General features: G+C 30.7%; 4 protein-coding genes and 1 non-coding gene across 9 annotated transcripts; 4 read left to right on the forward strand and 1 right to left on the reverse strand.

The window, feature by feature from the left end:
- Positions 1-20,547: 20,547 nt before the first annotated feature.
- LOC116106042 (sucrose-phosphatase 2) lies at positions 20,548-27,156 on the forward strand. 3 transcript variants are annotated; one of them, XM_031392405.1, is made up of 10 exons: positions 20,548-20,666; positions 22,116-22,197; positions 22,287-22,586; positions 22,776-22,877; positions 22,996-23,190; positions 23,293-23,522; positions 23,914-23,974; positions 24,871-25,057; positions 26,518-26,564; positions 26,829-27,156. In XM_031392405.1, exons 2-10 carry the CDS (start codon positions 22,138-22,140, stop codon positions 26,919-26,921), a joined length of 1,275 nt encoding a protein of 424 aa, XP_031248265.1. In that variant the 5' UTR covers positions 20,548-20,666; positions 22,116-22,137; the 3' UTR covers positions 26,922-27,156. The 3 variants fall into 3 exon arrangements, with proteins under 3 accessions (XP_031248265.1, XP_031248263.1, XP_031248264.1); XM_031392403.1 differs by having other exon boundaries at positions 23,293-23,488; positions 23,880-23,974; XM_031392404.1 differs by lacking the exon at positions 23,914-23,974 and having other exon boundaries at positions 23,293-23,583.
- Positions 27,157-27,660: 504 nt separating this feature from the next.
- Positions 27,661-27,732, reverse strand: TRNAC-GCA. The gene has a single exon. It is a non-coding gene; the product is annotated as a tRNA-Cys (tRNA).
- A 2,335-nt stretch (positions 27,733-30,067) lies between these two features.
- Positions 30,068-30,894, forward strand: LOC116106020. Its single transcript, XM_031392380.1, has 2 exons — positions 30,068-30,389; positions 30,692-30,894. Exons 1-2 carry the CDS (start codon positions 30,260-30,262, stop codon positions 30,892-30,894), a joined length of 333 nt encoding a protein of 110 aa, XP_031248240.1. The 5' UTR covers positions 30,068-30,259.
- Positions 30,895-38,761: 7,867 nt separating this feature from the next.
- Positions 38,762-39,708, forward strand: LOC116106043. The gene has a single exon (XM_031392407.1). It carries the CDS (start codon positions 39,103-39,105, stop codon positions 39,580-39,582), a length of 480 nt encoding a protein of 159 aa, XP_031248267.1. The 5' UTR covers positions 38,762-39,102; the 3' UTR covers positions 39,583-39,708.
- Positions 39,709-51,604: 11,896 nt separating this feature from the next.
- Positions 51,605-57,100, forward strand: LOC116106038 (E3 ubiquitin-protein ligase RHF2A-like). Of its 3 annotated transcripts, XM_031392396.1 has the most exons (11): positions 51,605-51,763; positions 51,916-52,009; positions 52,446-52,498; positions 53,384-53,524; positions 53,801-53,847; positions 54,722-54,784; positions 54,868-54,976; positions 55,092-55,486; positions 55,600-55,707; positions 55,837-56,200; positions 56,764-57,100. In XM_031392396.1, the coding sequence occupies exons 4-10, from the start codon at positions 53,393-53,395 to the stop codon at positions 56,144-56,146; spliced, it is 1,164 nt and encodes a 387-aa protein (XP_031248256.1). In that variant the 5' UTR covers positions 51,605-51,763; positions 51,916-52,009; positions 52,446-52,498; positions 53,384-53,392; the 3' UTR covers positions 56,147-56,200; positions 56,764-57,100. The 3 variants fall into 3 exon arrangements, with proteins under 3 accessions (XP_031248256.1, XP_031248255.1, XP_031248257.1); XM_031392395.1 differs by lacking the exon at positions 52,446-52,498; XM_031392397.1 differs by lacking the exons at positions 51,916-52,009; positions 52,446-52,498 and having other exon boundaries at positions 51,610-51,763.
- The last annotated feature ends 4,552 nt before the right edge of the window (positions 57,101-61,652 follow it).

Below are 61,652 nucleotides of genomic sequence, written 5' to 3' on the forward strand. Positions count from 1 at the left end.
AACACGTTATAATTGTTTTTTTCAGTTATCTACACTATCGAGTTCCAAAAGAGAGGCTTCCCGCATGCTCATATATTAGTTTTTCTACATTCCGAATATAAGAATCCTTCTACAAAAACAAGATAGATGAAATAGCTTCTGCTGAAATACCAAATAAGGAAACTGATCCTATTGCCTTTATGGCTATCGAGAATCACATGATCCACGGTCTGTGCGGTGATGTTAACAAGAATTCACCATGTATGGAGAGAGGAAAATGTAAGAAACATTTTCCAAAGAAATTTTTCAATCAAACATCTATGGATGAAAATGGATACCCAATTTATAGAAGACGGAATAATGGAGCATATGTTGAGAAAAAAGGAATCAAATTGGATAACCATTTTGTTGTTTCTTATAATAGGAATATTTTGGTTAAGTTTGATGCTCACATAAATATTGAAATATGTAATCAACATAGATCAATCAAGTATCTATTCAAGTAATTTAACAAAGGGCCGGACAGAATGAGAGTTTCTATGGAAATTGAAAACAATGGTCAATAGAACAATCAATGCGAGATTTTACATAACAAAGATGAAATAAAGACATATATGGACTGCAAGTATGTACATAATACATCAAATATAATGTTTTTATATTGTTTGTTCATGTTTGTTATAAATATAATATTAATTGATTCAATCAAAAACATTACAGATATATCTCTTCTATGGAAGCTTGCTGGAGGATATTTCAGTTTGACATGTATTACAGAGAACCGGCTGTCGAAAGATTGCCATTCCACTTAGAGAACGAACAAACAGTTATTTTCGATCCAAGTAAGTGTTTGGTTAAACTTTTGGAAAGCAAGGTTGTTACGCAAACGAAATTGACTGAATGGATGAAATGTAATCAACGATACCAATCCGCAAGATCATTGACTTATCCTGATTTTCCAAGCAAATGGGTTTGGAAGGATACAGAAAGAAAATGGTCCCCATGACAAAAATCAAGGTGTATTGGCAGGGTGTATTTTGCATTTCCAAGTAGTGGTGAGAAATATTATTTGCGAATGCTTCTGAACTTAGTAAAAGGAGCAACATCATTTGAAGATATTCGAACTGTCAACAAAGAAATATTCAGTACATGCAAAGATGCATGTTATGCATTAGGATTGTTGGATGATGATAAAGAGTGGAATGATTGCTTGGATGAAGCATCAACATGGGCCACCAGAAGACAATTAAGACAGCTCTTTGTAACTATTCTTGTATATAATGAAGTGGTGAGTCCAAAAGACTTATGGAGAGCAAATGCAAAATGCCTATTTGAAGACATTCCCTACATTCTTAAAAATGCGGATGACAGAATTGAGATGCACTGAGGAAAAAATTTATAATCATGCATTGTTTGAGATTGAAGAGCTTATGAAAAAGGCAGGAAAATCCTTGGCTAATTTCCTTGGAATGTCAATTCCAAACTGTTCCATTTTTTAGAATTCACAGAATATACTAATTGCTAAGGAATTAGATTATGATATCAACAACATGAAAACACTGCACAGTGATTTATACAAGGGTCTCAACAATGGCCAGAGATGTATATACGATTCAATCCTTGATTCTGTCAACAATTAAAGTGGAACACCATTTTTTATTTACGGACATGGTGGAACATGCAAAACCTTCCTATGATCAACAATCATGGCCAAATTAAGATTCGAGGGTAAAATTGTACTAGTTGTAGCTACATCAGGAATTGCTGCATTGCTGCTATATAGTGGAAGAACAGCAAATTCACATTTCGAATTCCTTTAGATATCACTGAGGAAAGTACATGTGAAATCAAAAAGGGGACACAATTGGCAAAACTACTCAAGCAAACAACTTTGATCATTTGGGATAAAGCACCCATGGCAAATAGGTATTGCTTTAAAGCTCTTGACAGAACTCTGAAAGATATTTTGTCTAAAAAAGATCAATCAAATACAGATAGAATATTTAGAGGCCTCACTATTGCCCTGGGTGATGATTTTAAACCCAACAGAATTGGATAATTTGAACACTTTTGACAAATGGTTACTTGATATTGGAGAAGGAAGGGACGTTGCAAAAGATGAGAGTTACATCCAAATACTTGAAGACTTGAAAATCGTCAACATAATAGTCATGAAGAAACAATTATGAATGTTGTTTTTCCAGATTTATCTGCTCAAATAAATATTATTGACTATATGAGACAGAGAGACAGAGAGAGAGAGACAGAGAGCAATATTGACACCTAAAAATGAGACAGTACATAGATTGAACGACTGTATCACCTAGAGTTTGCTAATAGATGGAAAGAGTATTTCAGCTCAGAGAGCACTTGCAAAGCAGCAGGTATCTCAAACGATGATGACATTCTCTATCTGACCAAATTTCTTAATTCTCTGATGTGCTCTGGCATGCCCAAACATGAATTGCATCTGAAAATTGGCATTCCAATTTTGTTGTTGCGTAATTTGAATCAATCTGATGGTCTTTGCAATAGAGCCAAACTGATTATAACCCATTTAGGAAAGTGGTCCATACAAGCAATGATTATTATCGGGTTAAATATTGGGGATATTGTTACAATTCCCAGAATAATAATGTCGAATGCAGATATGAAGTGGCCTTTTAGGTTGAAGAGAAAACAGTTACCTGTGACAGTTAGCTTATGTATGACAATAAACAAAAGCCAGGGTCAATCACTCAAAACAGCAGGATTGTATATTAAACATTAAGTCTTTACACGTGGTCAATTATATGTCGCACTATCAAGAGTAACCTCAAGACAAGGTATCAAGATTTTGCTAGCCCTGCCACAAGATGAACCGATAGAGACATTGACAAATACTGTTTTCAAAGAAGTGTTTAACTGAAGGGATTGATATGTTATATATAATAAAAAGCATTGTTTGTAACATAAAGGATTGATACATTGTATATAATATAAGACATTGTTTATGAGAGATTAATGTTAAAAATTAAAGATATTTATATGAATATGAAAAGGTCACATTAAATGTTTAAACATATACAGAAACATAAATTCATTGATACAAAGATATTTATACGTTTTATATTATTATTGTCAGATACAATGAATGCTACATTATATGTATTATGTGTTATAAATGCATATTTTTTACATACGCAACTCAACTACAAACTCTTGCACGACAGACATCGTCAAGATATTTAACATCAATAGTACAATTAAACACTTTAAATATTTACAAAAGTAACATTACATGGGCTAGAGACTTTTTTTCATATACACAAAAATTAGCATCAACTGAATACATCCACGTCCACAATAATAACACAACTATAAACACTTGTGTGGCAAATATTGTCAAAATATTGGCAAATACTGTCAAAATATTTAACAAACAGTTTAAAAGTTTACAAAAGTGGCATTAAGTGGACCAGAGAAAGGTACAACAGCATTGCAGTCAATATAATCTCTATTAGGCGGCATCTTCTCATTTTTCAACACAATTGTCTTTAAAAAACTAGAATCCTCATTTGGGAATCTGTACTTAAATTCTTTGACACAAGCTTTTCTAGTGGCCAAAAACATTTCTGACACCGAATCATAAGCCTCTTCTTTATCTTTCTCAGCTTGTGCAATTAAAGATTTGATGTTATCATTTTCTTCAGACAATTCATTACTTTTCTTTTTAAAGACTTCCTTTTGATGCCACTCATTTGCAAAAGACTATTCAACATTTCCAAATGACTCTTGACAGTGTTTCAATTCGATTTTGGCCTTTTCAAACACCTCCTTTGATATTTTCAACTGTTTTTCCAATCTGCGAACCTCGGAAATCACATCTTCATTTTTCAAATCTGAGATCACATCATCTGAAACAAGGTAACGTTCTCTAATTTCTAAGAAACCTTCATAAGCCTATTTCAAAAACAATGAAACCACGTTTACATCATCGTGCCAAATAAAGTATATATTCACATGATAAATTGAAAAAACGTTACCTCTTTCCCTAGGCTGAATGTTTTGCTGTCTAGCTCTTCTTTAGAAAGATTTTTCCATTTTCATTCAGAATTCATATTTGAACCCTCTTGCTGATAGGTTTTCTTTTGTTTCACCAATTTACGTAATAGAATTTCTTCTGACTGATTATCTTCTTCTTCAATCAATTTAACATGGCAGGAACCAGCATCAAGTTTCACAAAATTGGAGGCCGAAGCAAGTAAAACAAGAGTCTATAAAGGCGTTAACAATTCTGACTTGGAATTGCTGCTTGATCCTCCTTTATACAGAACTTCAAAATCAAGTCTTCGAATAAATTTCATCAAGTTTTTGGGAGCCATTACTACAATGAAAAAATAATATCATCAAATAAATAAAAATAGAGAAAACAGACAATCATTCAACTTAATAGAAGTTGTAAGACTTTGTTATTACTTGGGAGACATTTATTCTTGGTGATATGTGGTAGAGACACAAATTAAAACAACAATATCTTAGATGCACTATAGAGAATACCAAAACCTTGGCAACTGTTCCGAAAAATAAATAGATAATTAGACGATAACAATGATGGTAACTTCTGAAGCATTTGTACCACTGGCATTTCATAACATCAATTCATAAAACAATGACAATATTACAATATACACTAAATACAACAAGATAATAAAAAAAATCGTAATGAGAAAAACATCAATTTTAGCAATAGTATTACCAAGAAAATAGTGTGCAATGCGCAACTACTAGAACAACAAATAAACAACCTGACCTGAACAAACAAAATCGTAGTAGTAAGAAAGACACCAATTTCAGAGTAAATTTACCAAGAAAATAATCAACAACACGACTACTAGAGAAACCAATAAACAACCTAAGCACAACAAATTAGCAGCACAATCGTCTAACAACAACTTCTTATAACAATAATAACAAATCTCAGAACTCCGTAAGAATAACATGCACTTTAATCAAAGTTAAAATCGATGAAAAATTAATTAGATTAATGTAAAATAAAAAATGACATTGTCACTATAACTAAAGAAAATTTACTGTACTTATCTCAACTTCAGTCAATGAGAAAAGACGGACGTGGAAAACGCAACAAACAGACTGGGACAAATGCCTTTAAAGTCGAAATTGACAAAGAAAACCCTAAATCCCCAAATTGACTTCAACTAAAATACTGAATATTAAATCCGCATATTTTCTTTAAATATCAACAACATTTTAAACGACAGCGTTTTTCATCATTTACGAATTTTACAAAGCCAAAACGACAGCGCACTGTAAAACTTTAATATTACTACTTTAGTTAAACAATGTCACTATAACTTAACATAGAAGTATAAAAGAAGGGAAAATCAAAGATTCCTTCAAAATCTCACTATCAAATACTAAACCTGACAATAGAAATGAATTTGACACTAACAATTACAAAATCAATAGAATTTCAAATTCAATAGTATAAGCAATAATGATTCCATACATAACATAACATGAATTGGAAACAGATAAAATACTCAATTGTGTATTACTTTGAAACCACTTCATTTTGAAATAACATTAATGGACAACAAAAGATCAACTTGAAGCAACAGAAAGTGAAATTTTACCATATGTACATAATTATGCAGACAGATAATACTTTTCCCATGGGAGAAGATCATCATGCAAGTATTACAATGTTGACAACCTAAAACAAAAGCGTTAGGAGGATGACAACCTAAAACACAATGGACCGATTCTATATATGCTTATTCAGCAACATATTATGTAGATATTACATACAAGCAAAACAAAATGTTAAAATTATAGTCTCTACAGTGTTCTAATCAAAGAGTAAGAGACCTCGCCTCATCCATCACTTCGAGTACGCTGGCACATGATGCATGAATGCTCAATACAAGTTAAGAACTCACGTAACTGAGTAGCCTTCTCCAAGATAATTTTATCTAACTTCTTAATAATTTTTTCGGGCATTAGTGGAGGAAGCAATGGACCTTCTATAAGAAGGCAATGTGATATGTTAAGGACTTCCAGGTTTGGTAGGTCATCCAATATAAGTATTAGGGCATCCTTAACTATCACTAAGCATCTCAAGCTCAAAATCTTCAAATTTGAAAGAAATTTGGCTATCATAGAAGCAAAGAGAACGTCAAAAAAATTCATGACCTTGAGTTCACTGAAGTTCTTGCAATTTAGGGCTATTTCCTCTATAAGATAAGGCGGATTTACTATACTAGGCATTGTCAGGGATTCAAGAGATCTCCATGTACGAATGGCCTCGCAAATTACATCCTTCTTTATTCTATTCCAAGGTGGCATAACTAGATGGCTCAACTAGAGGCACCTACAGACAACAATATATGGTGGGTTACTTCCCAATTCACTATACCAAAAACAAAATTTAAGATGATGATCACTGGTACCAAAGGCAATGCCAAAGACTCAGTCAATAAACAGCAAGAATAAAAAAAAAAAAAAAAATTACCTTTCAGCAAGGTTTTAAACAGAAACATAAAAAAATTACATTTCAGCAATATAAGTAAATTGTTGTCCCCTACATACAAATTGAAGTGAAAAATCAAGGTTCTTATGTGTCCCCGGCTGAGACTCAATGAAATCTTCAACAAACAAGTCAATGTCTTATTAGAACACTCATCCACGTAAACATATGGCTCTCATGGGATTTTGATGAAATTTGATCTCAACATTGAAAAATCAAGAGTTTTCCAAAGCAAAGGATCACAACAAGCTGAACGCCATGAATTACAAACGTGAGCAATCCTTGAAGTCAACTGGAAGACATCACAACACAGGAAGATTTTTACCAATGTGTTAGTGTCCAGATCCTCCCATCTTCTTACAGTAGAGGCACCCTCTTTCATTTGACTAGTTGCCCAATTATCTCATAGAAACTTTTAGAACATTAGAGACTTGCATAAGATATGCACATAATCCATGTACAATGCACAAAATATCATTCAATACATTAATTTATATGAATTTAAAATATTAGTACTAATCAAATGTATCAAATACTTAATATACCTACGCAGAGATATAGATGAATGCAAATGGTTTACACTTAAGATAAATTAATACTTGACATTAAATGATTATGACCAAAAAAGTTTAAATTTGTTGAATAGAATAATCGATTTTTCTCGGTAGAATCAACAATGAAGCAATGATATCTTATATATATAACAAAATCAAATAATTAATATTCAACAAAATAAAAATACCATCATTAATTTACAAGAATACTAAAAACGAGATTCAAATAACAATGCTAACTCTCATTAATAATTAACACGATAATATCTACCAAATCCAAACACACAGAAAATTGTTCGCTATCCAATATCTACACAAAAATTATATAAACCACTAAGATCGTAACAACATTATAATTTCCATATACTTACACCAAAAAAAAAGGCTACCAAAACATCATGATTCCTTACAAAAGAATGAAAACACAACCCACAAATCTGTTACAATTACCATCACAAATTGTGCAACGAATCATTACAAAAGCAATTCAGAATAACAACACCACTCTTCAAGCAATACAGTTAACGTAAGTTTTACTAATATCATCATGTTTCATTAATCTGTTGATTTCATGGTTTTGTTAGTCATACAGAAAATCGTATGTCGACTCCCAACAATTGAAAAAAATTATGCTGAATCATGATGCGTTGTTACTACAACATGCAAAAATAGTAAGTGCACTAGTCGCATAAAGTAATAAAGTGATGAGTGAGTATCGTTCCCACGAGGATTAGCTGCTAAGCACTAATTTTCTTTAGTGTTTTTCAAGTTGAAGCAATCGAATTTGTTTGGATTAACAAGAGAGAATTAAACTAAAACTAAAACAAAATATGCGAAGTGTTAAAAACTAAATTATGAAAGCAAGAATTAAAAACAAGGGTAATATCAATTTAAACAAATGGGTAGGATTTTAACTTCATTCGGACTCTATGATTAAGCCTACGGATTATGCTATTTCTACATTCACATGCACTGATTGTAAATCGAATTCTCTAAGTTATAAAACATACCTTCTTAGGCTATGTTTTCCTACTTTTTCCTATTAAACTTCCGCACTCAACAAATTGAAGATTAATAAGTCCAAGTTCATTAGGCACAAGGAATCCTAGATTGATTTCACTGATTCTTAAATCTATCTCTGGCATTCAATAATACAATGGTGATTATTCAAGAAGCTTAACATGATTCATTTCTCAATCTCACCATGTTCAACAAATACTAGCAATACAAATCAGAATAACCACACAATCTGTGCAATAGTAAATGAAAATAACAACAATCAATTGATTAATCCATGGAGATCCGAATTACATCAAAACCCTAACCCACAATTGGTTAGTTCATAGCTAAATCAACTCAACAAGCAAGAAAAACGAATAATCCAACAATCAACATATTCAAATGAGAGAAAAGAAAGGAGATCTCCCCTAGTTGAAGACTCCACCAGATTCAATCCCAATTCTTCTCACTTCTCAACCAAAAATCGTCAAATCTCTACTAAGGAAAATGAAAACAAGCTACTCTAAATGAACTGCAATCAAAAAACAACGAACCCTTACGAAAATGGTAAAGTTTTTTCTTTTATACCTCGCCCAAAGACCTAAAACTTTCCTAAAATAAAACTATGCATTTTGGAGAAACTAAAATTCACAGACTTCGCCGTGGCGACGAGGTAAAATGGAATCTCATGCTTAACATTTTTTGCTGCGGCGAACCTTCATGAAGAATTCTGAAATTATAGAATTGCCCTTCTCTTGCTTCTTTGCTTGAATCTTCAATCTTCGATGCTCTCCCATGGGAACAAGCTTCATAGTGCTTCACTCTGCTTCAGAACTTTCCCAACTTCTGAGATCCGCTTAATTCTGGGTCCAAAAACTCCAATTCGCTCACTATTTGCTCAAAATGTCCATTTTGGCTTGAAACACAAAATCTAAAGAATTAAGAAGCAATTCAGGCAAAAATGAACTAAGAAGTATCTACAATCCAGCCAAAAAGCCTAATAAAAATATTATAATTCTCGGATTATCAAATCACTTGTGTCTTTAGTTCTTAANAACAATGCTAACTCTCATTAATAATTAACACGATAATATCTACCAAATCCAAACACACAGAAAATTGTTCGCTATCCAATATCTACACAAAAATTGTATGAACCACTAAGACTGTAACAACGTTATAATTTCCATATACTTACACCAAAAAAAAGGCTACCAAAACATCATGATTCCTTACAAAAGAATGAAAACACAACCCACAAATCTGTTATAATTACCATCACAAATTGTGCAACGAATCATTGTAAAAGCAATTCAGAATAACAACACCACTCTTCAAGCAATATAGTTAACGTAAGTTTTACTAATATCATCATGTTTCGTTAATCTCTTGATTTCATGGTTTTGTTAGTCATACAGAAAATCGCCGCGGCGAAGAAAGAGTGTCGCCACGGCGACGAGGTAAAATGGAATCTCGTGCTTAACATTTTTCGTTGCGGTGAACCTTCATGAAGAATTTTGAAATTACAGAATTGTCCTCCGCTTGCTTCTTTGCTTGAATCTTCGATCTTCGATGCTTTCCCATGGGAACAAGCTTCATAGTGCTTCACTCTGCTTCAGAACTTTCCCAACTTCTGAGATCCACTTAATTCTGGGTCCTGAAACTCCAATTCACTCACTATTTGCTCAAAATGTCCATTTTGGCCTGAAACACAAAATGTAAAGAATTAAGTAGCAATTCGGTGAAAAATGAACTAAGAAGTATCTACAATACGGCCAAAAAGCCTAATAAAAACAGTATAATTCTCGGATTATCAAATCACTTGTGTCTTTAGTTCTTAACAGTTTTCTAATACATAAAAACCAAAATACATGTTAGAATTGATATCTAACTTAACCATATTTTTCACACTTTTTTATTGTTAACTTCTTGATCATACAGGTAATGATATTATGATTACCAACTGTTGAAACTATTATTTCCACTTTCTTTTTTTTTTTTTTTTTGGTTGTTATTGTGGATCTTGTGTTTGGAAAACACTTTTTTTTATTATTATTATCGTGCATCTTGTGTTTGAAAACCATTATTTACCTTACAATTTACAGGTGCAAATCTCTAAACCAACAGACAAATGTAAAGCAAGTCTTACATAGAAGAAACATCTTCAAACAATGACACAAATTACCAGCAATAACAACGGCGAGACTTTCAATGCTGAAGATCCTTGCAGAAGCAGAAAATAAGCATGCTTCACTACTACTTGGAACACATTTGTTCTTCATGGAACATGATAGAAACAGAGGATTACAACTACTTATTGCATCTTGCAAAAAAAATAACTAGTAAGCAATGCATCAGACTGCCATTGCTCTAATCACTATGCATGACAGTAGAGGTGTAAAAATTCTAATGAAATTAGTGAAACTAACCAATCAATTCCACAAACTGAAAAATTGTAGGGAAGTGTTCAAGTCCATGACTCCAACTACTACGATTCTCATTATAAGGAGAATATTTTGGATTTGCGATAAAGAGAATCAAAATCGTATACACTGGGATAGATCAATGTCGCCAGAAAATATCATATGTCCAAGATGTAATGCAGATTACCAAATAGTATGTATGAAATATAATCTTTAGTGAGTTCCTTATATGATTTATTACACGTGTAAAAATTTAAATGCTTTTTAATTTATTCTGAAAATAGAAATTAAAACTCATTGGATTGTCTACACATGTTTGACAAACATCAATCTAAATATATTATAATGTAAATGAACAAAATGTATAAATAAACATTCCTATCGCACATCAAAAAAAAAACTTTCATTCTATTAGCAACCAAATTAAATCCCACACCGAACGATAACATCCATTTGGAGCACAGTTGTCAAACCATTGTTCACGATCCAACCGATATATTATAATATCATCATGACATTTCTGACTTGAATACTTAACAAAATATTTATTACATTTGCTACCGTTTCGTATTCTCTTATCCAAAAAGTTATTAACAATTTTTCAATCAATATGTTTACTTATTACTAGACATTTATTCGTTTTCCCAAGGCACCTTTTATATTCTCAAAAAACAAATAAATACTTTTAAATTTTAAATAAATAATTTACATAATATTAAAGTGATACGAACACAAATTCAGAGAAGTCATTGACCAGATGTTAAGATAAAATTAATAATTATACCTCTATAATTATTAATATCAATTGTACACAGATGTTATTAAATAACTCATGCAAGTTGAGAAGACTATTTAAATAGTATATGGTCTAATCGTACAATCGATATTATTTTTGCAGACATGTCTTTGATATTTAATGTCATATTTTCATGCATATACATTTTTACCTCCTTTCTCCAATTTATTCTTCTTATTCTTCCTATTAAACTCATGTCAGTTAGATCTTATTCTTCTTAAACAACCATGTTTATTTATTATAACATCTTTATTCATATTCCATCTGTTTCTTTTGTATACTTAATTAAACAAAACAAATCAAAATATGTTCTCATGTGAATCAACAAAATTTTAATTAACAAACTAACATACTCAATAAAACATAAACGATTAAACAAGACCACTGCCAAACCGTATAAATATTTTATATTAATTGATATATTATCACATCATCTGACTTGAATATTTAACAAAATATTTATTATCGTTTCCTTTAAAATTGTGCCAATAAGATATCATTATTATTAGATCACCATATTTATTTATTGTTGATCGATGTATTGTACTATTATGTGACATTACTATTAAAAATCAGGATATTAGAATTTAGTTTTAATTATGGGTTAATATACTTACTTTTTTAGTAATGTGATTGATATTTTGATGATATCAAGTATTGTGATATTTAATGTCGTTATTAATGTACAGCTTTTGTTAAAGTGTTGATCAAATAAATGATATTGTTTATGTAGATATTTATATGATATTAATGGATTTCATAAAAGAAGATATTTATTTTGATGAAACATAATCTGTTCCCCATAGGTTTAAAAAAATTCATACTAATCAAATGTCTCAAATGCTTAATATACCTATATAGAAATTAACATGAATGTGGACCGTTTATATTTAAATATAAGTAATACTTAACATTAAATGATTAATACAACCATCATTAATTTACAAAACTATTAAAAACCAGATTCAGATAACAACGTTGACTCTTATTAATAATTAACATAACATTATCTAAGCAGTTGAAAAAAAAAAAAAAAAAAAAAACTATTCACTACCCACATACGAACTATATAAACCATAGATACAATATCAACAACATAATTTCCATATACTTGCACCCAAAAAACAACACCAAGACATCATGATTCCTTACAAAAGAACAAACCCACAGGTCTGCTATAATTACCATTAGAAATTCTACAACGAATCATTGTAAAAGCAACATACAAAGATGACACCGCTTTACAAACAACACGGTTAACGTAAGTTTTACTAAAACCATCGTATTTCATTAATCTATTGATTTCATTATTTTCTTAGTCATACAGAAAATGATATTATACAAAATGGTTAAACATACAACTAATAACAATAAGATAGTGGTTTATTTCGCAGTAGTCTTATAACAATCATGGTTAACCATACAAATGACTATGCCGAACCATGTGCATCTTTAGTTGTTAATAGCTTTCTAATACACAAAAGACAAAATGTGTTTTAGGATCCATATTTGACTGAATCATATTTGGCACACTTATTTATTCTTAATTGCTTAATCATAAGGTAATGGTATTGTGATTCCCAACTATGGATTTTTTTATTTTTTTTTAACCTAATACGAATCTTGTGTTTCGAAACCATTACTTACCATATAATTTACAGGTGCAAATATCTGAACAAACAAGCAAACATAAAACAAATATTACAAAGAATGGACATTTCAAAACAACGACACAAACTACCAACAATAGTGGGACTTTCAATTCTGAAGACACTTGCAGAAGCAGGAAATAAACAAGCTCTACTACTGTTGGGAACACATTTGTTCTTCATCGAACATGATACATATATGGGATTAAAACTACTGATTGCAATTTGCCAAAAATAAAACATGCAAGCAATAAATCACACTGTCGTTGCTCTGCTTACTATACATGACAACAGAGGTATACAAATTCTAATGAAATTAGTAAAACTACGTAATCATTTCTACAAACTGAAATATTGCAGGGAAGAATTCAAGTCCCTGACTTCAATTGCAATAATTCTCGTTAAAAGACGAATATTTAGGATTTGCAACAAGGAGAATCAAAATCGTATACACTGGGACAGATCAATGTCACCAGAAAATATCACATGCCATAGATTAACGTAGATTGCCAAATAGTCTGTATGAAATTTAATTTTTAGTAAGTTTCTTATGTAATTTCTTGCACATGTACAAATATAAATGCTTTTTAGTTTAAACTGAAAATAGAAGTTAAAACTCACTCAATTATCTACGATTGATCCAAATATTTAATAACTTATAAAGAAAAATTGATCACAAAATTACAATGATCAGTGAAACGTAAACAATATTTAATAAAAATATTAAACACCAATGATTTTGACAATTTCAAATAATTAAACATGTTCGACAAACAGCAATCTAAATATTGTTCCTATAACATATAAAAATAAATTTCCATTCCATTATTTATTAGATTAAATTCTACACCGAACCACAACATATTTTGGAAACCCGCCTGCCGAACCATTGTTAACTATTTATTACGCTTTCCTTTAATACGCTACAAACAATTTTGCTACCGTTTCGTATCTCATCGCGCAATAAGTTGTCAACATTTTTTCAATCAACATGTCTATCTATTATTAAATATCTGTTAATTTTCCCGGAGCAACTTTTATATTGTGTGATATAATACCCCAGAAATTGTTCAAACATTCTCGCATAAAAGATGAGTTCAAATATATTCTCTCTGTTTGTTTCCTGCTTCTATTTACATAAAACAAGTCAAGATATATTCTAATGTGAAGTAACAAAATTTTAATTACAAGACTCAAATATTGGATAAAACATAAACAATATTTAATATTTTAATAGATATTTAATAACAATATTAGACAAAACTATTTATAAAAATGTTAAAAAATTGAACATATTCAACAAACATCAATCTAAATATATTATAATCTTCATTTAAAAAGACCAGAAATAACCATTTCTATTACAGATTTAAAAAAACTTTTGTATCATTATTGATCAAACAAGATCGAGCCGAACTATATGCATGTTTCATAACCATATTGCCGAACTACAATACAAAAATTAATAAATATATTATGACATCATCATATCATCTTGACTTTGATACTTGACAAAATATTTATTGTCCTTCCTTTAAAAATGTATCAATAAGATTTTATTATTAGTAAATCACAGTAGTTATTTATCATAATAACTCAACATCTTGCCGAACCATCATTAACTACCTAACTAATATGTTGCACACTTAACAAAATATTTATAATGGTTTTCTTTAATATTGTACAGATAGTCTACTAACGTTTCGTATTACCTTATCCAAATAATTATTAACACTTTTTCAATCGACAAGTTTATTTATTACCAGTTGTCTGTTCATATTCCACCTCTTCGTATCTTATTCTCCTATAAATATTGCTCTAACATCAATCACCCATTTAACTTTCTTTAGATACTATACACTTTAATTGTTCATTTCTTCTTCACAACTTAATTCGAAAATGGCTGACAAAACATCACAACCAAAAGAATCTACAACGAATACCAGCAATGACCTCAACAACAATAATCCTCCACCAAGACAACCAAGTATGAATGTTCCACATCTTTTGTATCCTAAATTACAAAATGTCAAACAAAACGATGATACATATTTGCGGGAATATAAAAACCATTAAAAAAAATTTGATATGTCGAGAGGTCATCTCATAATTATATTTACACATTCATGTTACCATTTCCATATATTTATAAAATTTGATTGTATATTGTTTCTGCAATTGGTTTAGACATTTTTCAAGGAATGTCGGAATTGAGGGAGATTTTCAAAAAAGTTGACACCAATATGGATGATCTACATACTGCTAGAGACAACTTCAGAGAAGTCATTGACTAGATGTTAGAAATCATGGAATCTGCCATGGATATTATTTATAACATAAACAAAAGAGAGTATGCATATGCACTAGAGGAACTGAACAACTATAAGAAAAATAGAAAATAAACTCTACATTGTCCAAACCCACTTCACAGTATGAAAAAGCGATGTACTTATTTCTTTTATAATAAAAGAATTATTCTCTATATTCAATTTTATCTTGATTTTGGTGTTACTCATTAATTGATTGAAAATTGTTCCCCTATCATAATTAGAGGTGGAACAAATGGGCCAGGTTAGGAGGTCAACCCTAACCCACTCGCATTAAAGAGGGTTTAACCCGGACCGCCTATAAGGCGGGGGTTAACCCAACCGTATGCAACCTCGGCAGCCGGGTTGCTATATGGCAATTCGGCAGGTTGCTTTTTTTTTTTTTAAAGAACCCGCCGAGTTGACCCGCGGGTTGGCCCAAAAAAATAAAAATAGAAAATTATTTTTTTTTTCAAATACCCCTTTTACCCTTGAAATATAGCCGTTTATAGCAGTTGAGGGTCTTTTTCATCATTTTCTTTCCATTTTTTTCTATAAATAGGCCCTAAACCTCATATTTCTCACAACCCAAATCTCTCATTTTCTCTAATCTCTATTGAAATCTCTCAATTATTCTCTTGTTTGTCAATTTGCTCTCATTTTACTTTTTATTAGTTTTTGCAATTTCAATTCATTTTCCAAATTCCAATTCTCCTTCTTATTTTTTTTATTTCTTCTATATCAATTTTTTTTTTACTACAATGGATAGATATTTCCATCCTCAATTCCATGATGAAGGAAACTACTATCCTAGTCCCCCTAAATTTACTAACATAAATGCAATAGTTCAAATATCTCGTTTCATCCTCAGAATCTGATACACCTCATAATATTCCCCCGATTCCCCCCATGCTGCTACAACTCCAGTGTTCTAGAGTCTCCTCGTAATCGTCGTCCTCTTCCAACTTCATCTCAAGCTGAAGGGTTCATCAACTACTGTCGAAACCGACGACAGACACACATCAGATTTTTGGTGCATTTCGATAAGTTTTAAAGACAAAAAATGGAGTTCAAGTGAAGAAAGCAAGATGCAAGTATTGTGGAAATATTATAAAGCTGATTCAGGTAATGTACTAGTACTTTAAAGGCATGCTAATAAACTATTTCTCAACATGGAAATAGAGAAACCAATCAAACTCAAATAACTAATATGGGTACTACTTGGCATTATAATTTTGATGTTATGGAACAATTAGCTTTATATTGTTGCACTGATCAACCTATTAATATGGCTGAGATAATATTTTAAAAATTTATTAAAAATCATTTTTTCCAGATTTAAAAATTTTAAAACTGCAACAAAATGATTTAATAAAATTGTTTGGGAAAATGAATTAGAATTAAAAAATAAAATACATAGTTGTCAGTTAGTGTCTCTAACTGCCGATATTGGAGTGGTAGAGCTAACAAGATTATATTTGTGTGACTAGTCATTATTTTGATAACGAATGTAAATTAATAAATTTATTAGATTTAGATTAATGGATGTGGATCATAGTGGTCAACAAATTTATAATAAAATTTTGAAGTTTTAGAAATTATATGTTATTAATGAGTGATAAGTTTATTTAGATAATGCAAGTGCTATAGTAAGTTATAATTTTTTAAAATTAATTATCCTTCTTATAACTTTGAAGTTTTTTCACCAACGTTGTCACATATTAATTTAATTGTAAAAGTGTATGAAACAATTAGAGATATATTGATAGAATTAGGATTCTTAACTTGGATTACTAGTAGTAATAAAAGATGCTGAATTTCAAAATGCTTGTATAAAATCAAATATGTCCCTAGAACTTTGCATTAGACATGCAGTTAGATGAAATAGTACTTATTTAATGTTGATTATATTTACCTTATGCAAATTTAATTAGTTATTTTGTAGCAAATATAGAGGTCCTCATTGTTTGGTAGAAAATGATTGGCATATAGCTAAAATATTTCATTCTTTTCTTAAAATTTTTTACCAATCCACTTTACAACTTTCTAGTGTGTATTATCCTACTAGTCCATTGGTAATACATACAATTATAAAAATTTCAGAGTTATTTAGAAAAAAACAAAAACAATGAAATTTTAGGGGGACCAATAAAGGCAATGGAAAAAAAAATTTTAATATTGGAAACTCATTCCTTTTCTTTATTGTTTAAGTGCTATATTTGATCCTAAAATTAAAATAGTAGGTTTAGAAAATAGTTTTGACACATTAACTGAAAATTCATAAAACGAAGCATATGCCAATCAACTAGGAGAGGTAAGAGAGTGTCTTGCAGAAGTATATTTCCAATATGAAAACAGATATGGGAACCCGCAAAGAGGCGAAATACCCAAGAAAGTTGCATTAGAAGAAATAAATGAAGACTTCTACTCCTGGAGTGCACTTAATAGGCCGAAGAGGACCCGAACCCGAAGCACAGCCTCCTTTTCAGAAGCGCCAACAACGAATATATTGTCCTCCATGCAGTCACAGAGTAATGAGCTTCAACAATATTTGGGAACCCCCGAAATGTTACCAGCAGATCTACAACAAAGAGCCAACTTTGATGTCTTAGAATATTGGAAAACCAGAAAATGTATTTTTTCGGTATTATCAAGACTTGCCTTGGATGTTTTCGCTGCTCCTGTCTCAACCGTCTCATCCGAACAAACATTTTGTGCAAGTGGAAGAATTTTAAATGAAAGGAGGACTAAACTTTCACCAAAAATAATTGAAGTCCTCACATGTTTTCGAGATTGGGAATGGTCGCGCCATTGAGATCAATATGAGGTTGTCGACGATACTTTAATATAATCATTTCAATTTTGTAATATAAATGATACGGATGAGGGAGGTCCTAGTCAACCCCCAAATTAGTTGTTTTGTAAATTGCAACTTGTAAATTAATTGTCAATTATTGCACTCTTTTTTCTTTACCAAGTTTTTGTCCCATTGGGTTTTTCTTGATGAGGCTTTTAACGAGGCAATAATTGTTGTAATTTCTTATTTTATTTTTTGATAAATGAATAAATCTAATTTTTCTTATATTACAATTTTATTGTATTAAAATTGGATTGATATTTGAAATGTTAACAAAAATTAATTAATTTAATTTAATTATTGATATTTGAAAAGTTAACTAAAAACAATTACACAAAAGAAAAGAAAAGAAAAAATTAAATAAAAAAGAAGGGGGGGGGGGGGGGGGGGGGGTAACCCAGCCCGACTCGCAGCATAACCCGTCGGGTTAGGGTTGGCGGGCCAGGCTGGGCCAGCCAACCCTAACAAGTGGCAGGCTTTGTTGGCGGGCCGAGTTAGGCCCAACCCGCCGCGAGCCCGACCCGCAGCATAACCCGCCGGGTTAGGGTTGGCGGGCCAGGCTGGGCTAGCCAACCCTAACAAGTGGCAAGCTTTGTTGGCGGGCCGAGTTAGGCCCAACCCGCCACGGGCCGGGCCGAGTCAGGTTACTTTTCCAACATTAATCATAATACGTTAGTTCTAATTTAATTCTTCCATCGTCACACATTGGATGGGTATTAATAATAATTATATAAGTACATTACATAGGCATTCCAAAACTCTAACCATTTTAAATAAAAATGTATAAAGATGGAAGTTTGTCTATTTTCAAACCTTGGCTGGAGAGAATCTTATACTGTGAGAAAAAAATTTACCAGTCAATGTCAAATCTGTAAATGAACTCAATATAAATTTTAAGTTTAAATAATTAATCTTCATAGTATTAATTGATATTAATAATTATTAATGTACAATTATTAATTTTATCTTAACGCAACTCTGTACATATATAGAAGTTATATTTACTCTAAAACTTGTATAATTTAACAATTATCTTCTCTTAATCTAATTACTTTATTATGTTAGAATAAATTTGTTTACAACCTATTTCAAAAATATTAAATAAGCATACCCTCGCAACGCACAGGCCTTATGTCTAGTTTATTGTATAGAGTGTTGAATCTGTTGATGGTGGGATTTGTCTTTCATGGTGATTTGAAATCTCAAACTTGGGATGAGTTTATTATCATTTTTTTTTTTTTCTTTTTGTTAACTGTGGTATCAGGATCAATTTACACACATCTCAATTATTGTTTTCTAATAACATAATTTAAAAATATTGTATATTTTTCGAGATAAAAAAAATTGTGATCTAGGTGACTCGCATCTTTTAGTGAATGCTTTATCATCGAATGTGTTAGGATTCTGTTAGAATTATGATAGAATTAGGTTAAGTCATTTTATAATTATGCTATTATCTAAATAAAATAATTAGAATATCTTTAAAATTAAGCAATTAAAGTCTCTCTAGAATTAGAATAATGTGTAAAGTCATACAAAACCTAAAAAAATTAAGGTTTACTAGGCAATAGTCAATAAAAGTTATCTTCTCTTAAACTCTCAATTCTCATTCTTTTTGGAGGTTATGTTTTCTCATATAAAATAGAAATACTATTATATTTATATCAAATGTATGTACATCTAATGGATAATTGGTACATGTTATCGCAGGCACAAACGTTGTTAGCATATCTCAACGGTTTAATGACCCATACTTCTATTATAAATCTTTTTTCTCAATATAAAAGATAAATTTAATTAACATAATTATTTGTTAGGAATAATATTTTCGAATTAATAGAATAACATAAAAATAATTATACTTATATGTTGTGTATTACTAAAATAAAATAAATTTATAACAATTTATATTTCTTTGTGAACTTCAACATCAATACAGTGAAGTATTGTGACTATTTGATGACACATTTATATCTAAATTTTATATTTTGAGTGATGTATAGTGAAAGTTAATTAAATAATTGAATAATTAAAAAAATGACATGATGTAAATCTTAAGCCTATGGGACATTACTAAATATTAAAATATGGATTATATATTAAATTTATTTATATCATATCATATACCAAACTCTTTATTAAAGGAATATATCATACCAAACTAATATTGGAAATAGCATCAAATTACATATTAAATAATTGAAAGCATATTATATATGCTACCCAATTTATCCAAAGAATATGCTTTACTTTTACATCCTCCCATTATCATCTTATTTATTTATCATCTAGTTTCGCTTTATTCTTTACCAATCACATAAACAAGATCACGAACTCACAACACATCCACGATATCCGAACCCACTTGGCCCCGCATCAAAATGTTGTTTACCTCTGATTTGGACAAGTGTCCAAAATCCGTTTTTATGGCGCTTTTTGAGTTTTTGTCACTCCATCCCTTTCGCTTGACAAATTACAAAAGAAGCGCCAACGAATTTGGATCCAATTCTCTCTTCTTCACAAATTCCTTCTATCAAATTTCTCTCTTCCTCCAGAGGCCACCGAACGCGCGAGGTATTTCTCTTTAATTCTCGATTCCTGATTTTGAATTTGTGATTTCTAGTTCAATTGTTGCGTTTCATGTGAAATTCGCATGACTTTTGTTGCTGTTCATTTGTCTGTTTGTTTTTTCTGTATCGGATTTGAAGAGTGGAATCGAATATGTGAAGTATTGAGATTCATGATTTCTAGTTGAATTGTTATGTTTCATGTGAAATTCACGTGAGTTTCGTCACTGTTAATTTTCACTGTCTGGGATTCGGAGAATTGAAATTTCTCTTTAATCCTCAATTCCTGATTCTGAATTTTTTATTTCTAGTTCAATTGTTGTGTCTCATTTGAAATTCGCATGAGTTTTGTTGCTCCTTTTCTTTTTTCTTTTTTCTTTTTTCTTTTTTCTTTTTTCTTTTTTCTTTTTTCTTTTTTCTTTTTTCTTTTTTTTTGTGTTGTTTCGGATTTGAAGACTGAATCGAAGGTGTGAAGTTTTGAAATCTTTGATTTCTAGTTGAATTGCTACGTTTCGAAGATGTCAAGTTTTGAAATTCATGGTTTCTGGTTGAATTTTTATGTTTCATGTAAAATTCACGTTACATCACTGTTAATTTGTTTGTTTGTTCGTTTCTACTGTATCGAACTCGGAGAACGGAATCGAAAATGTGAAGCTTTGATAATCTTAGCATCCGGTGTTCGGTTTTGCTGTTGCTGAAATAATAAATTTGTATTTATTTTGATGTTTGATCTTAAAATGAGTTGATTCTTTGTTTTTTTTTTTTTTAATTGTTATTATTGTAAATGTGTTTATACTTTGGTTGGATGAGATGTGGAAAATTGAATTAGATTTCTCGTATATATTCTGTTATTCATGATGTTTGACTCTAATTATATTGTAAATGTATTTATAGGTTGTTTGGATGAGCTTTTGGTAATACTGAAAGCACTTTTAGTTTTATATAACCAAAAAAGTATTCAGAATTGTCGTTGTATAGTGTTTGGTTGCTATAATTGCTTTATTAAATCTGGTTTTTTTAGTTAAAAAAAAAAAAAAAATTCAGTGTGTCTTTTGGAGATGCTCTTGAAGGTTGTTCAGATGGCAGTTTTAAGCAAGTTTACAGCAACTGTTTTTTCAATACTTTATTTGTATTGAAATACTTCCAAACACACTCTTAGTCTATCTGTTTTTTATCTGTTCTGTTTGGGTGTTGAGTGATCACTGTCTCTTCTTGGGATTGAATTTTTTATCTCATTGTGACAATTTTTATATTGAGCCTTTAAATGAAAAGTATCACTTCTGATAATCAAATATCAATCCACAATCTCCTTGGAAACTTATCCAAATTTTATGGACAACCAAAATTAACAATTTGTCATAAGGCTGGTCTCTTCTTATTGTTATTTTTGCTATTAATTGCTTATTTATTGCTTTGTGGATGCTTCTTGTTATACCTATGATTGATTTGATTACAGGAGTAAAGGGGATAATACAATCATGGATCGACTCAAGAACGCTGCTCGTCTCATGGTAGTTTCAGATCTTGATCACACAATGGTAGGTTTTCTCAATTGGAGTTTCTGGACTATTGTCATTTCAAGTTCATGCTGCTGGGATTTTTATTTGGTTATTTGCTCCCTTTTCAGGTTGACCATCATGATCCTGAGAACTTCTCTCTGCTTAGGTTTAATACGTTATGGGAAGCTATTTATCGTAATGATTCGCTTCTAGTTTTCTCAACTGGAAGGTCACCTACACTTTACAAGCAGTTAAGGAAAGAGAAACCCATGATAACTCCAGATATAACCATAATGTCTGTGGGAACTGAGATAACATATGGTCCTTCAATGGTTCCGGATGATGGCTGGGTTGAAGTTCTTAATCAGAAATGGAACAGGAAGATAGTTACAGAGGAAGCAAGCAAGTTCCCCGAACTTACACTTCAGGTATAGTTGATGGATGACAGTGCTTGCTTTACATTATTATGTGCTTAGTTTCAAGTATAAATTTTATCTGTTGAAAGGTTTGTGAGAGAAGTCATGTGATTATTCAATAAGATAAAAAAAGGAGGAAAAAAAAAGGTTGTTTTGGGCATTTGGAGTCTGTTAATAATTGAAATTTATGGCTTACTGCAGTCAGAAACTGAGCAACGACCACATAAGGTTAGCTTCTACGTTGATAAGAATAAGGCTGAGACAGTAACAAAACAACTTTCAGAGATTTTCAAAAACCGTGGGGTAAGAATAGTTTGTACTTTGAGTGATCTCACTACAACATTTTGACAAAGAGAATGTGTAATTTCTTTTAAGTATTAATTATTTCTATGTCTGTAATTTTCGTTTTGTTTGTGGCCAGTTGGATATTAAAATAATTTACAGTGGAGGTATGGATTTGGATATATTACCCCAAGGTGCTGGCAAAGGACAAGCTCTTGCATACTTGCTTAAGAAGTTTAAGACTGAGGGAAAACTTCCAACTAGCACACTTGTCTGTGGTGATTCCGGAAATGATGCTGAGCTATTCAGCATTCCAGACGTATATGGAGTCATGGTTGGTAGTGTAGATAGTACTTGATTATAATTTGGCCTTATGAGTTTTATCCTATGGGAGTTTGTTTCCACTTCAAAACTTCACTTTTGTCCCTTAATGCAGGTTAACAATGCACAAGAAGAATTGTTGAAGTGGCATGCTGAAAATGCTAAAAATAACCCTAAGATAATCCATGCAACAGAGAGGTGTGCCGCTGGGATCATAGAAGCCATTGGTCATTTCAATCTTGGTCCAAATAAATCTGAAAGGGATGGTGTAGACTTAACGGAATACAAGATGAAAAACCCCTCTCCTGCACATGACCTAGTGAATGTTTACTTGTTTTATGAGAGATGGAGGCGTGCAGAGGTTGACAATTCAGAGATCTATCTTGCATCCTTGAAAGGTTCTTGTGTAAGTTAACATTCTCATTTCTCTTCAGTTTCATGGCTTCAGCATGTTGTTTTATCAGGAGTGGAAATTAATTCTTAGTTTTGTAAAGGAGAAATACTTTCTTGTCTTGCATGTTTTACATATTAAATTCAGCTGATTGTTATACAACACCCAGGATCTTTTATGTCTAAACTCCATAATTAATATTCTGAAGAAAGGTTACCCTCTGCTGCCTGAAGTATGGGAGAAAGTAACTCAAAATTCTTAGATTTTCTTTCAATGAAAGATGATTATTTTTTNAAACCCCTCTCCTGCACATGACCTAGTGAATGTTTACTTGTTTTATGAGAGATGGAGGCGTGCAGAGGTTGACAATTCAGAGATCTATCTTGCATCCTTGAAAGGTTCTTGTGTAAGTTAACATTCTCATTTCTCTTCAGTTTCATGGCTTCAGCATGTTGTTTTATCAGGAGTCTTAGTTTTGTAAAGGAGAAATACTTTCTTGTCTTGCATGTTTTACATATTAAATTCAGCTGATTGTTATACAACACCCAGGATCTTTTATGTCTAAACTCCATAATTAATATTCTGAAGAAAGGTTACCCTCTGCTGCCTGAAGTATGGGAGAAAGTAACTCAAAATTCTTAGATTTTCTTTCAATGAAAGATGATTATTTTTTCTATTATTAAATTAATATTTTTTTGGCATTGAGTATCAATAATGTGCTTTACAATGAATTAGATTCATTAGTGGTGACTTTGTCAAATTTGGCCATCGTCTTCGTACAATACTAGATCTCCCTTTGGTAGATGGACAAAATTGTACAAAAATTCATAACTTCTTCTTCTCTCTCTCTCTCCTCCATCCTTTTAAGTTTTTGTCAACCTACCACAATCAAGCCCACCACTTATTCTCCAAACCAAGGTCCAGGAAAATTTTATCCAAATATTTGAAGTCCCATCAATGTGCCTGATGGATTTTATCATAATAGATTTTAGATTGCATGTCTAATATATAATCGATCTGAGAAGTGAGTTTATTCTAAAATATGTAAGTCACTGTTAAGCTTGCCTCACCTAATTGGCCATATATTGCATCTAAAGGCCTGTCTTTCTGTTTACTAGTCTTCTGAAAACTACTGTGCTTTCTGGATAAAAGAAGTTCGACTCTTTTTCACTTAAATCCTGTTACTAAGTGGATGTGCTATTTTTTCTTTTCTTTTCTCATAAACATGAACAGTTATGCGTTTTTGAAGTTACTGATCTGTTCGATTCAAGGTACTTATCAATTTTCTTCCTTTTTTTTCAGTGTCCATGTTCTGTTTGGGTGCATCCATCTGGTGTTGAGTTATCTCTTAATAGCGCAATAAGTGTACTTAGAAAGTGCTATGGAGACCAACAGGGAAAACAGTTTCGAGTTTGGGTGGATCAAGTAATAACCACACAAGTTGGTCCAGGCACATGGTTTGTGAAGTTTCATAAATGGGAGTCATATGGTAAGTTTTTTTATCTCTTTCAAAATACAAGTGCCTTTGTCTTGGCTTGTTTAGATCTCTTTTCCCTTTTGCTCTCTCATTTACCGAGATCCATATCCACTCTGCATCCATACTAGTGTACTTTATCTATGAAAATTATCCGTAGAATTTACTCTTTTACACTATAATTGAATCTACAGTTTGAGTTTCATTTTGAGAATGCTATAGCCTTAACCATGTCCAGGAATGAAACTGAAAATATGCATGCAGGACCATCACAACATGGTATGAGTTATGAGAATAGTGTGCTAGCGATCCATAATTTTTTTTTTTTCGTTTTTCCATTTTTGGAATCTTATAAATAGAAGCCAAATCCCATCAAACTCTAGTCTCAGCGGAAGTTGAACTCAGGACCTCTTGTACAACCCCAAGAAAACCCAACTATCTAAACTACCAAGTAAATAATTCCTGCATCCCTAAAATTTTCAAAAAAAGGAATAAAGTGTTAAAGATTTTGAAAGTTGAAAGCTCTTTCTGAGCTTGATTGTGGATATAATTTGATTATGACTTTAAGTCAAACTTTTTTTCTCTTTTGGTGCTACACTCACACACACAGAAGTACTGACATCAGTAAGCTTCAAATTTGGTATCTCCTTTAGAACTAAGGCTGTGGATGCAATGAGTTTTAATTGACCAGCGCAGATATCACTCTCAAACCATGTTCATATGAAACTTATGCTAATCCAGTGCTTAGAATTCTATAGAAGCTTTGTTCAGGAAGGAAGCTTTTATTTATGAGTAGAACAATCATATCTGATACAAAGCAGTGTAATACTTGAGACTTTTTGGCAATCTTTCTGGTTTGGTTTGAATTGTTGTTTTGCTAGTCTTGGGCATACCATTCTGAGGTTACATTGCAGTATAAATTGTATTGTAGAGTTTAAATACGATTGTTCAGTGTTTACGTATTAGCTTAAACTTTTGGGTTTATTAAATTTACATGAAAATCAACTTTTGTCGAAGACAAAATTGATCACCTCTTCACTTTATACCTTATTTTCTATTGATGTTTATTATATTGATCATTTTAAGAACATTGAAAGCTAGATTTAGCACTTGGTTCCGTAATATTTTAACATATCCTTAAATCACCAACACAACCAAAGAGAGAAATCAATCGATCTATAATTCCCCCCCTTAAGGTAAAAATTGGTTTACTAATCATAAAAATTTGATGTCATCAGAGTTCTTCACTTTTAATCATATCCTGAATATTTATTTTCTTGTTTATTTTATTTTTTTTATATTTATCATTATACCTACAGGTTTCCTTTATCACTGAATAATTACTGTCTATTGAACTGTTTTAATTGACACTGGTAACAACAGTCGAAAAAAAAATTTAATGTTTCAAGATCCCATGAAACTCTTGATTTAATTCTATCATCTTCCTCTGTAATAAACTTTGCTTGATTCTGTAGGTGAGGCGAGGCGAGGTACCTTGGTCACCGTGGTAATAAGCGCAAAGGTAAAATAACTTTTCAAAGTGTCATTCATTTGAATTCAATAGATTTTGTCAATACAACAAAATCCAACATTACCACAACAAGGGTAGAATCTAAACGAAACCAATTTTGGTCAGTTCATTTTGTTTTTAACAGATGCCCATGACCATGAATATGCTCGAAGTATTCGAATTGTGACAATGAGTGTTGGATTGGTTGTTTTGATTGGTTTAGTTTTCGATGTTCAACGTCAACCGAATTTTAGATGATTGATTTCTGGGTTTCAGGAGGGTGATGCATTTGATGGGTACACTTATATGCACGTGCATCAGACATGGGTGGAAGAAGCAGAAGAAACCGATCTGCCAATTTGGTTCTGAAAGTTGTTGCTCTTACTTATGTTAAATGTTTTGCCTTAGAATAAGGGGGTTGTTTGTTTTTTTAACAAAACAACTTAGTTCATCTTAGTTTTAACTACTAAGATGATTTAGTTTTGCGTAATTTTCAATTTTTTAAATCATTAAAAGAATAATAAATTTATATATACCCCCAAAAATAACATCCAAATGCTCTGCAACAGCCAGTATTCTCTTTCAATTTATTCATGATCAAGTTTAGACAATATTTCAATTAGAAAATAATAAATTAATGTTTATTTTAAGTACGAGAAAACATATATATATATGACTTATTTATTCACAGTAGAAATTATAAGTTCAGGTTTTTTTTTTTTTTTTTTTATATTTACATAATTCAATTACTTATGATCATCAAGAATATAAATTGTAATTGTACCCAATTTAATAAAAAGATGAAAGGCTGTTCTAAACAACTGAGTTAAATAGCAAAAGTGTGAGAGATAATCTTATGCTAGAAGAAGTAACTATTATTCCATTTCTTTCTCTGAAATCAACTACTTGAAATATATATTCCCATCTGACTTGAATCACAATTCACAAATGAGTTTTATATTTTTCGTATTATTTGAATCTGATTCAATAAAGGAGAAGAAAAAATTTGAAAAGCATTACTTACATTTTTCCAAAATGAAAGTAACAGAAATATATCACAATAAATTTTCTTACTCACACAAAATGAAAGGGAAAAATATATAGGGTGAGGGCCCAACCGGGTTCGAACCGGTGACCTCTTGATCTGCAGTCAAATGCTCTACCACTGAGCTATGGACCCATGTTGTCTTCGTTGCTGAAGATTTATTAAATTAATAGCGTGCAGTGAATTCTAAAAAGTTCAGAAGGATTTTAGATACTTTATTAAAAGATAAATGATTGTCTCAAACGGGTAAATGATAATTTCAAAGGAAGTAAATGATAATCTAGGGAAGTATAATAATACTTTTGTAAAACCTTATGGATGTTTAAAACTCCTTAACAGTGTAGAATAAAAACCCTATTCTTGATGAGGAAGAATAAATCAAATAAAAGCATGCGCCATGGATAAGTATTGATGGTAGTTCTTTTCTAGTCCCCAAGCTTGGTTCTTAGTTTGAATGAAGGCATTTAGTGTTTGGTCTAACAAGAATTCAAAATAAATAAATAATTGTCAAAATTTTACTAACATAAGGACAATACAACAAACTCATCTTACAACTAACTTTTTTCATATCATATCAATAATAATATCACTCTTTTTTTCTAGGTAATTGAGGTATCCAGACCCATATTGGAGTCTGTCTAATCCTCAGAGTCACAGAGCACCTTACAAATCTAATAGACTAAGGTAATTACACAAATTATGTGATAAATACATTTCTTGCGACTCGAACACAAGACCACTGAATATAACTAACTTCAATAGTTCAAGAGTTTGTTATCCGACCACAAGGGGAGAGGTTATTAATATACGCTTTAATACTAAGAGATAGTATATAATACATTAAACATATCACATCTAAAATAATTTAACAATAGATGAATAGAGTTTATAATATCATTTGATTCAATTTATAACATCGTTTGATTGGTGTCTAATTTTAGGATTCGGGTATCACATATCACTCTCTATAGTCTATACCATAGTATATCACAAGCTTTCCATGCTCCATAGTAGTATTTGGTTGGTCTATTACGAGTTTACTTCCTTTGGAAGAAAGGGACTGCTATCCAATAACCAAACAGATGCACTGAACAAAATCGACCCACATGGCACTTCTCTAAGTCTCCCACGTGTCCACTGAAACTCGCCCCCACATCTTACACGTGAACATCAAATAAACAATTAAAATAAAAAAACCTCAAACCCAAATTCCAAACCGACGACCTTATCCACCGTTCACTTTCCAAACTTTTCCCCAACTTTAAATCACTCCCCTCCCTTCCCATCTCAAATCTCAAATGCAAACCTTAGATCTTCATTTTGAACCCCTCTCTCTCTCTCTCTGAAAATCAAAATGGGTCTAAGGATTGTGTACGGAGTGATGTTTCTTTCATTCTCTTGTGCTTGCTTCAAGCTTCTCCATCTCTTTCTTCATCCAGTCTTCTATCTCAGCTCAACTTAGATCTGACTTTCTCAATTGGGTATTCTTATTTCATACTGTTTCACTCTTCAATCTCAATGTAATTCAAAATATATCATGTAATTTTTTTTCAAAATGTTGTAATTTTGTTACCCACAGATTTGACTGTTTTTGGTGTGATGTATTATGAGAGATTAAAGTTGTAATTTTCTTGCTAATATATTTGATCAAGAGTTTTCTTTTTTATTTCTTATATAATTTGATCATTTATTTATTATAATTGGTATGGTTTTATAATCTTAACATGGAAAATTAGTATAAAATTTTATTGATCTCATATTTGTTGCTCCTTTTTATTGAAATATGGGAGGTTAAAGATGCAATTTTGTTGCTAATATACTTGAACTGATTTAAATTGAATTCTGTTAATATAATTTATTATTAGTAAATAATTTTAAAAATATTAATATTAAATTAATCAAGTAAGACAAAAATGGACACGTGTTAGTGTAAAAACAAAACTATGTGCCGGCTGACGGTAATTGAAACAGCTTCTAGAAGAAGTTGAGGTTGCTATTTTTTTTTTTTTTTAAATAAAAATTCAAACTTTATCTGATAATTTCATTTCCTTAATAATTGAAAAAGCTCCATTTAATTTGCTTTAATTCTCATCATATTTAATTTATTACTCTATAATTTAATCGGAAAATACTTAAATCAAATATATATTTTTAATAAATTCTGTTTGACACTTGTTTTATCCAATCTAAACAAATAAAAAGGTAATTAAATAGTTAATTAAAATTAAATATAAAATATTGAGCCCTAATTTAAACTCTAAAAACCTAAAATAAGTATAAATAAATAAAAATTTGAGCTTGGCCTCAAACTCAGAATGGTCAATGTCAATTTTGCCATGGGGGAATGGATCTCTTAATTAGAATCTTTAATTCCCTATAAATATTAAATCTCTTCAAATAATTCATCCCAAATAATCAAAATTCTTCAAAAAAGAAATTTATTTCTTTTTCTTTTTCTGTTCATCAAGAAATGATTATTTTCTCTGCATCCAAATCCGAATCCAATTCAATCGTTTCTCCATTTGGATTCTTCTATGTTTCGTTTTATAAATTCATCGAATTTTTCGAATAAATTTTTTATATTTTTTCTTAATTAATCATTAATTAAGAGAGAATATATAATTAGTAGTTACTATTAATTGTAAATAATTAAGAATAAAATATGCAGACCTATGTCGGATTAGGGTTCATGGCCGTCTTCGCAATCTCCGGCAGCATCGTTCTTCTCGCCAATCAAGTCCATAAACGTCTCCTCTCCGACTTCATGAAGAAGATTGAATTCGAAATCTCTGGTACGTTCCTTCATCATTTTACATAAAAACAATTTTACGTAATGTAAACATTGGTACGACGTCGCATTACGTTCTCTGTTTCAGACAGAATATGAGAAAAACACAAACCTTTACGACGTCGTCTGCTGTTTCTGAACTCTCATTACGTTTATGTTTCAAACTTGATCTGAGAAATTCAAATTTTAGGACGTCGTCTCTGTTTCTGAACTTTTCCGTTCTCTGTTTCAAACAGGATCTGAGAAATTCAACTTTCACCACGTCGTTTTAGTCCCTGAACTCATTATTTTCTCTGTTCGAAACAGGATTTGAGAAATTCAACAGCAAGAAGAAGGTTCGATTTGCGGAAGATGTAATGGAGCCATCGTCGAACAACAAAGAGTATAGAAAGAAAAGCTTGAAGAATCATCATCATCATCATGGGAACAGAATGCCGTTGAATAGGCAGATTTTGTATAAAGGAATTATTCAATACAGAACCCTTCGAGCCCAACAGTACTGCATCTAATCTCCAAAAAAAATCCAGTTTTTTTTTTTTTTTTTTTTTTTTGAAGAGACAGTTATATTATATCAAAAGTATAATTAATATATAGATAAATATAATCTTAAATTATTTTGATGATTTGATCAGGTTCTTTGTTGTTTAGTTTGTTTAAATTTTAGAATCTTTATTTTAGAAGAATTTCTCAGTTAGGAATGAAATTTTTAACAACCTTAGTGTTCGTATAAAAAACTTTAGTCATATGGATGAATTATCCAAATGTTTTGTGTTCTGAATCTCATAAATTGATTACCCAAAGGCTTTGTGTTCTGAGTCTCATAATTGATTACCTATTACATTTATGACTTACCTAATCTATTAGATTTGTAAAGTGTTCAATAGACTCTAAAATTAATCGAAATGCACCCAAACGATCTAGACATCTTGGTTAAAAAAAAAAAAAAGGTGTTAAAACATGATAGTAGGGGGTGTTTGTTTGAGCTTAGAAATTTAACAGGAGTTACGTGTTTGGTTAAAGTACTTATAAGTGACTGATAAGTAGTTAACGTGTTTGATAAAATGGGGTTTATAACTTATAAGTATATTTTATTATTAAAATATCTAAAAATGATACTATAGTAGAAATATAAAAATAAGGGTATATTATGGAATTTTAAAATTAAATAAGAATAGTGTGGTAATATATTTGGTCAAACTAACTTATAAGCAGAGTGTTTATAAGCCAAAAAAAAAAAAAGTTGTGTACTTTTTTTTTTTCTTATAAACCTCAAAAAGTTATAAACAAACAGGTCAGTTTAATTTTAAAGTTTATAAACTCAGACAAACACCTCTTTAAGGTTTATTTGATAAGACTTATTTGAATAAAGCTTATAGAAGAAAAGTTTATAGGAATAAATTTTATGAAAAAGTTGTTAGTTGTTTGGTTAGTAAAATATAAAATATTTTTTTGGTATTAATTTAGTAAAATGACTTTAATAAACAAGAATAAACCAAGCCAAATTTATAAGATTAAGGATAATTTTGGAATTTCAACATTGTAAATAAGTTAAAAAAGGGCTTAGGGGAAAAGCTTAAATTTTGAGCTTTTCTTATTGTTGATGCTTGATTTTGACACCAACTATTGGCACGTGGGAAATGCTGAGCAAGCTTAGAAGTCACACGTGATTATGGAAGTGTTCAGTTGAATAAAGAGAAAAAAACAACGTTTAAAGTGGTTCGGATGCTCACTAGGCGAATCATACGTCCACTGATATTATATTACTGAGTAAGATCAGGTCGCGATCAGCGAGCTGAGTTTTAGCCTTGAGAATACAAGAGAGAGAGAGTAAGCTTTTCTAGAGAGAAATTAGTCAATCCCACAAATGAAAGAGAAGTCCCACATTTATAGTGGGATGAACCAAGGTAATGATTACTAAATCTGCGAGTGGGGTAGATGTCGTGCAAATCCATCTTTGCATCCCATTGCTCACCTGCTGCGTGATTTCCTCGACTTATGCAGGGATTGGACACATGGATCACTTCCAACCATTCGCTAACCTGACGTACACCTACCACACTGGTAGGAGCATGCTGCTCATGTCATCACGTGATGTGGCCGCATCTGAGCAGTTGTAAAATTGTCTTAAGCTCTGGCCACCTTGCTAACAAGGCTTATGCGTCAACCCTACTTTTCCAGGCATAACACTCATAAACCATAAAATAGTTTAATTCAAATCTTATAGGCATCTTCGAAATGCAATAAAATGAGATAAAAAAATTTCAATAATGTTTATAGATTTAAATAAACCTTTTTCTTATCAAAAGACTTAGTGAATATAAAACTTAAGTGTTTTAATTATATCTTAGCTTTTTTGGAAAGAGTTAATCAAATTTCCTCATTAGGTATTACTAATTGACAATTCCTTCTCTCAAAGTAAATGTTGTTACTCGTCTAAGTAGAAACTACTAGCTTTGTGTTCGAACGGCAAAACTTCAGTCATCCGTGTGGGTTACCAAGAGGTCTTGTGTTCGAATCCCACAAACTAATCACTTATCACATTTATGATTTACCTAACACATCGATCTCGGAGATTAATTGAGATATACGCACATTTGTGACTTACATATCTCATTGACCTTACATATCTCATTGACCCTAAGTATTAAACTATTAATTGAGGTGCACGTAAGCAAATACTGAATAAATATTAAGAATTTAAATAGCATTAATATGTATCCTTTAAGAATTTAAGTAGCATTTCCTTAGAATAATTCCTTAGTTTTATTAATGAGTCAAAAACAAGGGGTGGAATGAAAACAGTCCACAATGAAGAAAATAATCAAGTCAACTTTGACAAAAATTGACATAAATAGAATTATTATAAACAGTCAATTGGTTTCTAAATTGAACCAGGGGACCAAAATACTTGGCATTTTTCATGCGTAAGAAAATGTAAAAAATCCAATTATTCATCAAATAGGTTTGATTAATTTATTGTTCAAGCAATAAATTCAGCCCACCAATTAGTGGTGTCCCATCAATTTTGAGAAATTGGATTTGGGTATGGGTCAAAATGGTCCAAACAAAGTCTTAAAGTGTTAGTCTCCAAATGTAATGGCTCATTTGCCGCCATAGATTTGGTTGGTTCAATTTCGTTTTCTCTTTTCTATCCGATCCCATGAATCTTGTGCAATTTTGGCACTCAAGTTGAGATTTTTGTGGTAGGAATTGTATTTTGATATTGTATAATAGGCCTTGTTGGCCCAATAAAAACGGCAAAACACCATCAATGATTTGCAATTGCTTGGCTTGAGAAGACTCCTAGAGAGAACGTATAGATGAACGCCGTGTGTAACACAATCTCACATCCAATTTGTTTCGGTTAAAAAATCTTCGTGACACTAAATAAAATATCAATTCATGTTTAAGAAAACAACCTAAACATAAATGTCCACTATTAAGTATGAAAACAACTTGTCTCATGAATAATGTGATCTAACTTTTAAGGTTCATTGATTTGTGATTCACATATATTTGAGGCTTTCACATGTCCATAAAAAAGCACTAAGGTAGTTATGAAAATAAATGTTTACTCTCTTAATTGGTTTTCTAAGTTTTTACCTTAGAACCACATACCACATTTGTAACTTATCTTAGAATATTAGGTGTAGAGTGTTTAATGGCTCTCAAGGATTAATCGAGGTGTATACAAGTTGATCCGGACAATCTGATCATAAAAAATAAATAAATGTGACTCTTTATAATATCCATGATTTCATTTTATCAAATTATTTTTAAAACAAAAAAAAGCCCCAATCTTCATATTTTAGAATTTTATCGTATTTTCATATTTCGAAATAATAACATTATATTCGATGAGATTTAGGTTAAGTGGGTTACACCTAGACTAGAAGTCACCCAATATATTTTAATGGAAGATTCTCAGTTGGCTAATTTTCACACACGTCTATCGAAACACTAGGTATATTTGTCAATTTCGAAAATCTTTAGTTTTAATATTGTAGTTACTCTTATATTTAATGATTGTTTTAGTTCAGAGTTTATACTTTATACTATGACCGAATATGACCATGTCAAAACAAGGGTTCGATGAAAGAAAATAAATTTGGCAAGTGAAAAAAGATTTTAATTGGTGCACAAAAGTCCATTCAAAATTGTCCAAAATTGAGGGCCCCAATGTGTTCTTCTAGCTCTAGATGGTGACAAAAATAAATATAGTAGATACAAATTTATAAAGCGTCATATTTGCACTAAAGTTTAACAACGTTTTCAAACCATATTGTTCTTTCTTATATGAGATTATTAATTCTTTAAGGTAATTATTTAAACAATTTAATGCTTATAAATCCAAATCGAAATAATACATGTAAATAGTCAATCATTCACAATCACCGACGAAGAATTTTCGAAAAAGTTAGGGATTTGTAATCTTTTTTAGAAATCAAATACGTTATTTAAGATATATGAGACTATTATCTTAAATTTAATTATTTAAACAATTTAGATAAGATATGAAAAGGTTACATGAAAAAGTTAAAAAAATACTATACACTAAGACCCGTATAAAAAATCTCTAAAACGTGTCTAAATCCTAAATATTGTACTTAATAAATTTTGAATCAATAACATGTAAAAAGACGATGGATTAATAATTATTTGAATTACTTTTGAAATGGGTGCCTTTGTATAATGTGTTTCATATTCTATATTTTAATTAATTTAGCAATACGGTTTAGTTAATTACTTTCGATCAAAAGAGACAACCCTAAAGTCAAATTTCTTTGATTTTCTCTATAACTAATTAGCCGCTGCGTTTCGGTATAGATAAATTGTTTTCCTGCAACATATCGTTTCAAATGCTTAAAACAAATAAAATAAATTGAATAAATTTTGTATTGCTTTTTTTATCATTTTTATTATTTTATTTTAATTTAAATTCTATATTTTTTCTTAAAATGTTTCCAAAGTAAAGATATTTTTAATTAGAAGATAAACTCAATTTGCTTACGTTATCTCATAGTGCAATAATGGTAGTCAATCAAATAATTAATGAGCTTACTTAATATAACAAGACGTGACGCAATTGTTTGATTTTGTAATAATTTAATCATTTTTTTTTTTTCGGAGGCAAGTGGCCCTTAAATAATAAATTGAGACATTTATTTATTAGAGAATTTTGTGAAATTAACAAAATAAGTTTAATTAATGACTGTAATTATGTCAACAAAGAGTCACTAAGACACTAACGGCAGAGAAACTGATGTTATTTCAGAAACTTCAAGAAGATTGTACTGAGGTGATGGTGATGATGACGGTAAGTGATGCTGGTCAAAATTCACCTGATGGTGGATCTTAAAAAAGGTGGGACCAATTCTACCAAATATCCAAAATCAGATGGGACATAACATCTTTACATTTTACCCCCTATTCAAACATTTTGGAGCTCTTTTCACTTCATTAAAAAAAAAAAAAAAAAACAAAAGAAGCTGATTATGGAGTAATTTCTCTACTATTTACGCCCGCCGCATTTTAATCAGAACCACTGTTTATCAGCCCTCTAATTAATGTCATCTCATCACCATCGGTCCATCACAATCATATATCAATATCTTCTTCTCTTTGGGCTCAAAACACTCAAAAGCGCACAGGTCTTGACACGTGTTGAAAGTATAAGATTATTGGCATCTCTAGCTTAGCGCAATACTGTGCGTCACACGAGATTCGTACTTGCGGATCAGTTCAAGTTAATTTGACGTGCTACGAGAGCGCGTAAATCGACATTTTAATCAAATGAGGTTGAAAATTACACGTCTGATAGGCCCCAAATTCCCATTCATGTTTCTATCTGGATTCTGAAGAGCAATTTGGTTCGATTCTCCCGTGTATCTAACGCTCGTTGAGTACGCGTCTCGAATTTATCCCTAGTGAATATTAATTTCAACTACTATAATGTAAATAATAGAAAAAAATGGCATGTTTGGCTTATTATTTCTGCCAACATTCTCAATCATATTCTTCAAATAATGTTTAGCATATTATTTCAGAAATATTTCTCTATTTTTTTAATTACTTTTAGACCCTATAAGGTTATTAATTTTATTTAATATCCCCTTAAAAAAAGTTTAAAAATTAGCAAAAACACCCCCGTGACCCATACTAGCCAGAATCTGTACAACGGTCTACTTGCCGACCAGAAATGACTGAAAGTTCACCGATCTGACCTTTTCCGACCAGATCTGGCCGTAACGACGGCCAAAGAAATGGCCGTCGTTTTGGTCTTTTTCGGCCGTCGTAGCCACAACAGGCCGTGGATCTGGCCTTTTTCGGATCTGGCCGGAAAAGACCATAACGACGCGTTACGACATAGATCCGACCGGTCTATGTCGTAACGCGATTTTCCGGCCAGATTCCGGCGGTGGTGGCCGGAATCTAGCACTGCAGGTGGTGGAGGTGTTTTTGTCATTTTATACATTTGGGTGTTTAATTAAATTAGCAAACCTATGGGCTTTTTCATAAATTTTTAAATTTTACCTTGTAATACTCCCCTATCCATCTACCCAATATTATTCCCAAAATCCTATCCAAAATAATAAACCAAACGCACCCATTATAATTTTTTTAAAAGATTTAATTATTTACCAAACACATAAAAAAAATGAAATCAATTTATTGAAAAATTAATGGGAATTTTGATTTTCATATAGTATTTCATTACCTAGTCATTTAGTAACAAAATTTTCAATTTACATAGTATTTTTTTAATGGAAATTCACTTATTGAATTTTAATAAGTTTAAGTCTACTATGTAATTAGCAATCTTATTTAATTTTGATCAATTAATTAAAAAATTATAATTATCTTCTAAGTGATAAGTATACGTAGTTTATAACTATTATAGGTGACCCAGTAATTTAATAAGGGTTTTTGGATATTTTATTCAAGAGATCTTTAGTTCATGTCTCTCTTCGGTTACTAATAGAGATAGTTACTGGAGTTATTCCTCGACCAATAATTCTAAAATCCCAGAAGATAGTTGAGATATACGTAAGTTGACCCGAACACCGCATATCATTCAAAAATATATATAATTTATTGATTAGTTGTATAAGAAAAATATTATATGAAATCTAGCAATTGTGAAGGCACGTCTTCATCAAAACTACATAACTGGAGCCAACTTCTGGGAAGACGTGTGTGGGGAACTGTTTTGAAAACATGTTTTTTGTTTTTTAAAATTAAAATTACTTTGATATTAAAAATATGTTGCCAAAGATATTCTCAATCTTTTGAAAATATTAAACGTAATTTTCATTTGGAAAATGATAGTAGGTGTACTAATTTGACTATAGATAAATTAAATTCTCGTTTATAAGATATATTTTTTTATTTTCATGTAAAAATAAATTAATTAATTGAGATTTGATTCGTTAATCTGCAGGCTAAATGATTTTAAATTTTAAATTATTTTAATTTACTTAAAATTATGGAAAAAAAATTAAAATTAAAAACGTGTAGGCATGTGATTTGGTGCTTAAACTTTTTTAGATTTTTGTTACAGTAGTCAATAGTGGCCGGTCATGAATTTTGATTTAATTTAAAGGATGAAAATAACAATTAAATTTTATAATTATTCCATGTTCATATTACAAATTTCACTTTCCATTTCATAATTCACATTACTGTAAGTTTTATTTGTAAGTCAAATTTAACCCCCTCATTCAATAATTAAAAAATGATTATTTATAATCTCAGACCCCTTAAATTTACCTTACATAAGATAAAAAAAAAAATGTAATTTTGTCTTGTAAATATCAACTTGAACTATTTAATTGATTTTGAATGAATATATATTTTTTTTTCTTATAATTATGATGTTCATACTTGAGAGTATTTACATATATAAGTTTACTCAATGTAAAAGTATAGTAGCATCTTTTTTTTTTTGTTTTTTATGATCAAGGATATCTAAATCAGTTTGCATGTATCTCAATTAATCATTTGAGATTATTAAGGACGATGGGTACTTGAATTTAAAAGACTATTAAGTGTCGGTTAACGATAAAAGAGATATATGTAGTTTTGAATGTGAAATTTTTTTTTACTAAATTTATCTTGTACTTGAATGAACATGAACTGTATAATTGACTTTGAGCAAATTGATCTAAATTTTCTTATAACTAAACTACAATAATATTTTATAACTCAAATCCAATGATATATATAACAAAATATCATCGAAAATGCAAATTCCTCCTATTTGAAGGTAATAATAACCAAAAAAAAAAAAAAGAGAGATTTGTGTAATATTTTATATTTAATTAAGTCTCCAACTAAACGAGAAATAAATCAATAAAAACTTTTATCAGACTTTTTCTCACGTATCCGTCCTTGGCTTCAAGCTCTAGCCTTCCCTTCCATTTATTAAATACTCTAAAACCTAAAACCACCCCTAAGAAAACCACCTCTCCAACTTCCAAACCCTTACAAAAATCCCCCCGTCAAGGTTCCCAAATCCTTTCAAACCACCCCCGTCCCCAAGACTCAATCTTCGATCACTTTCATCGTCCATTTCCCGAGACACAGAAGACTCTTAACCGTTCAAACACTTTCAGTTTCTTGTTTTCTGATGCCACGAAACTCGAGAAATCATTATTCCATTCAAGATCGTCGTCAAGTAATCGAATTTCTAATATTTTTATTGTAATTTTTCGTCCATGTCCCGTCAAGTATTGCTCCGCTCGCCGTCCGTTAACCGGAGACAACTGCTGCTACATAAGTCGAAGACGGAGGCGGCCGCGGCCACTACAAGAAGCAGTAGTTTTGCGGAGGTGGCGGGCGGGACGGCGGGGAAGTGCGCGGCGGTGTGTTGTTGTTGCCCATGTGGGTTGGTGAATTTGCTCGTGTTGGCTATTTACAAAGTCCCCGCCGGGCTGTGTAAAAAAGCGCTTAAAGAGAAGCAGAAAAAACGGCTTATTAAAAAAGGACTTCTGCCGCCTCGTAAAAAAAACAAATGTAAATGCGGCAGTGAGGATATTGAACTTCAAGTTCACCCGGTTCAGAATTTTTCGGAAGTAATAAAATCGGAGGAGGCTGAGAAAGAAGTGATGAAATTGGAGAAGGAGATGTGGGAAAGATTTTACAGTACGGGATTCTGGAGAAGTACTTCTCAGCGAGAAGCACTTGCAGAAAAATGAAATAACTGTAAAACAAAACACCTTTTTCTGGTAAATATTTTAACCAGATTCTTCAATTTCTTGTGCATCAATCTCTTTGTCATTTTGAAATGGTCAAATTTGATGGTGGCATTGTTGGTTTTGCTAGCTGTTTGTGTTGAGTGGTGTTTGGTCAAATTAGAGTTAGAATTAATTAATCTAAAATTTGGGCAATTGGGTTTGTTTAAGCATAGATTAACCACCTTTTTTTTTTTTTTTTTTTTTGGCTTTTTTCAATGTCAAAATTGGGAATTTTGATGGTCAATTTGGTTTGGGCATTCCAGCGATGTATGATACCCTAATGAACAACATTGGGACCATTGTGTTCAGGTTTAGCTATTAGAACTGATTTGTACTGGAACTTGTATTGGACCCATGTTAGACATACTTAATACGCCTCGATTTCTCGCTCACCCGCTCACATATGCATGTTATCAATCGTTTTCTTCTTATCATCGGGTGTCCGGATCAATTTGCGACGGTTTGAGCTAAGCTCCTAGAGTTTGAAACTGTTGATCAGGTTAAAACCCTAATGACCATCTCTATTAGTGTGTGGGAGACTCGCATTAGGAAGCTTATGAACCTCTTTTTGCTATTTTTCCATTGGGACATATTTATAATTGAAATAGGTGAAAATGATAATTTAGTTTTACTCGTAGCAAAGTATTATCACAAAACTAAAGAGGGGTTAGATTTTGTAGCCAAAAAGCAATAATGCATAACAAGCTGTTGCCAAAGTTTAAGTGTAAACAACTTGATGATGATGATGTTGCAGGAAACATGTTGCACACAGGTCTCTATTAAACCAAACTGCATTTATAAAAGTAGGGTAATGTATAGTCTGATCAGAGTTAAAATAAAAGCTTTGGAAGTATCATTGAGAGAGTTCAGTACTTGTGAACAAAATTAACTTCACTTTGCATTCTTTATTGAAGAGAAAACTGAAGGAGTCTGTTCTCAGTCAAAAAGGGTTCCTTTCCCTTCAGGATTTTAATCCTTCACAGTGGCCATTAACACAATTTTGCTTTTGATTTTTATCAATGGAATCATCACTCTTTCTGTACTTCAACTATAAGAAATAACATTACTTCATATCCAAAAAAATCTACCACTGATAATATATACATATAGAGAACAACATCATATTATCATTACGCTTTGAACTCGTCTCTAATAAGTTAAAAGAACATTATGTTTTTATCGTGCATTGAATACCCAGGTTTCCAACCAATAAGAGAACACACTTAATCTTAAAGGATTAGTCTGACGGTCAAGAAAGTTTGTTTTTTTCTTTGAGTTTTTGGGTTCAAGCCTTATGATCACTTACCACAAGAATATTGTGGTTTATCTGGTTCTTTGGACGGGTATCAAATACACATATACCGTATCATGATCTCACATCAGATACACATGTATGCAATGCAACTAATAAAATGAAGTGGCAAACACTCATATTAATAGATGGACGTGCATCGGATGCACAATAGACTTTCTTTTGAGGGAGAGTACTGTTCAGCCATTCACAAGTCACAGTCTAGAGGTCAGTAGCCCCAGTGGGGAAACGAGAAGAGACCTGAAATTTTGTGAAGTGGAAACGAGCTGGGGCGTGTAAACTGTCCTTATAACTTAGCTCGTGGGGGTGGGGACCCCGACCTCTCTTTTAACCTGTCCTAAACAATGTCTCTGCCATCTGCCATCCATCCACTTCAAGCCTTTCTTCTTCTTCCACAATATAAAACTACAAAAACCCATTTGAGAATTTTGCCCCACCTTCAATAAATCTCATTTGTCCTTTCTCAAGCCCAACGGCACCTGCCCCTCATTACTAATTAACTCTTGGGTCAATCATTAAATTCCGAAAAAGTACTTATAACTTTAAATAAAACTCTTTCAGCTACTAGATAAGCTGACTAAATGTATTCAAATCTCCTTATGTGAAAAATTATTATTATACAAAATTTAAGTCAAATTTCTCGTTACTAGAAACTACAAAAGTTTATTAAATTAGATTATATAAGATTAAAGATGGGTCAAAAAGTTAATATATAGTTGATCCATTCGCATTATATAACTAATCAAAAAGTAATCTTATGATTATTTGATTAATTAATTTAGAAGAATCCAAAGCCGAAAGTGTTTGAATTTGATTTAAAAAAAAAAAGTGTTCTAGTCCAAATGTCCTTACTCTCTTGCACTTTAATAACATAATTAAAAATGTGACAATCCACTAAAAAATCTTACTAATTAAATAAACAATTTTTTTTAATTTAAAAAAAAAATCTGAAAATAAAATATTGTTAAGAAAAAGTTGGTGTTTGACAAAAATAAGCATATGCTTAAATGACCAAAAAAGGTTTAGTGTTAAGTAAAATGTTAATTGGTTCACTTATCAATTTGTCGAGTGGGTTATGGAATCTAACTATATATCAACTTAGAATTTTCCTAAGATGCCCTACCCATGTTATTGACACCATTAAATGAATTTTATTTTCTTTTATAATTGGGATGTCCGAGCCAACTTGCACATATTTTAATTAATCATCGGGATCTATTGAATACCTTTCAATACCTTTCAACTAGATAATTTGTACAGTTATGTAGTTTTAATTAATCACTGAAGCTTATTGAACACTCTATAAATTCAATAAGTCAAGTTACAAGTTACAACTATTATAAGTAATCACTTTGTAGGATTTGAATTCAAAATCTTTGGGTAATTTATTCAGATGACTAAAGTCTTATCATCTGACTATAAATCAAGTGGTTCATAAAATGAATATTAGAATTTATAAATAAAATATAAGATTTGTATAAACTCATAGCACAACAAAAGTATTTAGTGCAAATGTTTGTATTTTCGTTGACAGTAAAAAAAGGCAAAATTTTTTATCTTTTAGCAATAAACAAAAGGGGGTTAATTTCTCCGGCACCTTTTCAGAAAATATTAAATAATTTCAGAAAATATTAAATAATTTCATATCATGGGGTTTTGATACTTTTATACGAGAGTTTCTAATAATCTCAAGGAGTTATCATTAATTTTTAAGATGTTGAGATAGTTGAGACTTGTCAATTTTAGGGAAATATATAAATTTAATTTTTAGAAAAATAATCAAAATTTTATCTTTTAATATTAATCAACACCAACTAACAAAGGTAATATTTTATAATATAAATATTTTCCACGACAAAGACAAATTGTGCATGCCTATATATCTATATTAAAAAACAAAAAAAGACCGAACGAACATGTTCTCATCCGAAAAAATTTGAAAATGACAATTATCCACCAACTATTAATAAGAATAAAAGTATAAGATATCACAATCATCTATTAAAGCTATATAATTAAGTAGCTTGGTTGGCAGTTCAATTTTTCCAAGTACATAACTAATTATTCTAATTTTCAATATTCCTTGGAAAAATAAGAAAAGCAATTTACTGCTTTTTTTTTTTTGGTATTACCAACTACCAAGTATTAGTGTGAACGTGGCCTCTTATTGTTTGGACGCGTGTAATCAAATAGAAAATTGATCCATCTATTAAAACTAGACATAGCACTCGCGCTGTTGTACGGGTATATTTATTTAATTTTTTGAAATAGGTTATAAATAAATTTATTATAATAAAATAAATTAATTAGATTAAGACATAATAATTATTAAATTATACAAATTTTAAAGTAAATATAAGTTGTATATATATAAAGTTATGTTAAGATAAAATTAATAATTGTATTTGTATAATTATTAATATCAATTATAGGTAGATGTCATTAAATTATTCATCTAACTTGAGAAGATCACCTAAATATTATATGGTTTAATTATATTTTTAAGATCATTATCTTGTACAATTGATATTATTTTTACAAACATGTCTTTGATATTTGATGTCAGTATTTTGTAGTAAATCGTGTATGATATTTAATATTACCTTAATATTATCAAGATCAACTATTTAAACTTAAAATTTATACTGACCTTCCACAATTTCTGTAACTTATATTCATTTTCAAGTTGCGTTGTGCGGATATATTTATTATATTTTTTTTACATTATTATTGGTTTTTTTGTGTTTTAAATATATATTTTCTATATTGAAGTTCATTTTATATTGAATTGATAATTAAAAAATAAATAAATAAAATATCCACAAATTGATCTCAAAGTCTATATCATCATGGTTCTTCTCAACTATGTCACCATTTGACATATGCAACTAAAGTTTAAAACTTTGTCAAGAAAAGCAAAAAAATTTGTTGGATAACTTACCGGATATTATTGATAAGTCTATAAATCAATCAGAGAAAGAGAAACCTTGTCGAAAAATGTGAACTTTTAAGCAAGAGACTTGTAGAACGAAAGGAAAAAATTGATTTTGATTGTTGAGAAGAGAAAATAGATTATTTTTATTATTATTATCTTAGAAATAAAAAAAAAATTAAGAATTTTGAGAAGAAAACTCACATAAAAAGCAACAACAACTCAAATAGTATAATTTGAAGACAACTTAATTGAAGTATTGAAGAAGCCATAAAGATAAAGGTCTTGTGACACAAATCCATTTGCTGCAATTAGAATTGATCACCACCTATAGCAAAAAAAACATTTGATAATAGCATCCTAAAGAAAGACGATAATTGTAAAACCCATTAATCAAACAACAAAATCAATCCAAAAATCAACAAAAAGAGAGAGGACAAATACAATTAAAACTACATGTCAATATTTATTTTCCTTTGTCATAACTAAAATTTAATTTATTTTATGTGTGTGATGATAAAATGAATGGTTCGACAGCAGTTCTATAATTATCCAAATTCATCGTATAATATATCAAATAAAATTCATATCTTTCTAGTTTCCAAAGATTCAAACCACTCATCAATTGGATTTTTATTGAGCAAGTTATGACTAATTTACTTCTGACTATTTAGTAGGAATTGAGAAATAGGGGAAACCAAAATGTATGTGATAATAAAAGGAATGGTTTTAAAGTAGGGCTACATTTATCCAAATTAAGTGTATAATATATCAAATTAAAGCTATGTCTGTCTAGTTTCTAAATATTCAAACCTCTTATCAATTGGATTTTTATTGAACAAGTTATAGTCAATTTACTACTAACTGTTCATTGAAAACCAAAATATATATGATGATAAAAGAAATGGTTTTACAGTGGGACTACAGTTATTCAAATTAAGCGTATAATATATCAAATTAAAGCTCTATCTGTCTAGTTTCTAAATATTTAAACCTCCCATCAATTGGATTTTTATTAAGAAAGTTATGGTCAATTTACTACTGTCTGTTCAGTGGAAACCAAAATGTATGTGATGATAAAATGAATGGTTTGACAGTGGGGCTACAGTTATTTGTTATCCACATTAAGTGTATAATATATCAAATTAAAGCGTTGTCTCTCTAGTTTCTAAGGATTCAAATCTCTCATCAATTTGAGTTTTATTGTGCAAGTTATGGTCAATTTACTACTGATAGTTCAGGGGAAACTTAAATGTGTGTGATGATAAAATGAATGGTTTACTAAAGCTATATGATTCAACATCAAATATTAGTTGATATTTGTTAAATAAATGAAATTAGTTATATTCAGTAACAATCTCTTTTCATGATATATGTATGTAACATAAAAAGATATCAATAAAAAGAGATAGAACAATTACAATTAAAACTATATATCAATATTTGTTTTCCTTTAAGGATAATAATAATAGTTCGGTATATTACAAATGGTTTATTAAAGCTACATGGTTCGGCAACAAACATCAGATGATATTTGTGATACAAATAAAATTTGTTATATTCAGCAACAACTTGTTTTCGATATATGTATGTAACATAAAAAAATATCAACAAAAAGAGATAGAGCAAATACAATTAAAATTACAAATCAATATTTGTTTTCCTTTGTCATCACTAAAATTGAATTGGTTTTATGTGTGTGATGATAAAATGAATGGTTCGACCGCAGGTTTATTATTATCCAAATTCATTGTATAATATATAAAATTAAGGCTCCGTTTGGTTGGTTTTTGGGAATACTATTATTAGTATTCCCAAAAAATTTAAACAGTAAAATACCCAAAAACTCATAATATTATCTAATATTATTCAACTTTTTTTAAACCCCCTAAATTTGTTAATTTAATTAAATACCCCTAAATATATTTTTTTCAAAATTGCAAAAACACCCCTAAACCCACATTATACCAGATTTCGGCCACCACTGCCGGAAGTTGGCCAGAATCTGGTAGGATGGCATACTACCGACTGGATCTTGCCGGTAGTGTGCCGATCTAGCCTTTTCCGGCTAGATCCACGGTGGATCTCCGAAAAATGCCAGATCTAAGGCCAAAGATCTGGCCATTGACGGCTAGATCTTTGGCCTTAACCAGACGTCAACGACGGCCAACATATGATCGTCGTTGACCATCAACGACGGTCGTATCTTTTGCCGTCGTTGACGAGCAAATGCGGCCAGATCTGGCTGTCAATGGCCAGATCTAGTCGTAGATTTGGCCTTTGTTGGCCATATCGGCGCACGACCAGCAAGATCCAGTCGGTCATGCATCGATACTGCGACTCCGACCACCCTCCGGCGATGGTGGCCGGCTGTGCGTATTTGATGGGTGGGTTGGGGGTATTTTTATTAACTTTTAATGTTTTATTATAGGGGTGTTTTGTAAAAAAATAAACATAGGGGTATTTTATTAATTTGTAAATCCTACATTATAATACCCGCCTAATTCAACTTTTTTTTTAACTTTTTTCAAATTTTTTTTCCCAAAAATGTAAAAATGTGAACCAAACGGAGCCTAAAGCTTTATCTTTCTAGTTTTCAAATATTTAAACTGCCCATCAATTGGATTTTTATTGAGTAAGATATGACCAATTTATTATTGATTGTTCAGTGGAAATCGAGAAATAGGGGAAGCCAAAATGTGTGTGATGATAAAAGGAATAGTTAGGAAGTGAGGCTATATTTATCAAAATTAATCATATAATATATCAAATTAAAGCCCTATCTGTATAGTTTCTAAATATTCAAACATCTAATCAATTGAAGTTTTATTAAGCAAGTTATGATCAATTTACTACGGACTGTTAAGTGGAAACCAAAATATGTGATGATAAAATAAATGGATTGGCACTGGGGATATAGTTATCAAAATTAAGCATATAATATATATCTGTCTAGTTTTTAAAGATTCAAATATCTCATCAATTAGATTTTTATTGAGTAAGTTATAGTCAATTTACTATTGATTGTTCAGTGGAAACCGAAATATGTGTGATGATAAAATGAATAGTTCGACAGTAGGGCTACAGTTATCAAAATTAATAATATAATATATCTAATTAAAGCCTTATCTATTTAGTTTTTAAAGATTCAAACATCTCATCAGAATAAACAAAAGAGGGTTAATTTCTCCGAAACCTTTCAGAAAATATTAAATAATTTCATATCATGGGGTTTTAATACTTTTATACAGAGTTTCTAATAATCTCAAGGAGCTATCATTAATTTTTAAGATGTTGAGACTTATCAATTTTAGGGAAATATATAAAATTAATTTTTAGAAAAATAATCAAAATTTTGTCTTTTAATATTAAACAAAGGTAATATTTTATAATATAAATGTCTTCCACGACAAAGACAAATTGTGCATGCCTATATGTCTATATTGAAAAACAAAAAAAGACCGGACGAAGTTTGCCCTAATGAAATTTACTACCAGAAAAATTTGAAAATGACATTTATCCACAAACTATTAATAAGAATAAAAGTGTAGATATCATATATAATTAAGTAGCTTGGTTGGCAGTTCAATTTTTCCAAGTACGTAACTAATTATTCCAATTTTCAATATTCCTTGAAAAAATAAGAAAAGCAATTTACTGCTTTTTTTGTTTGTTTTGTTTTTTTTTTGTATTACCAAGTATTAGTGTGAAAGTGGCCTCTTATTGTTTGGACACGTGTAATAAATAGAAAGTTGACCTATCTAACTTTGGGCTCTTTCGGCTATGTTTCAAAGCCTTTTTTCAGCTTCTACAGAAAAAGCTCTGTTCGGATCCACTATTAAAATACTCCTGGGAGATTCAACACTATATTATATTGAAAGCACCTTCTTATTGTTATATTTTATACTAATATTTTTACAATACAATATTAATCATTTTTTATTACTTTTTTTCTTCAATTTTATAAGATCTCTTATAACTTCAAATTTTAAATTTTTATTCGATTTTCTTAAAGAAAATTATTTTTGTTTTTTTTTAATTTTAATTTAAAAACTAAATTTAGTTAAAAAAATCAAGGTTATCTAAAAGTAACAAATATTTTGCTTGCCTTGTCTTTTTACATAAACAAAAAATTTCAAATTTCAAATTAAACCATCACCAGGTTAAAAAAATTCAACAACTTTTTTTTTTTTTTTTTTAACCAAATTGTTTAGGCCAGTTTATGTGCATCTGATTAATCCTTGGGAGAGACTAGCGTAGCAACCCAACGACATGAATTTTCGACAATTTATACTTTTATATGACATATATCAATTATTTTAATTGCAAATCAGTTTCATTTCTATCTCTTGAGATTAATTACATATGAAATATAAATCTTCATAATTTGGATAATGGACATATATCTCTTGCACAAAAACTTTCTAATAAGTTAATTCGAAATATTTTTCTAAAAATAAGAAAAATATATATACATATATTTTTTATTTATTTATTTGAAGGATCCAAAATTAGGCTTAAAAAATTATGACATGCTAGCCTTGGGCTGACTTTTATCTTGTCATAAACTCGTAACCTTGGGCTTTAGTCTTTGACTTGGCTCGAACCCAAGACAAATCTACTGGGCCAGCATGAGCTGCAAGTCCATTTGTAATTGGAGGCCCAGGTTCAACTGCAGGGCCAAGCAGTAAAAATGATGAAGGAGAAGGATCTTATAACGGGCTTGTTACTCTAGCCTTCACCGAGGTTTAAAGAAATGAGTAGTGTTATTTATTTAAGTCCCAAAATCAATTAAATTCAAATATATTTTTATTTTATTTCAAATTTAGCCTTTTCATAATCAATAATTTAATATGTACTTTTAGGGTGCATGTTATTGAAGATTTTTATGATAAAAATCTGGTTTCAAATAACACAAGTTTTAAGAATCTATAAATAATATATAATTTTTAAGCTTCTGGGTCTAATTTTTTGATACATTAAGTATATGTATTTATGTATGCTTATGCTCAATGGCGGAGCCAGGATTTTTGTCGAGGGGGGGCCTCCACGGCTCGGCCATTATTTGCTAAATAATTAGTGAAAACTTTAAAAAATCATCAAACCTTAATTAAAAAAAAAATAATACAATATTAAGAACCTGAGAAAAAAGAATATACATTAACACAATATTTTCTTACTTGAATAAATCTATGAGAAGCAAAATTTTGAGTAAAAGTGTTGAGTAAACCTTGAACAAAACCTTTTTTTAATATTTTTATTTTTGGCTTTCAAATATTTTAATATAATTTTTCATAGTGTTGATCAAACCTAGCTTAATTAAGTTAAAGTCAATCAAAACTTAAATCAAGTCAACGTTACGTTAACTTTTAATATGAATTAATAAAAGAGGGGAAATTTTTTTAGTATAAACATAGATAGTAACTCAAATTTCTTTAATAATTTTGAACAACTGAACGGTGACGTTTAAAATATAGGAAGTGGTGGGTGAAGGGTGAAGAATAACGTCCTTTAAAATATAGTTAAGGTTTTAATTTGAGAAAGTAGGTTCATTCTTAGACAGAAAATACAAAATAAACTCACAAGATTAATATTTTTTTCTCTCAAATTAGAATAAAAAACCTCAAAAAGAAAAAAAAAATGATTCAATCCTTAAATAAACTAAATTGAAATGAACAATACACATACCTAAAATCTATAAAACAGAAAACAGAGCTAATTATGACACCTTAAATAGTGAAAATTTAACAATTTCAGTCTTCAAAAATTTTAAAAGAGAATAACATGAGAAAGAGAAAGAGAGAGTAAAAAATTTGTGGATAAAATCATAAAAAATAAGTAAAGCTGTATAGAAAAACATTAGAGAGAGTTTTAAACTTTTAATATGATGTGAGTTTGGAATATATATATATATATATATAACAAGTTTTTTTGTAAACCTAGATATGCAATATGTATAATAGCTCTTACTTTTTTAAAATCTGAAGGTGGGTCTGGGTATATATGTTAATTAACAATTTTTTATGGTCTGTATATTAATAATTTTTTTTTCAAATATGAGGATATGCCTGGGCCTACCCTCAAAGGAGCTGAATCCGCCCCTGCTTATGCCACACGGTTACAAAAATATCTCTTTATACGATAATTTAATTAGTTTTTAAGAATATTATGTAAATAAGAAAAACCGTCGGCATGGTAGTGATTAGTGAATATTTGTTGTATGAAGTGGGATATGGAAAATAAACTATTCAATATATATATTATATCAATTTAAATTTGAAATAAACATGTTAATAAATTTTGTTAACCATTAATTAATGATAATTAAGAATAATTTTAAAAATAAATGTTATAAGATCTCATAATAGATCCTTTAACTGATATTAAAAAAAAATTTGAAAAGTATGAGTCACGAAGATCAAAGTGTCTTAAATAAAAGGGTTTTGACCTATTCTAACAATTAATTAATTAATTAATTAATTAATATTATGTTTTCAGAAGATAATAAAAAAAATTGAAAAGAATTGATTGGTGATCTACAACAAAACTAACCAACTAAGAGCAAGATTTGGTGGAAATTAGGTAATTATATTTTTTAAAGACTTTTGACTATAATTAATCAACATAATTAAAAATGACAGCTCATTAATCTCTCTACTTAATCCCCCCACTTCATATTAAGTCTTTGATTGCTTCTTATGGGGTCCTCCTAATTGTCAAACATCTTGACTCTTCTCTCATGGGTAATTCAATTATAAATATACGAAAATTTTATAAATTTTTACGGATAATTAACCTAAAAGCTTAACCTAAAGAAGAGTCCAATATATAATTTTTTTAATAAAATATTCAATAAAGTTTAACAAAATTTACTAAAAATATGAGATTTTTGTCAAATTTTCAAATGTTATAGTATTCATGTAAACAAATTAGATATATAAATAAAATAAAATTATAGAATAATTGAAGAAGAAAAAGTGGCCCATTAGAAGGCACCCACATTTGTTGACCAACCTATCAATTTTTTCTTTTTAAATAAATATTTATGATAAGTAGTGTCAATTATTTTCTCCAAACCCTACCATTAAACCTACCTTTGAAATTTCAATGCTTTCATTATATTTCATCAAACCTTTCACATTTATAATAAAAAGAAACAAAATATAATTCTATATATATATATTTTTGTAATGTTATAAAAATTTGTCCTGTACTAATATCCAACATTTCATAGATTTTCAATATCACAAATGACAAAAATAGGAATAAGAAATTTGAATTTTGTTATTACCACCATAACATATTAAATTAACCAAAAAAAAAAAAAAAAGAAAAAAAAAAAAGAAAACTGTTATTATCAATACAATATCTTTATCCAACTCATATTTATTCTTATAAAATTTAATTTTTAATATTGTAAATATGACTTTCAATATTAAACAATTTGGGAAATGGACATATTTTTTTTTTATCACTTTAATTATTAATTATAACCCAAAATTTTATTACATCATAAATGGTCGTTTTCATGTTATAAGTTTCACGTTTTATATAATTTCATCAATGGACAATCTAACATATAAAAAATTATCTGAAACTAAAATAATTAAAATATAAATATAAAAAAAGCCAGCCCACTAAATAAAAAAAGAATTGGGGGCATTTAATCAATGAAAGAATATTCTTATCAAAACGAGAAGAGATAAGATCCCAATTCATGAATCAATGGACTATATATATCTCTGATTTTGTTTTTTTGTTTAGGGAAGGAAGGTGAAGGTGAGTTGTGTTGTACTGGTGGATTTGTTTTTCCAGCACATCCGCAACACAATATAAAACCAAACCAACAAACAAACAAAACTGAAAACAGATCAAAGCCAACCAACTCATAATTAAAGGTAAAGTTGTAGTTCATCTCCTTTTTGTTCTTCTCTTTTTTATCATTACAGTAATAATCAATTAATCGTCATCATTATCATCGTCAATCTTCAATCTTTCTTATTTTTGTCATTATTTTTTTTATTTTGATTTCTTGTTTTTGGATCTCTAGGTTTGATCCACAGCTCTCTCCTCTTCACTTTCATGGGCATTTCCTGATCTTCTAATCCATCCATTTCTAGAGCTTTTCCACCTTCTTTTTGGAGGTTATTCAAAGATTTAACCTTTTTACTTTTTTTATTTATGGATTTTTGTCTTGTATTTGATTATTAAGATCCATTTCTTATCTGGGTTTGTTTTATTTTTGCTCTATTTGTATCCTTTAAATATGTAAAGTTTGTTTCTTTTAAGGAAATTTATGTGAAACTTTTTACAATTGGAATTAAAAGTTTTTTCTTTTTTCTTTTTGGTCTCCCTTTGTTTTGGACTGTTTGGCACATAGAGATATTACACCAATTCTATATACATATCTATTCTATGAATATATTGGTGAAAATCAGCATGTTATGTTGCTATATGGGAAATATTGGAGGCAGTTAGCTTGTATTTGACCTGTTAAACAAATTTTGATTTAGCAAATTTTGATTTGATTCTGATTACAGAATTCAGAACTTCTTTTTTTTTATTTTTTTAACTACCTAGATGGTTTTGTGTTTGGGGACACCTGAAAGGCTGAAACTCCCGTTCTCCGCGAAGTAATGTTCATTGCTTCCATTTGATTGAATATGTTTGGGATGCACTTTATTTATTCTTATTTTCGGGTAAATTGTTACATTGTTGTTAGTTTTGATGTAAAAAGAGTTAATGGAAGTTAATAAGGAGGTGCTTTTTGCATAAAGAAATGGTTCCCTGCAATTTAACCGAGGATATGTGATGAGCAACCAAGGGGAAGGGTTTACCGTAGGAAGAAGTGGGGTAAGAAGCAGGGGAATAATTGCCATATAGGAGGTTAGAAGAATTTGTTATGAAGGGACAGGTGGCCTGAGGGGATTGGAGAGAGGAGAAATTCTGTTAGGAGTAAACTTAGGTGCCAGGAGGGAATAAAGGGGGGAGAGGAGAAAAGGGAGAGGCATTGAAAAAGTTGATTAAGAATTGGAAAGGGAGGTGACTGACCCTCGAATTCAGTATTATCATTTTGTTTTCTCTTTTTATACTTAGCTTAATTTGTTGGATTCTCATTTGTGGAATATTATGTAAACAGGGTCTGGGTATATTATTCGGATGTACTGTTTTGCTGCTATTAATAAAGAGATTCCTTGTTTTGGTTGTGATCTGGATTGGAACTGTAGCTAGATTTTAGTGTTATTTGATAAATTGCAGGTCAGGTTCTCATCAATATGTCTTGATAGAGCTAAAAAATTTGTGAAGTGTTGGTTCAGTATTGATGTATCAAAGATTATGTACAAATTTAGGAGCTGAAATAATTATTACATTGAGAATGTGACTGCCTCTTCTTGTTAGAGTAATGTATTTTTTGATATGCAGTTTCTATATTGACGGATTATTTTTGTAGGACTTGAGGGAGTATTAGATTTTAGTTTGCAGTGCTAAATTAAGGTATTCCCCATTTTTTTTTGAAGGTTCTAGAGATGGAAGAGGGCACTAAGCCTGATAGTCATTTGACATCAGCTGTGGCCTTTGTAGAAGGTGGGATACAAGATGCCTGTGATGATGCTTGCAGCATATGCCTCGAGGATTTTTCTGAAAGTGACCCTTCAACGGTAAGATATATAAAAGAATAATGCTATGTATCTGAAGTTGGCATTACAATTTTCTAGATTGGAAGGGATATGACATTAATTGATTAATGCCATTTTGATGATGAAATGAGATGGCAAATGATATGACAATACTTGATTAGTGCCATATCATTTGGAATGTGCAAAATTGCTTTATATTAATTCTACCTCTCAACCACTTTTCTAGATCATTTGACGTGATTATATTGTATAGAGGCTTGTCTAAACTTCATGTTTATGATGTCTATTGTCTCGCAGGTGACTACTTGTAAGCATGAGTTTCACCTCCAATGCGTTCTAGAATGGTATAATTATATCTTAAACTGTTATACTGTTATCTTGTTAACATTCATGGTTCTTATATAACCTCATCATCTGAATGTCATTCAGCTCAATCATTCTCACAAATTATTGTTTGTCAACTTTTTTCGTCCATTTTTGGTTTCGTTCAGCTAGTGTGAAGTATTTTATATATGTTTCTTTTCTTGCAATGTTTTTGAATAAATCCAAGCTTTCCTTCTAAATTTCAAACCATTTATCATTTTATCTTTTTCTTGAATAGATGGTTCAGTATAGCTTTACAAACTTTGGTCCAATTCTCATATGAGGCCAAATGGCCCAATCGAATTGATGTCATTAGATTTGCGTTTGATGTTCATGTAGATCCTTTTTCAATAATCTCCAATGTTTTAAGTGCTAATAGACTTCCTTATTTGTAATTCTGCACAATTATAATCGTAGCTTTGATTTTATTTCATTTTCTCATTTCCTTGTTTTTCATTAATTTGTTAATTATTTTATGGTTCATGTTTCTCTCTCATACTTGCACACTAGTAGAGCAAGGAATCAATTCATTTACTTCTGGAAACTCAAAAGTTTGGGTTGTTTCTTGTTTAACTGTCAAGTTTGCTGATTGCACAATGATTTCAGATCTTTATCTGATTTTAATATTTCAAAGTCTGTGCAAGAAAGTATTTGTACATAATCAGCACATACAGTTTTTTGATCGGATAATTTGTTTTATTTAGTTTTCAATTAGAAGTCATTTTTCATCAAACATTCCTTAAATTACGGGAGAAGTTAAGGCCTAATTGCTATGGGGACTGACTGTTAGTGTGACATATTACTCCAAATGAAACGAAATACTTCACAAATTTAACACTGATTTCTGAATTATAGGTGCCAGAGAAGCTCTCAATGTCCCATGTGTTGGCAGGCCATCAGCCTGAAGGATCCTACCAGGTAAATACTGTTTTTGGCATTTAATTTCAAACGTTTAATCCGTGTGACTTCGATCAAGCTCTCTAACATGCGTATGGTGGCAGTCAGGAATTGCTTGAAGCAGTAGAACGTGAAAGGAACTTTAGGGTTGCTCCACAAAGAAATACCACTATCTTTCACCATCCTACCCTCGGCAATATTGAATTGCAACACGTATGTTTGCTTATCAGCATTCGTTCAACATTCTATATTATAAATTATTTATAAAACGTGTTACAAGATGTGGCCTTCAAGAAAAAATAAGTAATTCTCTTGCACTGCCTTGCAGTTACCTGTAGGTGCAAATGATGCTGAACTTGAGGAGCGCATACTTCAGCACTTGACTGCTGCTGCTGCAATGGGAAGGGCCCACCATCTTGGTGGGCGGGAAGGCCATAGGAGTCGGTCATCTGCTCATGGTCGTCCACACTTCTTTGTATTTTCCACACATCCTGATGCGCAGCCTTCTGGTCCTGTTTCTTCCGCTTTGACTCAGGCCGGCGGAGAGACTGAACCAGCTGTAATTGCTGCAGCTAGTCCATCCACGCCACTTCCATCTCGTGGTGACGACTCATCGCAGCATGGTCTGCAGTTTCCTCCCATACGTACTGGTCAACATTCTTCCTCTACTTCAGGATCTACTTTAGTGCCACCACATAGACGTGGTGTTTCCTTTAATAATCGGTAGATATGACTTCCTTCTCTCTTCTCTGTTGTCCCATGTGTTAGGTTGTTGATCTTCCACTATACAGCTCAGACACTTATTTATCTATAATTTTTTTATCTTTTGCTTACAGAAGCACCTCTAGTCTTTCCTCGCCTCAAAGTCAAGATAGAGCAGGGCCATCTGATTTTCAGTCATTTTCAGAGTCACTTAAATCTAGATTTAATGCGGTCTCTATGAGGTAATTTTATGAAACAACTCTTATTTCTCCAAACTCATGATAAGTTTCAGCTATTTTGTAATGAAAACATTTTTTTTTTTTTTGTTGAATGTATTGCTAAATCCTTTTATAATGCTTGTTAAATTGAAGATACAAAGATTCAATATCCAGAAGCACAAGAGGGTGGAAAGAGAGGTTCTTCTCCCGCAACAATTCCATGTCTGGTATTGGTTCTGAAGTTCGGACAGAAAATGCTGGAATTGCGAGTGTATCTCGTACGACAGACCATTTTGTTTCTAGAGAAAATAATAGAGCTAGCCAAGCTTCTATATCAGATCATTCGGCCGATTGTGTAGTTACGGAGCCAAACAACGAGAATAACACGGAGACACATGGAGAAAGCCCTTTGAATAGCAGCAATGCACCAGCTCCTTGTGCTGCAAATTCAGTTTCACGTTAAGTTGTCAAACATTGTTTCAGCAATGCGTCTGTCCTCAGCATTTCATCTTTGAAGGTATTCATTATGTTGCTGTTGTTCTTTTTAATTTTTTTCAGTTATTCTTTCGGTTTTTGGAATCTTCTGATTCAACTAGTAGCCTCAATTCTAGAAGAACATATTTACAATGTTCTTCTACTGTTACTGATGAATGCTGGCCAGGGTCCCTGTAGTGATTATTGAATGCTCTGTTCAGTCGATTATTCCTGCTCGTGCATGTATGGTGTGATTGTCAGGACGTGGACACACACCCCACGAAGAACAGCCGTTACTAAGCTGATTTTGTTATTTTCCCTCTCATTGGCCGTTTGTTTATGTGTTGGCGTTTGCATAGATTTAATACTACACATATAAGCTGATGCGACATGATCTTATTCTCGGAGTAAAAACTGTAACTAAATGTAGATTACACATAGTCATGCCATAATGCCAAATCAGTTAGTATGAAAAACTCGATGTTGGATCAGCAAACGCATGCATTCAGAGCTTGTAAAGTTCTGTAATCTTGTTATATACAAATGAATGTCTGCAATATATTCAACATTGTATTGCCGTTCTAACGTGCATTTTTCATTTTTCAGGTTGTAAACCCATTTCTTCAGAAATGACATGCTGAGGAGAAAGATGCTTTGCTAATCAGGCATGGTCATGGTGATTGTGGTCTGAATGAGAGAATAAAAAAGAGAGGAAGTTTAAGAAACAGCTTCTGGACAAACCTTTATAAAAATGAGCATTTATGTGATGTAAATTGTATAATATAACCACAAAATTAGTGCAGAAATATATGTAACTCTGGAGGCTTAAGACTTTTGGCACCATCTCAATGTAAACTCTGTTACGTTTTATAGTGTCAAAGTCAATATGTTTTCAATTATTTATATAATACATATACAAATATACATGTTGTATTTACTTGTAGCTAAGTTGCTGGCAATTTATGGACAGATTTGTCTTCTCTAAGCACTGCTGAGATGTTGAGAACTAGTTTTCTGGGAAGAAAATTGACATTTCTTACCTCTTTCCTTGTGGTCGGATAACAAATCTTGTAGTCATTGGAGTTAGTTATTCAGGGGGTCTTGTGTTTGAGTCATAGTAGATGTATGTACCATATTTGTGTAATTACTTCGGTCTATTGGACTTGTAGGGTATTCTGTGACCCTGAAGATTTGACACTCTAATGTGTGTTTAGATACCCCAATTACCTTAAAAAAAAGACATTTCTTTCCCATGTTGATATAAATGGATTTTGGATGGTAGAATTTGCGAAAATAAAACTTTAGGTCCTTACTTTAGGATAGTATATACCATTGCACAATCATGGGAGTACGGTTGTTTGTCATATGTGATAAATCATTGGGTGACAATATATATATATTTTTGGGTAATCGGAGTGTTCAAACCAGTTTGCGTATACTTCAACTAATCCTCGGAGCTTATTGAGTACCTTATGACCGTTATAATATCATTATGGTAGGTAATCCTAAGGTTTAAATTTAGGAACTCAAAGAATGAAATAAACTTCTTTGACTATTATGCCAACTCCTTGGAATTACCATAGGATGGGGTGACGATTGCATGTTCATCATGAGACAAGTACATGTAACATGCCTTTATATGACAATCTCATGGGTAGGTGTATAAACATTTATGGTATTCGATTTGGCGTTTTAAAAATACATCTAAAACTCTCTTAACATTATCAAAAATTAGATTGGTAACACCAACCCCCACAACCCAAACACACACAGACAGAGTTAATGTCCAAGTTCACATAATTTGGACCATAAAGGTAAAAATCAATATCTTCTTTAAATGTAGGTGTACTCAGGGAATAATGAGGTGTAGTTAGCACCATTATCCTTTTATTGAGTTTGGAATTGTTGAGGCCTTTAACGAGCCCATTTCACAAAATGTGGGCCAAAACTAAAGCCCAAGCCCATAACATGAGCAATCTTGGTGCATCAATTCTAGTTGAAGGAAGTAATTTGCAAATTAAACTGCATGAAGGTAAAGGTGAAAAAAATATTGTTCTATATATTTTTCTATTTAAAACCCGATTCGAAGGAGACTTGGATCCACATTTTTTTATACGATCTCAAGAGATTCAACCAATCGAAATAATTTGGACCAATTATCTTGTTTTTCTTATTCGTAACTCAAATTATTTTTTAAAATTTTAGTCAATTCAATTTAGTGCTTGAAGGTTGTTATTAAGTCACCTTCTTGAATTTGCAATGCGTTTAATTTAGTCATAAATTTATAATTAAATCAATTTACTTAATAAGGATTTGTGGTTAGTTTAGTTTATTTAATATCATTATGGTTTATATTAAAAACTAGACATAGGACCCGCGCATTACACGGGTATGTTTATTCAATGTTTTTTGAAATAGATTGTAAACAAATTTATTCTAATAAAATAAACTAATTAAATTAAGATATAATAATTGTTACATTATACAAAATTTGAAGTAAATATAAATTGTATATATATACAAAGTTGTATTAAGATAAAATTAATAATTGTACTTGTAAAATCATTAATATCAATTATAGGTAGATTTCATTAAATCATTCTTCCAACTTGAGAAGATCACTTGAATATTATATGATCTAATTATATTTTCAGAATTATCACCTTCTACAATTGTTATTATTTTTGCAAACATGTCTTTGATATTCGATGTCAGTATTTTGTAGTGAATCGTGTATGATATTTAATATCATTTGAATATTATCAAGATCAACTAATTAAACTTAAAATTTATATTGACTTTCGCAATTTCTGTAACTTATATTCATTTTCAAGTTGTATTGTGCAGGTATGTTTATTATATATATTTTTTACATTATTATTGGTTTTTTTTTGCGTTTTAAATATATATTTTCTATATTGAAGTTCATTTTATATTGAATTGATAATTAAAAAATCAATAAATAAAATATCCACAAATTGAACTCAAAGTCTATATCATTATGGTTCTTCTCAAATATATCACAATTTGACATCTGCAACAAAAGTTTAAAACTTTGTCAAGAAAAGCAAAAAAAATTGCAGGATAACCCACTGGGTATTATTGATAAGTCTATAAATCAATTAGAGAAAATGAAACCTTGTTGAAAAATGTGAACTTTTAAGCGAGAGACTTGCAGAGCCAAAGGAAAAAACTGATTTTGATTGTTGAGAACAGAAAAGGAATTATTTTCATTATTATTATTTTAGAAATTAAAAAAATTAAGAATGTTGGGAAGAAAACTCACATAGAAAGCAACAACAACTTCAACAGTATAATCTGAAGGCAACTTAACTGAAGCATTGAAGAAGCCATGAAGATAAAGGTCTTGTGACATAAATTCATTTGCTAGAAATAGAATTGACCACCACCTATAGCCAAAAAAAACATTTGATGATAGCATCTTAAAGAAAGACGACAATTGTAAAACCTACAAATCAAACAACAAAATCAATCCAAAAATCAACAAAAAGAGATAGAACAAATATAATTAAAACTACATATCAATATTTGTTTTCCTTTGTCATCACTAAAATTGAATTTGTTTTATGTGTGTGATGATAAAATGAATGGTTTGGCAGCAGATCTATAGTTATCCAAATTTATCGTATAATATATCAAATTAAAGTCATATCTTTCTAGTTTCCAAAGATTCAAACCACTTATCAATTGGATTTTTATTGAGCAAGTTATGACTAATTTACTACTAACTGTTTATTAGAAATCGGGAAACAGGGGAAACCAAAATGTGTGGGATGTTAAAAGCAATGGTTTGAAAATGGGGCTACAGTTATCCAAATTAAGCGTATAATATATAAAATTAAAGCCTTATCTATCTAGTTTCTAAAGATTCAAACCTATTATTAATTGGATTTTTATTGAGCAAGTTATGATCAATTTACTACTGATTGTTTAGTGGAAACCGAAATGTGTGTGATTGTAAAATGAATGGCTCGGCAGTGGGGCTACAGTTATCCAAATTAAGCATATAATATATCAAATCAAAGCTCTATCTGTCTAGTTTCTAAAGATTCAAACCTCTAATCAATTGGTTTTTATTGAGAAAGTTATAGTCAATTTACTACTGATTGTTCAGTCAAAACTGAAATGTGTGTAATGATAAAATGAATGATTTGATAGTGGGGCTACAATTATCCAAATTAAGCGTATAATATATCAAATTAAATCCCTATTTATTTAGTTTCTAACTATTTAAACCTCTCATCAACTGGAGTTTCATTGAGCAAGTTATAGTCAATTTACTACTGATTATCCAATGAAAACCGAAATGTGTCTGATGATAAAATGAATGGTTTACTAAAGCTACATGGTTCAACATCAAACATCAATTGATATCTGTTAAATTAATGAAAATATTTATATTCAACAATAATCTCTTTTTATGATGTATGTACGTAACATAAAAAAATAGAAACAAAAAGAGATAGAACAATTACAATTAAAACTATATATCAATATTTATTTCCTTTAAGGATAACAATAATGGTTCGGCATATTACAAATGGTTTACTAAAGCTACATGGTTTGACAACAAACATCAGATGATATTTGTGATACAAATAAAATTTGTTATATTCAGCAGCAATCTGTTTTCGATATATGTATCTAACATAAAAAAAAAAAAAAATCAACAAAAAGAGATAAAACAAATACAATTAAAACTACATATCAATATTTGTTTTTTTTTTTTGTCATCACTAAAATTGAATTGGTTTTATGTGTGTGATGATAAAATGAATGGTTCGGTCGCAAGTTTATAGTTATCCAAATTCATTGTGTAATATATCAAATTAAAGCTCTATCTTTCTAGTTTTCAAAGATTCAAACCGCTCATCAATTGGATTTTTATTGAGTAAGTTATGGCCAATTTACTTTATATTGTTCAGTGGAAATCGAGAAATAGGGGAACCCGAAATGTGTGTAATGATAAAATGAATGGTTTGGAAGTGGTGTTAGAGTAGGTGCCCTAGAGCCAATTAATTATTGTAAAATTGACTCTGTAATAAATGTTTATTTATCAATAAAAGGCATATTCTTCTATATCATGTATGTAATGATATATGTCCTTAAGATGGTAGAACCGTGATGAGGGTATAAAGTGTTTCAAATCTTGATAGTGAGAACCATATGATCAAATATGGTGGCCATTCTAGAAACTTCTGTAGCCCTAGTACTATTCTGACCAAGGACACAGATAATACGGTAAGACTATCATAGTGTTGAACGACCCTGTCGAAAGATAGTGACTGATCTCACTTGTTAAGGTTGTTTGCCGACAACCTAGTGTAACGCATGAGTGCTTGCTAGAGGCAAGTTCACTGGACAGACCCACCAGAGCATTCCATATGGATGGTAACCCTAGTGTCTATGGAATAAATCCTCTAACGGATGATGGTGCATGTGATCCTTAGACTCGAGATCACTGGAGTGCCTTG

Source organism: Pistacia vera, unplaced genomic scaffold (genome assembly GCF_008641045.1).
Source record: "Pistacia vera cultivar Batoury unplaced genomic scaffold, PisVer_v2 Contig508, whole genome shotgun sequence".
Lineage (NCBI taxonomy): Eukaryota > Viridiplantae > Streptophyta > Magnoliopsida > Sapindales > Anacardiaceae > Pistacia > Pistacia vera.

What these genes read in the sequence shown, in the direction of transcription:
- LOC116106042 (XM_031392404.1), top strand. Translation starts at nt 22,138, where the DNA reads ATGGATCGACTCAAGAACGCTGCTCGTCTCATGGTAGTTTCAGATCTT. An exon ending in CAGACGTATATGGAGTCATG is followed by an intron (nt 23,191 to 23,292) that starts GTTGGTAGTGTA and finishes CCCTTAATGCAG; the next exon opens with GTTAACAATGCACAAGAAGA. An exon ending in CATCCTTGAAAGGTTCTTGT is followed by an intron (nt 23,584 to 24,870) that starts GTAAGTTAACAT and finishes CTTTTTTTTCAG; the next exon opens with TGTCCATGTTCTGTTTGGGT.
- LOC116106020 (XM_031392380.1), top strand. Translation starts at nt 30,260, where the DNA reads ATGCAGACCTATGTCGGATTAGGGTTCATGGCCGTCTTCGCAATCTCC. An exon ending in GATTGAATTCGAAATCTCTG is followed by an intron (nt 30,390 to 30,691) that starts GTACGTTCCTTC and finishes TGTTCGAAACAG; the next exon opens with GATTTGAGAAATTCAACAGC.
- LOC116106043 (XM_031392407.1), top strand. Translation starts at nt 39,103, where the DNA reads ATGTCCCGTCAAGTATTGCTCCGCTCGCCGTCCGTTAACCGGAGACAA.
- LOC116106038 (XM_031392396.1), top strand. Translation starts at nt 53,393, where the DNA reads ATGGAAGAGGGCACTAAGCCTGATAGTCATTTGACATCAGCTGTGGCC. An exon ending in GCAATATTGAATTGCAACAC is followed by an intron (nt 54,977 to 55,091) that starts GTATGTTTGCTT and finishes ACTGCCTTGCAG; the next exon opens with TTACCTGTAGGTGCAAATGA. An exon ending in TTTAATGCGGTCTCTATGAG is followed by an intron (nt 55,708 to 55,836) that starts GTAATTTTATGA and finishes GTTAAATTGAAG; the next exon opens with ATACAAAGATTCAATATCCA.